The following is a 71,442-nucleotide window of genomic DNA, read 5'->3' as shown; positions in this document are numbered from 1 at the left end:
AAAAATACCTACAGAATTGTTGTTTTGCTGTAAAGATAAAAAGTAGGCAAACCTCAGCTATAGTTTTTAGGGAGACACCATTGGTGGTAAAATGATAAAGAAGAGCAATCTGCAGATGGTCATGGAATCAGGAGTGACGTTTCTGCCACGGGGAAAGGACCACGGGGAAAGGAGGTGATGGGGGTCATGCCCCAGGCCTCGGGGGCTTCGGGCAACATTTGTTCTTGACCTGGGTGGGCCCACATTGGGGTTCACTGTATGATTATTCTTTAAACCAAGTTTTGTGCCCTCTTCTGTATCTGTGATATGTCTGATTTTAAAAAATAAGAAAAAAGGGTTAGGAGATTGTGGTAAATAAAACTTCAAAAAAAAAATAATAAAGGACATAAAATTACAGGTAGAAAGCAAAAAGCTTCCCCCTCGCCTGCCTCTGCCTCCACTTTTTTCAATCTCTGGAGATAATCACTGTCCAGGTCCTCGCAGGGACCTACCCCAAACTGGTCTGCACTTTGCATGGGCATGTATACGTATAGCCTTTCAAATGTACTTGTTTGCTTGCTTAAATTGGATCATACCAAACATGCTGTTCTGTGAGCTTTGGCTTCACTGAAGAATAGTATGTCTTGGAGATTTTTCCTGGTAAACACGGAGCCACCTACTTTCTTCCCTTAAGTGACCACCAGGAATTCACTGGAAGGCTGAATGTCACTTTTGCAAGCCCCTCTGTGCAGGCACTCAGGCGGTTTCCCGGGTTTACCTATTCCTTACAAATATTTGACATTCATGCATCTTAACTAATTTAAAAGGATGTCCCACCCTTCAGTCCTTCCTCCCATTTGGCCAGTTTAGCGAAGGCTGGCGTTGTTGAGTTGGGTCCCTCCACGCCTCTGTTGTACAGAGGGATTCGTTTTCTGCTCTCCTTAGAGGAATGAGGGTTGCAAAATCTGGAACTTCAAAAATGAGACCCAGGAAATCACCCTGCCGAGAGCAGCTCAGACCACCTGTGTGAAAAGAGGGGCCCAGAACCTTCTCAGAAGGCTCACGAAAGAGAAAAGCAACCCCCTTCCTCATATATTCCCCTCCCCCGCCCCGCAGGATCCAAACAGCGGTTTTGCAGGACCGTGTCTCCAACGAGGCAACAGTCAATATAAATCCAATTTGAGCGTAATGACCGGCTCGCCCTCCCCGTCAGAGATGGTGACAGTGATTTCTCAGATGCCTTTTAGTTACAGACAAGTTTCTGAACAAAATAATTAGGTTTGGGTCTTTGCAGCTTGTCCTATTGGACTATTGATTAGCCACTAAAATCTCCTGCCCTGGGGGTGTCTGGGTGTGTAGCCTGGCGAAGCCGGCCGGAGAGCCCTGCGCGGGGAGGTCTGAGAGCCTCCCAGAGTCCTCTGCTCCGGGGGACCCGTCGGCATCTGCAGCGCCCGGCGACACGGGACCCACAGCCCACGGAAGGCCAGGGAACAGAAGTCCAGGGGCGCAAGGCGCCGTCTCCCTTTGCATCCACATTGGAGTGAAAAGCAGACATCAGACTTGTCTCCAGGGCGCCTCTAGCCCAGTAGAAATACAATGCAAGCCACAATCTCAAGGTAATTGAAAACAGAGGTCACTGACACCCTTCTAGCTGCCTGCATTAAAAAATGATAGAAAGAGGTGAAATTGGTTTTCGGAATATATTTTATTCTACCCAATGTGACAAAAATAATTTAAATATGTAAATGGTATGAAAGTTATGAATGGAATATTGTACACTTCCCCCCACACGGTCTTTGGAGTTGGGGATGTATTTTAAACTGCATTACAGCACATCTCACTTTGGCCTAGCCACGTTTCAAGAGCTCCATGGCCACGGGGGGTGAGAGGCCACCGCATTGGACTGTATTGGTCTGCATAGTCCATCCACTGTCTGTGTAGATGAGGAAACTGAGGCCCAGCTGGCCGAGGTGGAATCAGCCTTAGCCCCAGGGATCCTCCCTCCATGCCCAATGTTTGTCCTAGGAACCTACCGGGTGGGTGGCACCGTGCAAGCCGCCCAGGGCAGACAGGCTGAACCACCTCCTTTGCCTTCAAGGAGGCAACGGTGCACTTGGGGGGTGGGGGCAAAGAATGGGCCCAGGTGGAGCATCTACAACTGCAAGCGACACCGTTCCTTCCGTCTTCCCATAGGATCTAAGCTCCCTCTCAGCCTGCAGCAGAGTGGGCCTCACCTTCCCCAAATCCTCAAGGCTGAGGAAGGAACAAACATACGGGGGAATGCAACCATGGACAAAGGAGACTTCCTATTATTGTAGTAGCCGAAGATCTTGTAACACGGATATAAAAATAATGGTTACCAAAGCTCCTAAAGGGCAGGGGAGGGAAGACTAGGTGGAACAGAGGGCATTTTTTAGGACATTGGAATTGTTCTGCATGATTATCCAATGACAGGTACAGGCCTTTATACATCTTATCAAAACCTATAAAACTATATGGTGCAAAGTGTTAAACCATAATATAAACTATAGACCATGGTTAGTAGCAATGCTTCAATATTTGTTCATCAATTGTAACAAATCTACCACACTAATGTAAGATGTTATTAATAGGAGAAAATGTAAGAGGGGGAGGGGCTGGGGTAGATGGGAATCCACTATATTTTCGATGTAACATTTCTGTAACCTAAAAATTCTTTTAAAATAAAACTATAAAAATAAGTATTTCCACAAAACAAAAGACTACAGACACTAGGGAAATGTTTAATCAAGAAAAAAACATGGAGTTCAGTAAGAGTGCCTGTGGCATTCTGACTTACCTTGATCCCGTCCACTGCTCTCAGCTCAGCAGCAGCCCTGGGCAACAGTGCACATTCCCGCTGCAGACACCAGGAATTGTCATTTGTTTTGACCTGTCTGGTGAGTTTCAGAAACATCAGCTGAAAGGGAATGTCTTTATTTCATCTAACTCAGAACTCTCCCAGGACGGAGGAAGCTGGCCAAGGGGGCATTTGTCAAAAACAGGTAAAGGCAAACGTATGATCCATTGCTACCTGGAGGAGGGGAGAACTGTTGAGGCAAACAATAGATGAACTGAAATACTAGGGAGAAGAGGCTGGGGAATGAACTGCTTTAGAGAAGAAAGGTTTTGAAAAGGCCCCAAATATTTCTCGGTATCTAGAAGACCACATGGATGCCCAGGGCTGGGCACATGCTCAGAAAAAAAGTGAGAGGTACATTGTGGAAAGATGACCCGGTAGGAGGCTCCAGGAAACAGTCCCTCCACCAGAACAACTATCAAACAGGCAGGAACTGTCTGAATCAACTATTTTGAAACTCCAGAGTCCACTGTACACAGAAAACCACAAAACATTGCTAAAAGAAATCAAAGAAGACCTAAGAGATGGAAGGACATTCTGTGCTCATGGATTGGAAGACTAAATATTGTTAAAATGTCAATATTATCTGTACTGGTCAGTCAAAGGGGTGCTGATGCAAAATGCCAGAAATTAGTTGGTTTTTATAAAGGGTATTTGTTTGGGGTAGGAGCTTACAGATACTGGGCCATAAAGTGTAAGTTACTTCCCTCACCAAAGTCTATTTCCACCTGTTGGAGCAAGATGGCTGCCGACGTCTGCCAGAGTTCAGGCTTCCTGGGTTCCTCTCAGACCAGGGCTTGCCTCTCTCTAGACTCAGGCCTCCTCTCCTCCCAGGGCTTGTTTCTCTTTCCTCACAACCAACATCCTCTGTGTGCTTACTTCCCAGGTTTTCAGCTCAAAACCCCAGCATCAAAACTCAAACATCAAAAACTCCAACTCAGCGGCGGACTTGGCCCAGCGTGAAAGAAAGTACGGCCTGCCCAGGAATGGTGCCGCACACATGGAGAGCTGACACAGCAAGATGACGCAACAAAAAGAAACACAGATTCCCGTGCTGCTGACAACAGAAGCAGACAAAGAAGACACAGTAAATAGACACAGAGAAGAGACAACCAGGGTGGGGGCGGGAAGGGGAGAGAAATAAATAAATATTTTAAAAAACAAACAAACAAACAAAAACTCCAACTCTCTTCTTTGCCATGTCTTTTATCTGCGAGTTCAGGGATTCAACCCCCTATTGACATGGCCCAATGAAAACCCTAATCATTTTTTTTACATTTATTTATTTTATTTCTCTCCCACCCCACCCCAGTTATCTGTTCTCTGGGTCTATTTGCTGCATGTTCTTCTTTGTCTGCTTCTGTTGTTGTCAGCTGCACAGGAATCTGTGTTTCTTTTTGTTGCTTCATCTTGTTGTGTCAGCTCTCCGTGTGGGCGGCGCCATTCCTGGGCAGGCTGAACTTTCTTTCACGCTGGGTGGGTCTCCTTATGGGGCGCACTCCTTGCACGTGGGGCTCCCCTACACGAGGACACCCCTGCGTGGCACGGCACTCCTTGTGCGCATCAACACTGTGCATGGGCCAGCTCCACACAGGTCAGGAGGCCCGGGGTTTGAACTGCAGACTTCCCATGTGGTAGACGGACGTCCTAACCACTGGGCCAAGTCCGCTTCCCCCTAATCATTTTTGAATTAAGTAAATGTGAAACTTCAGACAGACCAGTTTACAAACATAATCCAATATCTATTTTTGGAATTCATAACTATATCAAACTGCTACATTATCCAAAACAAGTTATTGATTCAATGCAAACTGAATAAAAATTCCAACAGCTTCTACACAGAAATGGAAAAGTTGATCATCAAATTTAAATGGAAGGGCAATCCAAGATGGCAGAGTAAGGAAGGGCAGGCTGCACTCCTTCAGAAACTGTGGGAGGGTAGGTGGGTTCACCTGGCAGAACGGAAGCTGCAGGACTGTGGAGGCAGAGAGGGCAGCCAAAGAGGGGACACCCAGTTGGCTGGGGCAGAGGAAAGTGGTGGGAGAAAGGGCAGGCGAGCCAACACGTGGCCAGCTCAGACAGAGAGAGAGGGAAGCCAGGGAAGTGATTTGGCTGGAAGACCAGTGCTCAGCTGGCTCTGAGAGTCAGGAAATCCACTGGGTGACCAGAGGTGTGTCCCAATGCCCATCAGGCTCTTGAGGAGAGGGAGCTGCGGGGAAGACAGATGGGACCAGCACCCTGGGGGAGAGAGGAGTAAGGGGGGAGGGGAGACAGGGCAGGTGGACCAGATCTCAGTTGGTTCCTGGGAAAAGGAGAGACACCAGTCAGTGTTGAAGTAGCTCTGGGGGGAAGGGTCCCTGATCAGGTGGGCTGTCACACCCACCAACCCTGGGAGAGAGAGGAACTGGATCAGTGAGGAGGTGAGCTTACAGGCACCCAGTGGGGCTCCCCTACATGGGAGACACCCCTGTGTGGCACGGCACTCCTTGCATGCATCAGCACTGCACATGGGCCAGCTCCACATGGGTCAAGGAGGCCCAGGGTTTGAACCACAGACCTCCCATGTGGTAAACGGAAACCTTAACCACTGGGCCAAGTCTGCTTCCCAAGATCAACAATATTAAGAAGACACTGGGGGAACATACAGAAGAAATTATGAACATACATTAAAAAATAACAGATCAGATGGTGATGAAAGGCAAAATGCAAGAAATTAAAAATATGCTGGAAACATATAACAGATTTGAACACACACAGGAAAGAATTAGTGACATCGAAGATAGAATATCAGATATCACACAGTAGAACAAATAGATAAAACAATAGAAAAAATTCAAGAGACTCAGGGAATTGACTGATAACACAGAATGCACAAATATATGCATTATAGGCATCCTAGAGGGTTAAGAGAAGGGAAAGGGGGCAGAAGGAGTGTTAGAGGAAATAATGGCTGAAAATTTCTGAATTCTTATGAGGGATATGGATATACATATCCAGGAAGTGAAGCTCACTCCAAACAGGATAAGTCTTAACCAGACTATCCTGAGACACATACTTATCAGATTGTTAAACACTCAAGACATAGAGTGAATTATTAAAGCAGCAAGAGAAAAGAGATCCATAGCATATAAGGGAAGCTCAATAAGATCAAGTGCTGATTTCTCATCTGAAACCATGAAGGCAAGATGGCAGTGGTATGCCATAGTTAAGGTGATAAAAGAAAGAAAAGTCCAGCCAAGAAATCTGTATCCAGGAAAGCTGGCATTAAAAAATGTGGGAGAGTTCAAAATATTCACAGGTAAGGAGAAATTGAGAGTTAGTCAACAAGAGTTCTGCCCTTCAAGAAATACTAAAGGGAGTTCTGCAATTTGAAAGGGAAAAACATAAGAGAGAGGACTAGAGGAAGGTGTGGAAAGGAAAATTATTAGTCAAGTAACTAAAAGGAAAAAAGAGGTAAAAACAAAATATGACATATATAAAGAAAAAAATGGCTAATGTGAGCACTGCCTTGACAGTAATAACATTGAAAGTTAATGTATTAAAATCTCTAATTAAAAGTCACAGATTGGAAGAAAGGATACAGAAATACAACCCACCTATATGCTGCCTACAAGAAACTCACTTTAGACCCAGGGATGAAAAGAAGCTGCAAGTGAAAGGTTGGAAAATGATTTCACATGCAAACAATAACCAAAAGAGGATGGGAGTAGCTATACTGTTATAGGCAAAATAGACTTAAGTGCAAAACTATTGTAAGAGAAAAGAAGGACACTACATATTAATAAAAGAGATAATCTATCAAGAATAAAGAATAATCATACACAATTATGCACTTAACCAGGGTGCCTCAAAATGCACGAGGCAAACAATTAAAAACTCAAGGGAGAAACAAGCCTCTACAATTATAGTAGGACACATCATACACCATTATCACCATTAGACAGAACATCTTGACAGAGGGTTAATAAAGAAACAGAGACCTTGAATAATACATTAGAGGAAATAGACCTAATAGACATTTACAGGACATTACACCCAAATACAGCAGGATATACGTTCTTTTTTCCCCCAAAACAATACATATTCTAAGGGTGATAATGTTGCATGGTGCCCAGCCTTTAAAACTTATATTAAGGGGCTCATCTACAATGCAATTGACCAGAATTTTGGAGAAAGGAATAGTCATTAGCACCCCTCTTCAACCTCCTACCCTTTTTTTTCCATTAAAAATTTTTTTTAAGATACATAGATCACACGAAATGTTACATTAAAAAATATAAGAGGTTCCCATATACCCCACTCCTCACACCCCCCACTCCTCCCACATCAACAACTTCTTTCATTAGTGTGATACATTCATTGCATTTGATGAGCACATTTTGGAGCACTGCTACACTGCATGGATTACAGTTTATGTTGTAGTTCACACTCTCCCCCAGTCCATTCAGTGGGTTATGGCAGGATATATAATGTCCTGCATCTGTCCCTGCAATATCATTCAGGACAACTCCGAGTCCTGAAAATGCCCCCATATCACACCTCTTTTGCCTACTCCCTGCCTTCAGCAACTCCTGCGGCCACTGTCTCCACATCAATGATATAATCTCTTCCGTTGCTACAATAATTCTACAGTAGAATACCAGTAAGTCCACTCTAATCCATATTTTATTCCTCTACCCTGAGGACACTGGGATGGTGATACAAACCATGTTAAATATCACCAAAAATTTATAAAGGTGTATAGTCTAAAATGTAAACCATAATGTAAACCATAATGTAACCAAAAATTTATAAAAGTGTACAGTGTAAAAAAAAACCATAATGTAAACCATAATGGAGCCATGGTTAGTAGCTCTGTTTCAACATCTGTACATCAGTTGCAGCAAATGTAACATGCACATGTAAAAATATCATTGCTGGGGAAGAGGGAAAAGGGTTTGATGTTGTGTAAATGGGAGTTCCCTATATTTTAAATGTGATTTCATAGTGACCTAAAATTTTTTGAAGACAAAAAAAAAAATATGTAGACACTGAGGAAGAAATGGAAGAGATTACTTTGCCACTGTACATACAGGGCAACACCTATTACAGCGATGACAGGCAGAATGTCAAAAAAAATTTTAATGATATTTTTTATTTTTTAATACCCCAATTTATTTTTTACTTTATTTTAGTTCTTCTAAATTATTATGTATTCTATTTCTAATCTTTAAAACTATCATTACTATTTCATTTTCCTACTAATTGAACTTGGCAATATATTAGGCTTCATTTTTGAAGAAGTTTTGACTCGCAGAGGGGTTCAATTATGGCAGGGGAGGAGAACTGATGTGGGGTGTCATTGATGGGGGATGCATAGGTGGGAGAGAGTTCTCCGGGGCATGCATATAGGGTATATAGATAAGTTTGTATGTTCATTGGGTACTGACCCTCCTATCCTTTTGGCCCTAGGGAACAGACAGAAGCCAGACCAAAGTCTTAGCTATGGTAATGGGTGCTCTTTAGGTGCCAAAGACCAAGGCAAATCCTGGCCAGAGAACATAGTGGGACATACTTGTCGAAGTGGAAGCTGCCCTCCCGCTACCCCAGGCGGGATAATGGCTCCCACCTGCTGGCGAGTGGGCTCTGCTGGGCAGGCTCCAGCCACTCCTGCCACCGCTGCAAGGAAGAGCAGCGCTCACTGCCAGGTGGGCAGAGCCAGGTGCTGGCAGAGTGAAGTGCTCCAGGGAAGGCGGGAAAGCAGGGGAGGACTTTCAGCTGCTGGGCAGCTATGCCAACCCTGGGGTAAGTTTGGAAGACCAGAGGGGAATGCTGGAGATTGTTACTGCAGTGGGCTGTTTCCCATATTTGTTTCGTTTTCACCATGTGTGGGGCTGGAGAGATTGGACTCTTCTGTGTCTCTGCAAAGGACAGACAATTTCTACGGGGAGGAGAGAGTGAAGGGTGGAGAGAGAAGCCATAAACATTTGTTAGCATATTGCTATGGCCCATGGTGAGGGGTGAATATGTTGGCTTCTGGGGAGACCTAGAGATGGTGGAATGAGTCCCCCAAACAAGGACTATGGGGTTTTTTCCTTTTCCAGCCACATGTAATCACATGTAGAGGGAATATCACCCCCAATCATTGGTAGAAGAGAGCCAGAAAGAGAGGGCTCTGGGGATTTTGACCCAAACAGTTTGGGTGAGAACGTCAAGCTTTTGTCTCTTAGTAGCAAGTAAGGTGTGGAAAGACAGGCTAACGTCAGCTTTACCAGGTTAAACTATCAGCATCAGGAACTAGCACGAGCTTTAGAGTTAGAAAAACCTGTTCCAATTTTAGGTCTTCCAACCTTTATGGCTTTTTCATTTTTATTTTTTATTATCTTTTTTAAAAAAAAGATACATAGATCACACAAAAGATTACACTGAAAATATAAGAGGTTCCCATAATAGCCCCACTTCCCACCCCACTCTTCCCATATCAACAACCTCCTTCAACAGTGTGGCACATTCATTGCATTTGATGAATACATTTTGGAGCACTGCTACACAGCATGGATTATAGTTTACATTGTAGTTCACACTCTCTCCCAGTACATTCAGTGAGTTATGGCACAATATATAATGTCCTGTCCCTGCAGTATCATTCAGGACAACTCCAAGTTCCCAAAATGTCCCCATATAACACCTCTTCTTCCCTCTCCCGCCCCTCAACTCATGTAGCCACTGCCTCCACATCAATGATATAATTTCTTCCATAGCTAGAGTCACAATAGTTCTATAGTAGAACACCAGTAAATCCACTCTAATCCATATTTTATTCCTCCATCCTGAGGACCCAGGGATGGCAATGTCCACTCTACCTCTAAATTGAGAGGTGGCTATACATTGTTTTTGAGTGCACACATGGATCATTCTCTAGGGTAGACCACATGCTAGGTCACAGAACAAGTCTCGAATTCAGAAAGATTGAAATTCTACAAAATAATTTATCTGACCACAACAGAATGAAGCTAGAAATTAATAAAGGGCATAGAACCAGAATAGACACGAAGATGTGGAAGTTAAGCAACATACTCTTAGGCAAGCAATGGGTCAAGGACGAAGTTTCAAAAGAAATCAGTAACTACCTCAAAATAAATGAAAATGAGAACACAACATATCAAAATTTATGAGATGCAGCTAAAGCAGTGCTGAGAGTGGAAATTTATAGCCATAAATGTTTACAGTAAAAAATAAGAAAGAGCTAAAATCAAACACCTAACTGCATGCCTGAAGGAACTAGAAAAAGAACAACAAACTAATCCCAAAGCAAGCAGAAAGAAGGAAATAAAAAAGATTAGAGTAGAACTAAATGAAATTGAGAATTTAAAAAAAAAACACTAGAAAAAGTTAACAAAACCAAAAGCTGGTTCTTTGAGAAGATTAATAAAATTGACAAACCCTTAGAAAAAATAGAGAAGATGCAAATAAATAAAATAAAAAAAAGAGAGAAGGGATATCACCACTGATCCCGCAGAAATAAAGAGTATCAGAAAAGTGTACTTTGAAAAAGATGGATAGTTTAGATAAAGGATAAATTTCTAGAAACACACAAGCAACCTACATTGATAAAGAAGAAACAGAAGAACTCAACAGAACAATTACAAGTAGTGAGATTGAATTAGTCATCGAAAACTCCCAACCAAGAAAAATCCAGGGCCATGTGATTTCATGGGTGAATTCTGCCAATTATCTTGGAAAGAACTAACACCATGGACCAAAGCAGAATTATTATTATTCTAGTAATGGAAGAACTTGTAACACTGATATAATGATAGTGGTCACCAGAGGTTCTAAGGGGAGGGGGAGGGAAAGATAGGTGAAACATGGGGCATGTTGGGGACATTGGAATTGTTCTGCATGATTTTCCAATGGTAGGTACAGGCCATTATACATTTTGTCAAAACCTATAAAATTGTACAGTGCAAAGTGTAAACCATCATGTAAACTATAGACCATGGTTAGTAGCAATGCTTCAACATGTGTTCATCAATTGTAACCATTGTATCACATTAATGAAAGATGTTATTAATAGGGGAAAATGTGAGAGGGGAAGGGGTTGGGTATATGGGAATCCCCTATATTTTCAATGTGACTTTTCTGTAATCTAAAACTTCTTTAAAAATAAAGTTAAAAAAAAAAAGGCGGGGGGGAGAATTTATGTGGTAGGATAAGGGGCCCCAAATAGCTAAAGCCATCTTGAAAAAGAAGAATGAAGTTGGAGGACTCACACTTCCCAATCTTAAAACTTATTACAAAGCACAGTGATCAAAACAGCATGGTACTGGCACAAAAACAGACATATAGACCAGTGGAATAGAATTGAGAGCTCAGAAATGAACCCCTTCAAATATGGCCAATTGATTTTTGACAAAGTGGCAAAGACAATTGGGAAAGAATAGTCTCTTTAACAAATGGTTCTGGAAAAACTGGATCTCCATTTGCAAAAAAAAAAAAGAAGGAAGACCCCCTTCCTCAATAATCAACTCAAAGTGGATCAAAGACCTAAACATAGGAGCTAGAACTATCAAACTCCTAGAAGAAAACATAGGGGGAAGCGGATGTGGCTCAAGCAATTGGGCTTCCATTGGCCATATAGGAGGTGCAGGATTTGATGCCCAGGCTCTCTTGGTGAAGGCAAGCTGCCCCATGCAGGATTGCTGCCCCATGCAGGAGTGGTATTCTGTGCAGAAATGTTGGCCCACATGGAGAGCTGGCACAGCAAGATGATGCAACAAAAAGAGACACAGAGGAGAGACAATAAGAGACGCAGCAAACCAGGGAGCTGAAGTGGTGCAGGAGAATGATCACCTCTTTCCCACTCTGGCAGGTCCCAGAATCGGTTCCTGGAGCCACCTAATGAGAATACAAGCAGACACAGAAGAACACACAGTGAATGGACACAGAGAGCAGACAATGGAGGGAGGGGGGAAAATAAATTATAAAAAATAATAATAATAAAAAAGAAAACATAGGGAAGCATCTTCAGGACCTTGTGTTAGCAAATGGTTTCTTAGACTTTATACTTGTTACCCTAAGATTGATTATTTCCTATAGGCAGGCCCTCCTGATCCGGCACCGCAAAGAACAAATGCATCTCTCAGTGAGAAGGTGACTTATTGTGAGTGCACAAGCAAGGAACTGGGGGAATCTTCCCAAAAGCAGTTCAAAGTGAAAATGGGCAGTAGGGTTTTTATAGGGGAAAAAATAGAGAAAAGGGGTAGTTGAAAAGAAAAACAAGTGAAAAAACAAGTAATGTGTGAGGAGAGTATGTGCAGTGTCTCAAGAATGTCCAACTTGTGCTTGCTCTCAGCAGCTAATACACCACAGTTTAGGTACAGTTGTGCGGGTGAAAGGCCTTCCTGGCTCCTTTCTCAGCCAACCACTCAAGGATATCAAACATTTTGTCTCTGGGAAAAGTTACAGATTTACACCATTCTGTCTGGTTTTGCTTTCAGACGTTATCTTATTCCTGTAAGCAAAACTGAAAAGTTCTGGTTAATATCCTTCAGGGAACTAAGAGCAAAGAGTAAACTTCTAAAATTAGATTAAGAGAAAACCAATTCAATTCATTTTAGAATTTTCAAAGCTGCTTAAGTGGAAAAATTTCAATAAGCACATTTTCCCAGCTATCATACCCAAAGCACAAGCAACAAAAGAAAAAAGTAGAATAAAAAAAATTTAATGTAGGACTGTATAACATGAACAGTGAACTTTAATGTAAACTATGGACTATAGTTAATAGTATAAATATGATAATATTGTTTAATCACTTGTAACAAAACTGCCACACCACTAATGTAAAGTGTATGTGTGAAAACTGGGTGTATCGGGGCATATAAAGGAACTCTGTATTTTTGGTATGATTTTTCTCTAAACCTACAACTTCTCTAGTTTAGAAAAAAATTTTTTTTAACAAATCAATTTTATTGATATGTATTAATAAAGCACACAATTCATCCAAAGTGTACAATCAATGGTGTTTGGTATAATCACATAGTTGTGTTGTGCATTCATCACTTCAATCATTTTTAGAGCATTTTCATTATTTCAATAATAATTTACAAAGAACAAACAAAATTCTTCACCTTTCAATCTCTGTTTCCTCTGCTGTACAAAGCTGCTATTTCTGGCTATTCTTGCATAATTATTTATTTATTAAGCAGTTTTATTGAGATATATTCACATACCTTATGATCTATCTAAAGTGTATAATCAAAGGTTTTTTTATATAATCACAATGTTGTGTATTCATCATCACAAAAAAACTTTAGAATTATTTCATTACTCCAAAAAGAAAACTCTATACCACTGAGCATGCCTTCCCTAGTCCTACATAACCGCTAATCAAATTTCATCTTTATAAATTCATTTATATTTACATTTTATATAAATGGAATCATATAATATGTTACACAATATAGTTAGTTCATAGCAATGCAATCATACAGTCTTTGTCCTTTTGTGCCTGGCTTGCTTCACTCAACATAATGTCCTCCAGGTTCATCCATGTTGTCATAGGCTTTATGACTTCATTTCTTCTTACAGCTGCATAATATTCCATTGCGTGAATATACCACAGTTTGTTTATCCATTAATTAGTTAATGAACACCTGGGTCATTTCCAACTTTTGGCAATCATGAATAATGCTGTTATGAACATAGATGTGCAGATGTCTATTCGTGTCACTACTCTCAGTTCTTGTGGGCATATACCCAGTAGGGGTATTGCAGGGTCATGTGGCAAATTTCTATTTGACTTATTTAGGAACTGCCAAACAGCCCTACCCAGTGGCTGGACTATATCCCCACTAAGTGAATAAATGTTTCTATCTCTTCACATCCTATCTAACACTTTTAGTTCTCTGTCTTTTTAATAGTGCCCATTCTGATAGGTGTGAAATGATATCTCATTGTAGTTTTGATTTGCATTTCCCTGACTATCAGTGATATTGAACATTTTTTCACGTGTTTTTTTGCCATTCATATTTCTTCTTTGGACAAATGTTTATTCAAGTTTTTTTGCCCATTTTTTAAATTGGGTCATTTGCATTTTTTATTGTTGAATTGTAACATTTCTTTATATATCATGGATATTAAAATCTTATTGGAGGGAAACCGACTTTGGCCCAGTGGTTAGGGCATCCGTCTACCACATGGGAGGTCCCCGGTTCAAGCCCCGGGCCTCCTTGACCGGTGTGGAGCGGGCCCATGCGCAGCGCTGATGCACGCAAGGAGTGCCGTGCCACACAGGGGTGTCCCCCGCGTAGGGGAGCCCCACGCGCCAGGAGTGCACCCATAGGGAGAGCCGCCCAGCGCGAAGGAGGGAGCAGCCTGCCGAGGAATGGCGCCGCCCACACTTCCCGTGCCGCAGATGACAACAGAAGCGGACAAAGAAACAAGACGCAGCAAAAAGACACAGAAAACAGACAACCGGGGAAGGGGAGGGGAATTAAATAAAAATAAAAATAAATCTTTAAAAACAAAAAAAAAATGAGAAAAAAAAAATCTTATTGGACAGGTAGATTTCCAAATATTTTCTCCCATTGAGTCATCTGCTTTTTCACCCATTTGACGAAGTCCTGTGAATTGCAAAAGTGTTTAATTTTGAGGAAGTCCCATTTACCTATTTTTCCTTTTGTTGTGTGTGCTTTGGATGTAAAGTCCATCACCTACTATGTGGCCTTGAAGATGTTTCCCTACATTTTCATCTAGTAGTTTTATGGTCCTGGCTTTTATATTTAGGCCTTTGATCGATTTTGAGTTGATTCTTGTATAGGGAGTGAGATAGGGATTCTCTCTCATTCTTTTGTTTATAGATATCAAGTTCCCTCAGCACCATTTGTTGAAGAGACTGTTTTTTCCCATTAACATGGACTTGGTAGGTTTGTCAAAAACCAATACACTCTAGAGGTGAGGGTTTATTTCTGGACTCTGAGTTCTATTCCACTGATCAATGTGTCTATCTTCATGCCAGTACCATTGCTGTTTTGACCACTGTAGCTCTGTGATATATTTCAAGGTCAGGCAGTGAAATTCCTCCTATGTCACCCTTCTTTTTTAGAATGTTTTTGGCTATTCAGGTGCACTTCCCCTTTCAAATGAATTTGACAATTGCCTTTTCTATTTCTGTAAAGGAGGCTGTTGGAATATTTATTGGTATGGCATTGAATCTATAAATCAGTTTGGATAGGATTGACATCCTTGTAATATTTAGTCTTCCGGTCCCTGAATATGGAATGTCTTTCCATTTGTTTAGGTCTTCATTGATTTCTTTTAGCATTGTTTTGTGGTTTTCTGCATAGGGATCCTATACTTCTTTGGTTAAATTGATTCCTAGGTATTTGAGTCTATTTGTTGCTATTGTAAATGGGTTTTTTCCCCTGATTTCCTCCTCAGATTGTTCAATACTAGTGTACAAAAACATTGTTTTTTTTTTTGCATGTTGCTCTTGTATCCTGCCACTTTGCTGAACTCATGTATCTGCTAAAGTAGATTTGTTGTGGATATTTCAGAATTTTCTAAATATAGGGTCATGTTATCTGCAAATAGTGAGTTTTACTTTCTCTTTTCCTGTTTGGATGCCTTTAATTTTTGTTTCTTGTCTAATTCCCTAGCTAGAATTTCTAGTACAACGTTGAATAACAGTGGTGACAGTGGGCACCCTTGTCTTGTTCCCAGCCTTAGAGGGAAATCTTTCAACCTTTCCCCATTTAGTATGAGGTTGGTTGTGGGTTTTTCCTGGATATTATTGAATTTCAGCTTCATTCCATTATGATCTGAGAAGGTGCTCTGTATAATTCCATTCTTTTTTATATTTATTGAGAACTGCAGTGTGCCCTAACATGTGGTCTATCCTGGAGAAAGATCCATGGGCACTTGAGAAGCATGTATAACCAGCTGAGTTTGGATGCAATGTTCTGTATATATCTGCAAAGTCTAACTCGTTTATCACATTGTTCAAGTTCTCTGTTTCCTTGTTGATCTGTCTAGTGGTTCCATCTAATGATGTGAGTGGGGTGTTGAAGTCTCCAACAATTATTGTAGAGATGTCTATTTCTCTCTTCAGTTTTGTCAGAGTTAGTTGCATGTATTTTGGGGCACCCTGGTTAGATATATAGATATTTATGACTATTATATCTTCCTGGTGGATTGTCCCTTTAATTAATATATAATAGCCTTCTGTTTCCCTTATAACTTTTGTGCATTTAAAGTCTGTTTCATCTGATATAAATATAGCTATCCCTGCTCTTTTTGGTTACTACTGGCATCGAGTATCTTTTCCAACCTTTCACTTTTAGCCAGCTTGTACCCCTAGGTCTAAGGTGAATCTCTTGTAAATAGCATATGGGTGTTTCCTGTTTATTTTACCCATTCTGTCAACCTATATCTTTTGATTGGGAAGTTTAATCCCTTCATATTCAATGATATTACTGTAAATGCATTATTTACTTCCACCATTTTATTCTTTGGTTTTCATATGTAGTAACATATTTCATCTGTCTTTTTACTATTTTAGCTATCATTTCTGCTATTCTTTCTTCTATACTCTCCTCCAAGCCTCTCTTTCCTGTCTTTTTCTTTCAGATTCTAAGGCTTCTATTAATATTTCCTTCAAGGGTGGGTTCTTTCTAATGAACCCTCTTAGTTTCTGCTAATTTGTCACTATTTTATACTCACCTTCATATCTGAAGGACAATTTTAATGGATAAAGAATTCTCAGTTGGCAATTTTTCTCTTTCAGTATCCTAATTGTATCATACCACTGTCTTCTTGCCTCCATGGTTTCTGATGAGAAATTCATACTAAGTCTTACTGGGCATCCCTTGTATGTGATGGTTTGCTTCTCCCTTGCTGTTCTCAGAATTTTCTCTTGATCTTTGACATTTGACATTCTGAGTAGTACGTGTCTTAGAGTAGGTCTATTCAGATTTATTCTGACTGGGGTATGGTGCACTTCTTGGATATGTAAGTTCATTTCTTTTTTGAAAGTTGGGAAAATTTCAGCTATTATTTTCTCAAATATTCTTTCTGCCCCCTTTCCCTTCTTTTCTTCTTCTGGAACTCACACGACACATATGTTGTTGCATCTCATGTTGTCATTCAACTCCCTGAGCCCCTGCTCAATTTTTTTTCCATTCTTTTCTCTCTTCAATTTCAACTTTTGTCTTCTGCATCACTTATTCTTTCTTCTATCATTGTGCGTCTGCTATTGTATGCTTCTAATGTTGTTGTTATTGTTGTTTTTTATCTCACCTATTGTGTCTTTCATTCCCATGATCTCTGTTACTTTTCTATTCAGGATTTCAAATTCTTTTTTGTGCCCACTCAATGTCTTCTTGTTTTCATTTATCTTTTTAGCCATATTGTCTTTCAATTCATTCATCAGGTTTTGGAAATTTGTGTACATCATTTAATTAGTTCTCTCAAATCCTGTGTCTCTTCTGGGGTTTTGACGTATTCCTTTTCTTTGGCCATGTCTTCCATTTTCTTAGTATGACTTATAATTTTTCGCTGATTTCTAGGCATCTGATTAAGATGGTAGTTTCCTCAGATGCTCAATTTCTTTCTCTTTCATAGAGATTTAGCTATCTGTTACTACTGCTCTTTGATTCTTGGTTCGACAGTTTTGCTCTTGCAATTCCTCTCCTTTGTCCCTTTCTCTTCTGGATGGTGTCCAGCCTTCACCTACTGTCCTAAACTCTAGAAGATCTTTTTCCAGCCTGTTTCAGCCTGTCCTCTCATTACTTTTCTGGAAGAGAAGAGAGTCCTGTCTTTTCCTAGTCTGCGACCTTCCTGGAAGTCCCCTAAAAAATATGTTAACACATAAAAAAAAATGGGCCCAGATGAACCTATTGGAGAATGACACCAGCTGGCAAATGCTTTCATGGGAACAGACCATCAGTGCTTCACTTGTGTCCTGAGAGGTGGGGTCCTGAGGAAGGCTGCAAAATCATCTGAGGTTTCATTTTAGCCAGGGCAGAGAGGGGACTTGAGTTGGGCTCTGGAGCTAGGAAGAGTTTCTGGAAAGTTGGAGGGAAAAGGAAAAAACGTTCATGATGACTGTTTCTGGGGCAGTGAAGGGACCAATGAGCAGAGGGCAGGAGTTGGGGTAAGGCGTTATGGGCAAGCTTGAAAGTGAAGCAGAAGGGTTTAGACACAAGTTATTAGGCACTTGAGCTGGGGAGGGACCTGCTAAAAGCATGATTGACGGAAAGCTGCTGAGTCACAGGTGGATTGGAGGCAGTTCCTGGCCTTGGGGAGGCCAGTTAGGAGGCTGCTGGAGTAGCAGGAGGTGGTGACTAGGGATGGGGTTGGGAGTAGAGGTGGGAACTAGGGGTTGAAGATGAAAAGGGGGGGGCATTTGACAGAAGATCAGAGGGATCTGGTGCCATGGCCCTTCAGCATTGATAGTACAAATCCACCCATGGGATAACATCTGGGCATTTGCTCTCCTCATAAGGGACACAAGGAGAGCGGTCTGCAGGTGACTGCCGAGGGGGAGGTAGCATGCATGAGTCAATTATTTGGGGGCTTTAAGGAGCAGAGGCATCATTCACTTCTTGCATCATAAATTGGGTGGGATTTTGGTCAATAGGTGGAATGACAGGAAAGAGGTTTTCCAAGGCAAACCAGGCAGGAGGAGGCAAGGGCTTGCATAGGTAGAAGAGAAAAGATGGCATTCCAGGTGGAGTAAATCCATTACACAAAGCCATGGAAGCTGGGCTGGTCAGGGTATATCCTCGGGCCTGAGAGGAGACTACCTGTGAGGGAGAGGCTCCACGGAGGGGACCTGGCAGCTGGTTCAGGGAAGTTACTCTCGGATGGCACTTGCTGCTTAAGTGACCAGGAAATTGAGCCAACCATGCAAGAGCATTTACCAAACACTGAATCGGTGCCAGGCACAATGCGAGGCTCTGGGGATGCAGCAGTGAGCAAAGTTCCAAAGGCCCTGCCTGCCCTGAGCTTACATAGGGGAGGGACAGAGAAGCCAGGCATTACTTAAAGAGTCACATTTATAAATGTGCAATGATGGTGAGAAATGCCAGGAATGAAAGGGTTAGGGACCTACTGGTATAGAACAGGGATCTGTGCATAGGGCCAGGGAAGTCCTCCCTGGGAAGAAATATCTGACTTGAAATGTAAAGGCTAAGGGGGGGTTAACTAGATAAAAGGGAGGGGGGAGTAGGAATGGTGTGAGCAAAGGCCCTGGAGTTGGAGGGAGCAGGCATGTATGAAGAATAGATGGGAGACTAGGAATGAGAAAGCAGTAATAACAAAGAGGAAGAGAAAGAGCTTCCCAGGCAGAAGGAACAGCATGTACAAAGGCCCTGAAGCAGAAAGCCCTCACTGAGAGGCGCCCAGTGTGGCTGGAAGAGGAAGGCTGGCGCCGAGTGTGTAGGAGGTGTTCAGGGAGGCCTGCCTGACCAAGCAGGGCCCCCAGGCCAGGGCTCCTCCGGCTGGATGCTGGAGAGGTCTGAAAACATGTGAGCCCAGATAATTACAAGGAGGTCCGATCTGGATCCGAGAGCACGGGGGAATGTGATGCATGCAGCTGGAGGGAGTGGTTGGGGCGCGTCCCACCGGGTCATGTTGAAGACGTTTGACATTATCCTATGTGTGAGACTGTTTAGACAAGGAAGTGGTATGATGACATTGGGGTTTGGGAGCACGTTGTGGCTGGTGTGGAGGCTTGACCGTGGGAGGTCTGGCTGGGCATCGGGGCGGCCACTGGGGGTGACTGCGGGAGCCCAGGTAAGAGAGGCTGATGCAGGCCACATACAGTTCATCAAATGCTGCTCCTCACAGCCAGCTGGCTCCTCAGCAGCCTTCAATCACAGCAAACGTCCTCAGAAAGGTTAGTGATTCTATTAAAGTGGCCAAACATGGAGACCCGCGTTTGCAGATAATGCTGCATGAAGCCAGTTAACTCAGGGATTGAATTATTAAGTTAGAGCATCTATGTCTTAATTTCATTGGCAGCCAGCAAGGCATCCTTCAAGTGAATTGACATTTGCTTTGCCATTGCCCCTTCAAACTAGAACAGTGGGTGTGGAAGATTTTACACTGAAATGCTCTTTTTCTGTAGAGATGCAGAACAGCTCAGAAAAGCAAGAGCATGCAATACATTGTGTTTCAAATGGTAGCTCATCACTCATATGTATGTTGAACAACTGATAGAGGTGGCTACAAAAAACAAAACAAAACAAAACATCTACATGAAAGAGACAGACCCTAGCTGTGACCTTCCACGTGCCCTTGGCTAGAACGTGGGGTCTGCTATTGCTCAGTGTTGTAGATATGAATTAAGCAAGGTGGTTGATGCTGTTGCTCTGGTCCTTCAGGTCTGCTGATTTCTTGTCTAGATGTTCTATAACTGTTGAGAAAAGAGTGTTAACTTCTCCAACCACGACTGAGGAATTGTCTATTTCTCCCTGTAATTCTGTCAGTTTTTACATCACATAATTTGAAGCTCTATTATTAGTACACACATAATGGTTGTTACATCTTTCATTATGAAAGCTCTGTCCTTACATCTCTCTTTAAAATTTTTTTTTCAACTCCATTTTATCTGATATTAATATAGCCACTTCAGCCTTCTTATGCTAACAGAATGCATGATATATATTTTTCCATCTATTTACTTTCAACCCACCTGTGTCTTTAAAGAAAGGGTGTCTTTTGCAGACAGCGTAGAATTGGTGCTTGTATTACTTTTAATCCATTCTGACCTTTTCTGTTTTTTAATTGGAGTGCCTATTAGTTGTTAATGCAATTACTGATAAAGCTGAGTTTGGGTCTCGTTTTTTGTTTGTTTGTTTGCCATTTGTCTCCTCCGATTTTTGTTCATCTGTTCTTTCTTATCTTCCCTATCTTTTAAAAATTATTTGAATATTTTTAGAAATTCATTTTAATTTTCCTATTAACAGTTCAACTATTTTCTCCCCAGTGGTTGCCCTAGTGTTCTTTTTTTTCCCAAAGATTTATTTATTTTTATACCCCACCCCACCTGTCTGTTCTTTGTGTCTACTTGCTGCATGTTCTTCTTTGCCTGCTTCTGTTGTTGTCAGTGGCACGGGAATCCGTGTGTTTTTTTTTGTTGCATCATCTTGTTGTGTCATCTTGATGTGTCAGTTCTGTGTGTGTGCGGCGCCATTCCTGGGCAGGCTGCATTTTATGTCATGCTGGGCGGTTCTCCTTACGGGGCGCACTCCTTGCGTGTGGGGCTCCCCCATGCAGGGGACACCCCTGCATGGCAGGGCACTCCTTGTGAGCATCAGCACTGAGCGTGGGCCAGCTGCACCCAGGTCAAGGAGGCCCGGGGTTTGAACCGTGGACCTCCCATGTGGTAGACAGATGCCCTAACCACTGGGCCAAGTCCGCTTCCCTGCCCTAGTGTTGACAGTACACATCCTTCACTTTTCACAGCTCATTTACAGTTAATAACATACTACTTCACAGAAACTATAGAAATCTAGCCACTTTCTATAGGTCCATATCCACCCGTCTTTTGATTCATAGTTGTTATAAGTAATGCATCTACACATGTCAGAAACCTCTCAAGGCAAGGCTATAATTTTAATTTTCGATAGTTACAGGCAAGCAAGGAGTCTTGCATTTTGACAGGTACTGACCACTTCTACTTCATTTCCGGCTTTTGGAGGATCGGTTTCCCCCTGCTGTGGGGATTCCCTTCAGTCTGGTTTGAGACGGAGCACAGCCCCGCCTGCCCGGAGGGGTCGCTTCCCCCAGGGCCTGAGTGTGCAGCCACGCCTCCCTGACAGCCTTTCCTCGGTCTGGGCGCCCACGGCTGGAGCCCCTCCTGATGGCGCTTTCGGGGACCCTGTGCGCGGAGCTGAGCTCCTCACCTGCCTTCCGCTGCGCATCCCGCAGCCGCTGGTCCTGGCCAGGCCCCTCTCGTGGTCTCTGCTGGCTTCCCGCCTCGGCCCAGATCCCCTCACCTGGCCCCTCTCCCCCCAAGACAGCCACTGGAGTCCGAGTGGCAGCCAAGCCCTCGAAACGCGCGGTGGTGCTCGGGATGCGGTCAATGGACCAACGGGACCTGGGGCTCGGGCACTTGCTCTCCCCCTCCCCTCCCCCTCCCCTCCCCCTCCCCCTCTTCCCCTCCCCCTCCTCCTCTCGCGCTCAAGGCTGTGTGAGAGCTGCTGGGTCTGGGGGCTGCGTGGTCCTCCGCGTCTTACTTCCTACCCCCTAGGGGACCTCTGCCGCCACCGTGGAGGCTAGCCTGCCATGGCTTTCCTGGCCCAAGTCCCCGAGGACCCGAGCAGGGACTTCCCGGAGACGAGGCATGAGGTGCCCGATTGCGCTCCAGAAAGGCTGCGCCAGGCTCCAGCTCGCCCCCGAGGAATGGGTCCCCCCTTCCCCACGCCGTCACACAAACGGCGTCAGCCACCTGCCTAACTTCGACAGTGGGTGGAGAGCTCTATCGATCGTTGTAGCTGGAGTTTCTCTGACGCTGGAGCGGCGCCCGGGCTTGGCAGCCACGTGGGCTTCCGCGGCTGCGCACTGGCGGCTCCCACCGGGTGCCAGCTTGCGCGCGCGCCCTTCTCGCTCCACACCTGTGTTCACTGGCAGATCGGCTCTCACTAGCTTAGAAACCACGGTGACTCCTCACAATGACTTGTTCATTTCAGCTTCAGTATTTGTTTTTCTTAGCTTAATGCCCTGGGGTAAGTTTTTTCCCCTTACTTCCAAGTTCTTTTGGAGGTGGGAGCACCTGATGGTTCCCTCCGCGGACAGCTCGCACCTTCCAGGTATTCAATGCTTTCAATTTTCCTGGAACAGAAAGCACTTGGCCAGCACCTACTACAGCATGTGCCAGGCACTCTACAAGGATGCTCCCAGTCAACCCCAATAGCGACTCTGTGAGCCAGGGGCTGTGATTATGTGTAAGTGACAGAAGAGACGCTGAGGCACAGGAGCCTAAGTAAGGAACCCAAGGTCGCATCCATCATAAAAGTGGCCCAGCCAGGATGCTATCTGTAACTCAAACTCAGTTTCTCTCGAGTCAAGCCTATTTCAAATAACTGCTCTGTCCCTAGGGCCTCATGCCTTCTCCTTCTTAAGTGGAAAGTGAAAAAGCCAACCCCGGTGGTCCCTTTGTCCTTTCCAGTCCCTTGTGTTTGAAAACAGTGGGAGTGGGTGACAGCAAGGGGCCAGGTGGCTGAGCTCAGCAGGCTGGGTTCCAGGGAGAACAAATAAATGATGTGTTCACAGGGACACTCCCGAAGCCTGGTCTCGGAGGAATGTCCTCTTACAGGGGAGACAGGAAGGCGGCCCTCCCCTCCCAGCAATAGTGTGTCTCTCTGGTTCCCCTGACTTGGCATATGACGGGACACCTGACTGCCCACTGCACCTCCTCTTGGCAGGTGTTTGTAACCACCGACTGTGTTCTGAAAAAACAGAAATGAGCGACAAGAGCGTCCCCTGCCCTGATTCCAGTAGAGGCAGAGGTACGGAATTGCACCTGTGGGAGGAGTGTTCCTCGCAGACAGACAGGCTTGGGAGGAGGCGACAGTTCCTTCCATGAAGGGGTAGCTTCCTTCCAAGAGGTGACATTAGGGCTGGGAATGAAGAATGAGAAAGAGATGATCAGAAAAAGAAGAGGAAGACCTTCCTAGCCAGAGAGGGTGTGCAAAGGCCCTGAGGCAGAGAAACACTGAGCGGAACCAGCGGAGCTGGAGGGGGAGCAGGGGCAGAGAGGTGTAAGAGGAGGGGAGGAGGCAGGGGCCTGAGCGGCCAGGGCCTCCCTGCAGTATAGTCTGGATTATCCGGACTCCAGGTGAATGTGAAGGGACCCTAGGCATTCGGGCCCCTCTGTTTCCATGTCCTCCTACTTAAAACTGATCTGGTGGAGACACGAGGATGCTCTTTTACCCATCCCTTCAACAAAATCTCAATTCCTACAGGACAAAAGAAAGGCTCACTTCTGGCCATCTTCCTGTGTCACATTGTCCCCATGGGTAGAAACATCAAGTGCTAAACAAAGAGACAACTTCGGTGACTGAGAAGGCTTCTTTAATCAAGGTTCCCCAAATCCTCCACCCACCCATCTCCGTGGGAAATGTGTTTCCAAAGCAGTTTCCCTTTTTATGTTGAATCATTATTTATGAAGAGTCCTCCTACATGTAAAACCATGGCCTATTTTTATAATAACATAATCCTGAAGAAAATCTTAAAACTCAGAGCCTTCTGGTCAAAAGAAAAAATTTTAAAGTTAATGCATATTCATATACTCGTTGCAAGTCACATACTAGATAAGGTGATGAATAAAGAATTTAATTGATGAAAACATTACAGTCTGATAAAATTCTGTTGGAAGTGGAATGAGAACAGACTTTGAAGTAATAAAGGAAACTAGATTTTTTGCTTGCTAAAGAGACTTATTTTTAAGTTGAACATGGTGGTCCTGCAGTTTTTAATTTTTTTCTGCTGGGCTCACTTAAAAAGAGTGACATAATAGTTTTATATGTCAAGGTCAGTATGTAAAATGTAGTCCCAAACGATTCAAATTTATGATTAAAAAACAAAACATGTTAAATGCCAAATTAAAAATGTGTGAGGGAGTACACATTTAAAAAAAAATTCTGCGAGTGGGGATGTGAACCAAATGCTGGAAGGTGCTGCAAGGCCAGGGACCCCCGGGGGAGCGGAGGCCGGGAGGAGGGCGCCGGGGCTTGGCGTTTTCCCTGGTGCCGTCGCTCCAGCTGGCTGAGCAGGGGTTTGGTGTGGCTTCCTGGGTCTATCTTTCTTTCTTTTTTTTAAAGCTTTTAGGTGTTGTTTTTTTTTAAAGATTTATTTATTTCTCTCCCCTCCCCCGCCACCCCGGTTGTCTGTTTTCTGCGTTTTTCTTCTTTGTCCGCTTCTGTTGTCAGCGGCATAGGAATCTGTGTTTCTTTTGGTTGCGTCATCTTGTTGTGTCAGCTCTCCGTGTGTGCCATTCCTGGGCAGGCTGCACTTTCTTTCGCACTGGGCGGCTCTCCTTACGGGGCACACTCCTTGCGTGTGGGGCTCCCCTATGTGGGGGACACCCCTGCGTGGCACGGCACTCCTTGTGCGCATCAGCACTGCGCATGGGCCAGCTCCACACGGGTCAAGGAGGCCCGGGGTTTGAACCGGGGACCTCCCATGTGATAGACGGACGCCCTAACCACTGGGCCAAGTCCGACTCCCCCTGGGTCCATCTTTAGGAGGCTCTTACCAGAATGCAGGCACCCCCAGGGCAGGGGTTTTTCTGTTTGGGCCATTACTGTCTCTCCCCAGCATCAGCCTCAGTGCCTGGCACTTAGGAAGGCCCCACAAATATTCACTGACTGAGGGACTGAATGTACGGCCGATGCTCACTGAGCGCTCCCTCAGGGCCAGACCCCGTGCTCAGGGCCGCTCAGCCCTTCCCACTTAACCCTTCCAGCCACCTGCAGCTCTCATTAGTACCCCCATTTCAGCGATGAGGAAAGTAGGCACCGAGAGGACAAGTAACCCGCCCGAGGTCACAGCAGGGAAGGGTTAGCCTGGGACCCGGCCTGGAGACCAGTGCTCCTCCCTGACTCCTCTTTGCCCCCGTATTGGGGTTGGACCCTCCATAGGGCGAGGCCCTTCAGAGCCGTCTTCGCCAGCTTCCTGCCGACTGCTTTCTGCCTCCGCGTGGTTTCCTTCTCGCCGCCTTGTTTAATATTTGAGTTGCGCAGTGCTGAGACGCCCGGAGTCCCCGTGTTGCTGACCCACTTACTTACCCAACCATCCTGCTCACACACCAGGGGCAGCGGTGGGAAGTCTGGAGGCGGAGAGAGCGGGGAGGCCACGCCTGGCGCTGCGGCTCTGAGCCCTCTCCTGCTCGAAACAAGCCACCATGGACGCAGCCAGGCCAGGTGGCCAGCCTGGGAGAGCTGCCACAAGGCAGCGCCTATTCCACGTGGCTTTCCAGGAACACTGCTGCGGGGCCTCCACGACCCTGGAAGGGCCTCTAAAGCTCCAGCTGTGTGTGTGTGGGTGGGGGTTTCCTCTCTGTTCATACAGCAAGGGGACTTGGAAATCGAAGGTGCACCCTTACTCCTAAGCAGTGCGGAGGCAGCTGGAGATCAGCCACCAACAAGCGCTTTCAAGAAAGTTTATTGCCTCTGGCACTCAGCTGGTTGCGAGGGGACGCAGCCGCCCCTGAGCCCCCTTCCTAAGGTACTAGGCACACTCCTATCTCCAGGGTCCCTCCCTGGGGCCAGCTGCTCCTGGTGGCCCCAGAGGCCCAGGCCTTGCGGCTCTCGCTTTCTGAGCCTGGACTCAAGGGACCCTCACCTCCCCTTACTCCCATTGTGGAAAGACAGTCCCCCTTTCCCCTGTTTCCACATCACCAGCTTGACAGTGTCCCAGGCCTGGAGGCCCAAAGTCCCCCCATGGCAGTGCCCTAGGTGGGAGGGTCCAGCGGGGAGGGGGTGACCGAGTGTTGTTGGCAGAGGGTCTGGGTTCTGGGCCTCCAGGTTCTTGGTTTATGTCGCATCAAAGAATTTAGGGACACACCATTCAGTAGACAAGGGAGTAAAGAGTTTAAGAGCCAAGAAAATGAGAAAAGTACACAGTGGGGAACAGGGACCCAGGCGGGCTGCAGGGTGAGACAGGCAAGCAGGGGCCCCCGGGCAGGCCTTGGAAAACTTTTGCTTCTCCCTGTGCATAATGTTGGGCGGGGCGGGGGGGAGTCCCCAGCGCTCAGCTCTCAGGGGGCCAAGGGTGAGGCCTTTGGAGTGTCAGGGGCTTTCCTTGCCCCAAGGGGATCTCATCCCCAACCCCTTCCAGATGATCTCCAGCCCTGGGTCTCCTGGTCTTTCCCTGGCCGGGGTTCACTGCCAAGTGTCTCACAGTCATGTTTCCTGGCCGGGGTTCACTGCCAAGTGTCTCACAGTCATGTTTCCTACCAGGTCTCAGCCCCGACTCATTTTCCCTTTTCCTAAGCTAACCTGCCTCTGTGTCACCTGCGCCTCCCCAGTCAAGAGAGGTCTGTCCCTGGCTCCTGACCCTCACCCCAGCAGCTTCCATGTCCTCGGCAATTTCAGGGACACTAAGGCCCAAAGAGCCACGTGACTTCCCCAAAGCAGAAGAGAGAGAGGGTCCCTGACTTCTCATCGTCCCCTGACCCCTTCATCCCGGGGTCCTTGAGGCCTCGCCCTCGGGTCCCCGACTCCTTCCCTCCGGGCACCTGCCGCTTCAATCCCAGCCCAGGTCCCCAGGGCGCAGAGCCGGGCAGGGCTGCGCGGGGTCGAGGCGGGGGTGGAGGCGCGGCCGCGGCCGCGATGTGGACCGAAAGGAGGTGAGGCGGTCCCTTCCGCGCGGCGACGGCGCGGGGCGGCGGCGGGCGGAGCGCCTGGAGGCCAAGGCGCCCCAGCCCCCTGCTCCCACCCCCTGCCGTGACGTCAGAGCCGGACCCCGTAAACGGAGCGGCGGCAGCCCAGCGCTCGGGATCGAGACAGCGACCCGGAGCCACCCGGACGGACGCAGCCCACAGCGGAGCGGGCGGGGGCGCGGGCGCGAGGATCTCGGTAGCCGCGGCCGCAGGCGACCCCGAGGTAATGCCGAACGGGTTTCCTGCCCGCAGGGTAGGATGCGGGAGAAGAAGCGCCGCCGGGTCACGCCGGGGAGAGCGGGGCCCAGGGTCTGGCGGGGGGGAGCCCCCACGGGCGCCGCGCGCGGGGCTCCCGGGGCGGCTTGGGAAAGCAGCGTGCGCAGGGTGCGCGGTCCGCGGGGTGCCGCAGCGCTTTCCGAGCGCGCGGAAGTAGTGGGAGAAGTGGAACCAGATGAAGGCGGGGAGCAGGGCGGCGTCGCGCCGGCCCCAGCTTCGGTCCCCGACGGCACTCGCCGGCCCCATTTCCAGCGGGCGCAGGCGCTCGAGGGGACGCGCTCGGGACAGGTGAGCGGAGGGGAGGGCGCCCCCCGCGCCCCCCCTGCTGCGGCCGGCGAGGTCTGAGTCGCGGGGGTGGGGCCCGGCTCCCGCCCGCCGCAGCCCCTCACCGCGCGCCGCGCCCGCAGCGCCGAGCCATGGCCCTGAGCGAGCTGGCGCTGCTCCGCTGGCTGCAGGAGAGCCGCCACTCCCGGAAGCTCATCCTCTTCATCGTGTTCCTCGCGCTGCTGCTGGACAACATGCTGCTCACCGTCGTGGGTACGTACGGGCCGGGCGGCCCCCTTCCCCGGGCGTCTCCCGTCCCAGAGAGCCACCTTCCCCGGATGCCCCTTCCTGGAAAGTCCCCCAGCGCGGTCCCAGAGCTCCGAGGCGGCCCGGGAAGTTGGAGAATACACTTTGCAAGAACACCTCCCCCGGAGGCTGCCGCGCCCGGGGAAGTAGGAGCCGCGTTTGTGGCTTCGTTTTCCTGGTGGTCAGGTCAAAAAATGTGACATAAGACCGATACGACCCAGAACTTATGTTTCCTCCTGATAATTTCCTACTTCCCCTTGCACCGTGATGAAAAGATTTCTGTTAAGAAAGTAATTTCTAGAGTTCACAGTGATGTGTTACAGTAATTATTATGCTACCTGAGAAGGTAGATGAATAATTAAGCCTCACGCCTAAAGAAACGAATCAACATCCTTCCCCCCACAAAAGGAACATTTAAAAAATATTGAGATGGAAATATTTCAGGACCTATTAAAGAGCAATTTGAATGGAGTATTGGTTTCAGCTTTTCCTATAATGGAGTTTTGAAAAACTAAATAATTGAAATCCTGGTCTCTTAATTAGGTCCCATTAACAGAAAATTATTTGTTTGGCATCCTTTTCTCAAAAACAAAATCCCAATTTTAATGAATGAAAAAAACATTTCTCCTTTCTTCATTTGCCGGTGGGCTCATGACACAGTTTGCCAAGTAGCTAAAAGTCAGGTTTCTCTAGAATGAGTATCCAGAGCATGTATGGTTTATTCATTTTCAGAAACAAGGGCCTCAGTTCTGCTTTGTCCAGAATGCCCTGTTGTTACCCATATGCCCAGAGCTTCTATTACATTAAACAGTTTGCATTTTCCTTTATTGGAAGTCTTAGGAATTCTTAAATCTTCCAGGTTGTATGAAAGATTGCAAATTCTCACCCATGTAATAGAAAGAAAAAGTGGGCCTGTTGTAGAACTGCCAAAGTATTCCTTCCTGCAGGTTTATTTTTTTCGGAGATGGCTAATGAAATTTAGGTTTCTCTTTGCTTGATTTATTCGTCTAAATGCCTCTCTTTCTGAGAAGCACTGGTTAATCCCAGGTTAGAAACGACTTGGCTTCAGACCACACTTGCCTTTCTTAAAATATTCTTCTTGAAGGAATCCTGTACTGAGAAATCCCACAAATGAAAAAAAATCTCCAGGGCCGATCAGTAATGGTCCAGAGAGCAGAGGGAACTCTTACAGCCTCTTGGGGTTTTGTCTCTCTAGTGAGCTAAGCCTGGGGAACTGTCGCAGTGTCAGCGTGGTGCAGGGGTCTGATTTCTGCACCAGGAGGGTGCAGAAACCTGGGAGGGTTTTGGGCAGTGGCCTCCTTCCTCGTGTGCTCTTGTTCCCAGTCCCCATCATCCCAAGTTACCTGTACAGCATTGAACATGAGAAGAATACTACAGAAATCCAGACTGCCAAGCCGGGGCTCCCCACTTCCACCTCGGGCAGCTTCCAGAACATCTTTTCCTATTATGACAACTCCACCATGGTCACCAGCAATGCTACCGGAGATGCTCAGGGCAAGCAGCCACATAAGGCCACCACCCAGCACATGGTGACCAACGCGACCGCTGCCCCTCCTGACTGCCCCAGTGAAGATCGGGACCTCCTGAATGAAAACGTGCAGGTCGGCCTGTTGTTTGCTTCCAAAGCCACAGTCCAGCTCCTCACCAACCCTTTCATAGGACTGTTGACCAACAGGTAGGTGGTATTTTTATAGTCGAAGAGCTTTATATTTATATCGCTCCAAGCCCCTTTCCCCATGGGACTCTGTTTCTCCTTCACTTCTCAGAGTCTAGAGAATCAGTGGTGGGTGAACTGGGGGAGAACGCTGTCTCCTTCCCCTTACATCTCTGTCCTCAGATAAGAATGATCTCTCAGTTCGCTCCACCTTTTCATTGCTCCCACTGTCGTTCAATAAGTAAGAAAATATCAAAGAAGTTAGAATAAAGAGGACCTCCCCAAGTGGGAGAACTTTGGTTCTGTCTAAATACCAGGTTTCGTAAGGACACTTGGCAAAATAACCCTTGGGCAGCAAGAGCTCTGCAGTGACCATGGCCGTCACTGGATTCCATGTGCTGTCAGCTTTCTCTTCTCTTCCACCTCTGGCTGGGTGCTCATTGAGAAAGCCCACATGTTTCCTTTAGATCTGCAATGGCAAAGGCTCCGTTAGATAGCCAGGTGGGAAATGTCAGAAGAATTGGTAATATTGGTGAAACTCTGCATTGATGCTGAAGTCTTAGGTAGTGGGAGAATTCTTTTCCTTCTTCCGGTTACTTCAGGCATGAAGAGAAGCAGAAAATTGAGGCCATTGTCTAGACTGTGCACACTGCCCTAACTAGCTTTAGATTTATCTGAGTAGTCTGGATTTTGGGAACCCATATATTGTTTGAATAATTAATCACTTCTCCATAGCTCCTGGTCATTCAGCAAGTATTTGCTGACCTGCAGCGGAGATGGCTCAGTTCTGCCTGCTATGTGGGGGTTCCAAGTGCAGGAAAGGATGGAAGCTTCAGTTCTAAGGGGCTTGCTGTTGAGGGGAGGAGGCAGTCCCCAAAGGTAGTTGGTATAGTGCAGCCCCAAGGCAGAAGGCCAAGTGGTAGAAAAGGGAGTGCTGAGGTCCCTCTTGTAAGCTAAGGAGGGCAGGACTTGGAGAAGGGGCTGGGCTAGACTGTAAGAGGCCCCAAGTGCTAGGCCCAGAAGGGAAGGGGGTTTTGTTGTGGGGGCACTTGGGAGCCACTGGGGGTTCCAGAGCCACGTGGGAGAGGCAGGTGAGCTAAGCACGATTGTAAGCCTGTCAGCCCAGCATCCCTGGTAGACTGGGAGATGGGAGATGTTCACACCAACCCAGGCCTTGGCTTGGAGAAGGAGGAGCAGGAACAGCTACAGAAACCAGCTTAACTGGTCCAGGTCCAGCCCTCTGCTCTGTGTAGAGCAGTATTAGAAAGCTGCAGCCTAAAATATGCTAAACAAATGAACCCAGCACGGGCTGCCTCGGGAGCCCACCGTGGAGCACCATTATCTAGGGACCCCACGCAGCCCCTCTTTTCTCCAGGAGGGAAACCAAACCCACCCCAGGAGTGGCAAGGTTGTTTTCTTCCCTTTTCAAGATGAAGGGCCCTTCTTAAAAGGCATCTGGTATAATTACAGAAAACAGCTCAGGATTTTGTATTCGGAGAAAGCAATAGCTCAAATACTATCCACGAAGATTGAGGACATTATCGTAATAACACCTTGCCAATCACATGGGCGCAAAGGCTGCTGGCGGTACAGTGTAATACTTAGAAACTCGCTGAAATGATGTCAGTATGCCAGGCTTCCAAATGGCAAATGGAAAGCTTTTCAAAAATCCCTTTTTTGTTTTGAATGTGTTGCTTATGACAAGGGGAGCAGCTTGCTTGAAACCGGCAAGCAGTTTCCTCTGGCAGATGCTCCAAATGCTTGGACAGGGCCGTCACCCAGGGCTCATGTTTGGGGCTCCAAAAATATTGTGTGCTAAGAGAAACTCAGTTTTGCTTTGTGTCCTGTGCAGTTTAGTCTGTTCTTGTGGGGAGTCATCCCCTTTGGGAATTACATTTTAATCCCCAACTGGTTCCCCCAGCTACCCAGCAAATTTCAAAACACCCTTCTTTTTCTAGGGCCATATTGCAAGGTGGAAGTGCACACAAATTTTAATATTGATGTAGGCAAAACGATGGAGAGAACTCTGTTATCCTTCTAAAGTTCTTTGTAACGGTTCGAATACTTTCCAAGCCAGGTGGAAATGAATTTGGGGACTCTCAACCCTGCTGGGCACTCTCCAGCCTCCCTCCATGGTTCAGCAGGAGAGGCAGGAGAGAAGGGACAAACGCGTTCCTTGTGAGCCATTGTGAATAGTCTTTTGACGTAATTTGTGTCGTCACAGCCTCCGTTACCAGCAAGAGAAACTTGGAGACGCCATCTTGGATGGCTCAGTGTTGTAAACAAGGGTGTTGAAATAGCATTTTAAAGTTGGTTAATATCTGTTTCTGATTAAAGAGTAGCTGAAAGCGTGGAGCATTTGAGTTGTAAGGGACTTTAACAGAGGCTTTGGGGCCAGTCCTGGTGCCTAGAGCTTGCAGCTCAGGGAGGAAACATTCTCTCAGCAGCAGCTGAGCTGAAGCCAGCTGTCCACGTGCTCTGCCCGGGTTTTCCAGCTCTGTTCTTCTCTTCCCCTTCTTTCTGCCCACTTATTATTATATATATGGCTTGTCCTTTTAGCTGCCCAAAATAGATAATGCTGGTCAGAATCTGTTTTGCCTGCATCTTCTTGGGCTCTCCCTGGTTGAATGCCCCAACAGGGACTTGTTGATTTCCATTTTTAATCAGTGGGCAGGTAGCTGAGAAATAGCAGAGATCAGCCTTGCTTTGGGACAGGGGCTCTCCTCCTGCCCTGGAAAAACAGTGTCTTTACCTACCCCTGCTGTGACCTGGTCCAGGTCCCCAGCATCCGCAGGGCTCCGGACAGTGCCGAGGAGGAATGCTTGTCGGAGACCTTACACAGCCCCAGAGATGCCAGGGAAGGCTGCCTCGCCAGGCTGGTGGCAGGAGCTGTTCTTCCCTGGTCTAAAACGAGACACCCCCATCACAGCCTGGACCCCCAGGCTGCTGCCACCTGACTGGCTCTTGTGGGTGGGTGATAGAAAAGCAGGCTGCCTGTCCATTTTTACAATATAGGATAAGATCTCAAGTATCATTCTGAAACTACAAAACAGCAATTCTTGGGAAGAGGTAAGTGCTCATTTGGCTGGTAATTTGCTGCCAGTAATTCCTGTTTCCTTGGCTCTTCACGTACTATTTCTTTATTGAAAATATGAGATCCGATGGGGAGCAGAGCATGGTAAATCACGTATCCAGAAACACACTTTCCAAAACCTCGTGGTGCCTCGGCCAACTCGATTTCCAGTTTTGAGGCTCGTGCGGTTTATTCACTTCCTCATTGCAGTTGTACGTAAAAGGCGGAGGGAATTACAGCAGCAGCACCTGTTATCTGGCCCAGTAAGTGAATTTTAGACATATGGACAGAGAAGAAACATTTCCAGCAGATAGATATGGTGAAACCACCTCACCATTTCTTTTCTCTTTCCCACAAATGTTAAGAATGTGACTTTCACTTGCCTAGCACAAGGTTTAAATAGCAGTTACATCTTTAGAACCAAAAGTTATTCCAGACCACCGGCTGGCTCGGGAAAGAGTTAATAACTGCGCACAGCCGCTGGGGGCCAACTCCCTCCGCTTCCTCTTTAGCTTGTCATTGTCTCAATGGTCTGCTTTTTATCAAGCCAGCATCAGTGGCTTAATTTATTTCCATAGTTACCTAATATATTTGAAAGCCAGTTATTTTTCCACACAAATCTTAGCTAACATCTGAACAGCAAGGAGGATGCCACGGGGCATAAAAGTCTCTATGAAATCTTCTGGTTTTTTTTTTTTCTAGTTTCAGCTGGTTGCTCTGTAGTGGGCTTTGTAGGAATAAGCAGTGACCTTTTCAGTTTCTCTATGGACAGGGAAAGCAGCTGTTGTGGAAAGAGCTCTCCTGTCCTAGATGTTGTGAGGGTGGTGGGCAGGGCACGGCGGAGTCTTCGCCTCTGAAATCAGAAGAAACTGGCAGTGGAATTAGGGCACTTCTCATGTTGAAAAAGCTGCACTTGACTTGCATGTCAGGGAGCAGGCGCTCCCCCCAATGCACGGCCCCCACAGACTCCCTGCACACACCCAGTGGCCGGAAAGGACAGGCCGACTCACAGGCTAAACCTAAGAATTGTTGTTTCATTTTTTACGTGATTGACAACAAAAGTCCTGTGCTATGCTAGGAAATTCAAAATATCAAGCGGATTACTGATATGAAGCTACCGTGCCGCCTCTAAGAGCGTGCGGAGATAAAAGGGTTTGTTCTTTCTGGTCCCGTTGCACCTTCCCAGGCCCCCTGCTCTGCCCCCTTGCTTTTGTTTTCACCTCGACAGAGGGAACGGAGGCCTTAGCAAGCCAGACAGTGGAGTGTGCCTGAGTGTATGGCCGTGATAAACGTGTTATTAACATGAGAGAAAAAGTACCACTGGTCGGTGGTGATCTGGGCACACAGGAGGTTTCTCTGCTGACTATCTCGGTACAGGCGAGTCACATGACTTTTATGATTTTACACATTGTGCTAGGGATTCAATAGACGGTTTTCAGTCTTATTCCAATTGGATTAACTGCTCCGTGATGCTCTGCAGAGAGAGACTGGGGGTCAGGATGACTCACAAGGCCGTGACAGTGGGACATTTGGTTACAGGCATGCCCACCAGCCGCAGCTCTGCTTAGCAGTGCTTTAATTGAGGTGGCATTGAATTGAGATAGGAGCGCGTACTCAGATGTTTATGACTAATGTCAACTGAGTTTTCTTCCATTTGGGAGACACTGGGCGGGGGAGAGAAAGGGCGTTGGCATCTGCCCACCACTCACTGACCTAGGGCATGGGATGACCGTCCTTCCCAGGTGGGGGTGCGAGGGACTGGGAGAGCTTGAAAGCGGAGATCCAGAGGCTTCCCACCTATTTCTTTGCCATGGGGCTGAGCCCTGTGGTGTTTGAAAAAACCAGTTGGGGTGAAAGCTGCTGCCGCCCAGCCTTCACCGGTGGCTGCAAAGCTGCCTGACGCCTGGTCCGGCTCAGGGTTGCTCTGGGTGGGAGCAGACCTCTTCCCGGGCAGCCTCTCACCTGGAGCTGTCTGCCTCCGGGGGACTAGGTGAGGAACTCCGCTGAAGCACCCGGATAGCAGGAACCGTGCTGTTGGCTTAATCCAGCAGAAAAGCAGAGGCATGAAAGAAGAGAATGAGGGAGGAAACAATTTCAGCATCTCCTGTGTTCCAGGCACCCTGGGAGAGAGTTTAACACTCAAATCTCCTTTTATACTCATGCCAGTCCCGGGAGGTGGGCGATGTTGCTCCAAGCGGCTGAGAGGAGACGTGTGGTGGAAGGCAGGCTCTTTCCATGCCCCAGGAGGCCTGTGGCGGAGCTGGGTACAGGCAGTGGTCTTGCAAAGCAATTTGGGTCTTGAATTTTTGCACCCAAGATGAGGCCTATCTTTCTGGGCAGGCCTGTGTGGGGTCCACAGGAAGGCGGATTTTAGAATCTCACTTCCTAATGCCTCTTAGTGCAGTGCAAAAGGCTCTGCTGCCAGTTGAATCTCCTGGTGCCTTTTTACTGGGCTCATTTGCTTGCAATTGTCCCTTTGGGGATCGACTAGCTAAGACCATAATTAAAGGAATAATAATAAAAAATGACTGGAACAGAGACTGTGTGTTTTCGATGTTTTCTGGGTTACTTGCCAATATCGCGTTAACATTTATTCTAGAGAAATTTCTGTTCGGAGCGGCAATCCATAAATGTATTCATGTTCCAACACAGTCAAACAGAAAAAGGTCACACAGGAAGCACCAAGTATATGAATTTTTAGAACAGTTGACCAAGCACTCATCCACCTGCTCCCACAGGGTTAGCAGGAGAGAATCAATACAAATTACCCAGACCTCACCAGATTTTCCTCCTGGTTCTGTTTTGCAGAATCGGCTATCCAATTCCAATGTTTGCGGGATTCTGCATCATGTTTATCTCAACAATTAGTAAGTGTCAGACGCTTGCCTTCTGAGCGTGGGCGCAGCAGGGGCCCTGACAACCACTCGACCTGGGTTGTTTGCATCTTGGTAAAAATTAGAGCGAGGAATCAGGGAGAAGTCTTAATAGAGCAAGAGCATGATGTGGCTAATATTGATAAAACACCGTGGGGGGACGGGAGGGCTTCGAAGTGACCCGTTTGAGAGGTTTGGTCGCAGCCCCCGAGGGGTGGCCCTGATGTCCTGCCGGGCCCTCTCTCGCCAGTGTTCGCCTTCTCCAGCAGCTACGGGCTGCTGCTCATCGCCAGGTCGCTGCAAGGCATCGGCTCCTCCTGCTCGTCCGTGGCTGGTAGGTGTGGGCCCCTGGCTGGGCTCTTATAACATGAGCTGGGGAGGGCTCTGGAGAAGGAACTGCCCCACACCTATCCTCTTGGGTTCTGCTGGGTCTTCTCTTTCAGTTAATCGGAGAGGTTTGGGCAGGTCCAGTTGGGCCTGGAGTGGGAAGGAGGCATGGATTCTTTTTTGCTCCCCAGAGCTTGCTTAGAGACGACCTCTCTTTTCTGTCTAGGGATGGGCATGCTCGCCAGCGTGTACACGGATGACCAAGAGCGGGGCAACGCGATGGGGATTGCCCTGGGAGGCCTGGCCATGGGCGTCTTAGGTGGGTAAGATCCACCGTGCAGGTGAACTTGAGACGGGGCTGCCTGGCATTGGACGGCAACCTCCCTTTATACTTTCTACTTTCGTGGAGGCTTTGAAAAGTGGCAGGGAGAGACCTGAGCTGGGAGAAAGGGACCCTGGGCTAGCCCAGCCTCTGCTCCTCACTGGGTGGCCTTAGGCAAGCCCCATTCCTCCCTGGGCCCAGATGTAAAACGAAAGTGTTGAACAGGACAGTCTGCCAAGAGCCTTTGTCTCCAACATTCCCCGCGTACCTTTGGTGTCTGCCTTCATCTGCCACCTGCCCGGGCTGACCTCCCAGGCCAGGGGACAGATACCTGCCCTGAGAGAAGACTCAGCCCTTTTCCTTTGTCTTTTACATTCCGGCCTTCATTTGGGGCTGCATCTTCTGTCTCTCTGATCTTTACTTTTGGGGTGCCCTTTATAGACTCCTCCCCATTGCTCAGGTGTAAAAGCCACGTGCAGGAATTTGCCAGGGCAGCTTAGTACCAGCCATGTGCACTGCAAGGTGACTGCCCCAGATCCTCTTTGGAATGAAGTACGGGGAGAGAGTCAAGAAGCCAGTGGGTGCTTCTAGCTCCAAGGAGAGGCATCAATCCTGGACGCTGGCACTGGCCCGCATTTCTCTTCCTTGCAGTGGGCCCCCCCTTTGGGAGCGTGCTCTATGAATTTGTGGGGAAGACGGCTCCGTTCCTGGTGCTGGCCACCTTGGTGCTCTTGGATGGAGGTGAGCGGGTCCCCAGGGGCCCCGGGGCCGTGGACAGCCCGCGTTCAGGGCCACGCCCACTTTCTGCAAGGGCGTTTTCTTTTTTTCCTTGTAGTTATTCAGCTCTTTGTGCTCCAGCCTTCCCGGGTACAGCCGGAGGTAAGCAGCTGGGAGCTGAGGGCGTGGTGGTGGCGGCAGCTGTGCTCGCTCTTCTAACCCCCCGTTTTCTGCTCGGCAGAGTCAAAAGGGGACCGCGCTCACCACTCTGCTGAAGGACCCGTACATCCTCATCGCGGCAGGTGCGGCTCTGGGCTGCTGCTCTCCGTCACAGGCGTGTGTGTTGGTGGCAGCGTGTTGGGGGCACGCTGGTGGCAGTCGTCTTGCTGCTGGAAACCTTGGGCTGTATAATAACATAAAATGTTAATGCTATGGCGTAACATAAAAGGCAAAGATGGTACTATGATAACATAACATAAAAGGCAAGGAAAAAGGGTTTCCTTCCATCACCGATTTCAGACACTCACTGTGTTCTTTTTTGTTTTCAGTATGGGGCAAATCAAAATGGTGTATGTTTAGCTTTGCAGCAGAGATGTCTGAGGTCTTGGGGATGCCGTGCCAAAGAGGCTCATTTTGTGCCCAGTTTACTGGCCGTGTCTGTGCCCAAGGCCATGCCTTGTGCCCTTGACCTCTAGTCCGCTGTGCCTCACCGCAGGCATCTTGGGTGGCTGGTCCAATTTACTTGGCACAGATGGATGTCGACCAACAGCACAGCCCCAGGGGGCAAGAGGGCGCCTCTCTACCTGCAGAAAGAGCCTCCCTGTGGCAAGGCAGAGAGGCCAGGGAGCTAAAGAAGACCCTGCCTTTGTGTTCTTGGCTAAAAGAAGGCCCTGGGCTCTGGGGCTCTCAGGAAGGACCTTGAGTTGCGTTCCCCCAAGGGTCTGTCCCCCTCCCTGCCAGGCCTGGGACTGCCAATGGGGGCCCAGCCCTGTGCTTGGGTACTGCTGCCAGCAGCCCCTGGCATCAGACCTGGCCCTGTTTCTCTCCAGTTAGGATGAGATTGTCTAAGCAGGGGTCACCAACACTCGTCAGGCTGGTGGGTCCTGGGGGAACTGGGCACATGCCTTACCCAAGGACACTAAAATTCAGCCTTTTCCAAAACCCAGCCAGACTTTGTATAACTCTTCTGCTGCTGGATTTGGTCAGGGAGGCACATGGTCTAAACTTGGTCCATTTTGCCTTTTGGCCAAAGGGTTGTTAACCCAGTGTGGTGACTGCTTCATGCAATGGGTTCTCTCTGTGTCCCCGACAAGAGGCAGGGAGCATCCCAGGGCTGAGATGCCCTTGCAGCTCTTGGGCCTGGCTGTGCAAGGAGGAGATACGGGGGGCCCCAGGGATGTGGCTCCCAGCACCCTGGGGCAGGCGCCTGGTCAGGGCTGCGCAGCCTGACTCCCCTTCCTCCCTTGCCTCGGTCTAGCTCCTGCTCATGGAAGGAAACACAGAGATCTCCCCAGCACTAAATGTCAGGCGATGGAGAGTTCCAGGCAGCCTCACCTGGGGGAGGGAGTTGGGGGAAAGGTGGAGGCGGGTAGTCCAGTCATTTCAGCATCATTTCTGTGTTCTGCCTTTAAATGTCACAAAGAATGAGAAAGTCTTTCCTCATTATGTGAGCAACTTAATCATGCTGACACAATGTTCCTTGAATCAAGATTCTAGCAAATTAGAGGTTCCATGGGGGCACAGCACAGGAAGCTCCCAGAACGATGAGGGTAGTTCTGTGTGTCTTTTTCTAGATGGTTCTATATTTACAAAGGGTTCTGGTGAACAGAATGATAATGAAAGCATAGAAACCCTAGATGTATAGTTACTTTATTTTTAAAAATCCCTTCATACCATGCCTATACCGAATGGGTTTTCAGACATCCCATGGGATCCTTAGAAATTTGTGTCCATTATTCAATAAAACAGATGTAAGAGCCTCAGGTTGTCCTGAGTCTTTGTGGGGTCTGAAAGTTGTCTGTTCTCAGTTAAAGAACTTCATTGATAAATTGGAACTCCCTTTCTTCATTAATAGGCTGGGAAGGTTTGCCTCTAAGGCTCCCTCTAATTCTAAACTTTACAATTCTAGGATTCTATTTGTTTAAAATAATAGTTACAATGAGAATAATAATAATAATAAACCCTCCTCACTCTTCCCCCCTTGAACTCGTCATTTAAATCTTTTCCTTACAAAAGTAGAAGTTCTGGGTATCTGAGCTGGCGTCTCTGGCTGTGGGCGCCTGAGGTTTGACTGTGTTTGGAAATGGTAGGTGTGCTTGGGATCCAAAGTCGAAGCATACTCACCCTTTTCCTCCCTGAAGGGTCCATCTGCTTCGCAAACATGGGGATTGCCATGCTGGAGCCTGCACTGCCCATCTGGATGATGGAGACCATGTGTTCCCGCAAGTGGCAGCTGGGTAAGGACAGCGGCGGGCTTTTCCGCGTCTGGAACTTATGTCCCCAGGGAAGGTGCTGTCAGCATAGCCCTGTTGAGCTGCCTGTACCAGGATGGTGAAGTGATTGCATTTTGCTTGTTTGACATTTAATGGGGTCCATGCATAGGGCAGCAGTGAGCTTTGGGATCTGTTGAGTCTCTGGTTTTTGTATCATCCCTGATGGGTCCAGAATTAAGACAGAAGCAGTAGGCTTGGGAAGAAATGTGAGAGGAAAAATACACTCAAGATCTTCCCATGTTTCTGAACTATATTAGTTAATATTAAATATACTCTGACAGCAATGCAATTGATGCGAAAAAGGCCAACAAGAGACTTAGCTTATAAGAGCATGCATTTTTTTAAGTGTTTTTTTTAATGTAAAAAAGGAATGCATGCTTGTTATTAAAAAATTAAAGTACACAAATTGAGGAGGTAACATTTTAAAACCCCATGGTCATCTTTTCCTCTCCTCCAGTCCACTTCCCTGTCATAGTCATTGTCAACTGTTTTGAGTGTCTTTTTCCGGATGGTTCTGCATATACCAACACGTATATGAAGTGCATAAAAAACCAGTCTAAGTGGAATCTTGCCATTCACATCACTGTGCTCTTGTTTTTCCTTCGTGCAGTATTGGGGCCATGTTTCCACTTCAGAATATGTAGATTTACCTTTCAAAGTAGATTCAATTTTATCACAGTTACATACATACATTATTTAAAAAGTCAGAAATCATTATAAGGATTATAGTGCAAAAAGAGCAGTCTCTGCCCCATGCCTCCCCATCCCCAAATCTCCTTCTCAGGTTTGGCCACCTTTAACTCCTTTAACTTCTTATTCTGCTAATCTCCTCTATGTCTTTAATATGTGTGCAACCCTATTTTTTGGTTTTCCAGTATTTGACATTGTCCACCGACTTCTTAGTATAGTCAATGAGGATTTAACACCATTATTGTTCCACCTGAAAAGAATAAAAACATTCAACCATGCAACCCACACATTTTATCACCTTCTGTCTTCCTAAAATAATTACACTACAGTTTTTGGTTAGATTGACTTTCAGTGTTGATATTATTGTGACTATGTAAATAATGTTCAAAACTGAGCTATGTGGGGTATGGCGATCAATTTCTTTTCTTTTTACAAATTTTTATTTTTCCTGGAGTTAGTAATTGCTCTGTCTTTTTGTTTTCTTAGTTTTTGATGTGGCGTTTATGAATATATCCCCTAACCTCTCTGGGAGAGATCAGAAGTCCTCTAACCGTGGTCAAGTATATCAGCACACCTAACCTTTCTGGTTTGTTGTTTGTTCATGGGCATTGGCCTTAGATTGCTCTGTCTTCCTGCTCTAGTCTAGACTCGTTGCTCTCTAGGTTGTTCTGGGACTTTCTTCCTCCATCATCGAGGTATCTTCTTTTCCTCTCTTCTGTTTCCTCTATCACTCTCTCCCATATTTCTCTTTCTTGGTTTCTCCCACATCATGATGGAGCACATCTGAATGATGGTACACAGCAGATAAAATTTTCTGAGCTCCTGCTTAATTACAGACATCTTTAGTCTTACCTCATACTTGGTCTATTTGGTCTGTTTGGGCATATAATTATTGGCTGGAAGTGATTTTCTTCCAGAATTTTGAGGCCACTGCTCTGTTGTCTTTTGGCATCCAGGGTAGCTGTTGAGAAGGCCATTCCTGATCCTTTGTAGGCACTTGCAGGACCTTCTCTTCCTCTTTAGGGTGATGAGTTTTCACCATGGTGATTTGTGGTGGATTTGTTTTTCTCCACTGTGCTGGGTACTTGCTTGGTTGGCTCTTTCACTTCAGAAATCTCTTTCTTTAGTCCTGGGAAAACTTTGTCCTCTTTAATTAATTCTACCCCTCCCTCTTCTCTTTTATATGGTACTCCTGTTAGTTGGATGTTGGATCTCTATGTTTTACTCTTTTAATTTCTTATTTGTCTTTCCTTTATTCCACTGATTTCTTCATTTTAGTCATCTAAACTGCCTATTGAAGTTTTTAAATTGAGGCTATCATATCTTAAATTTGAAGTGCCCTTTCATGTATACTGAGTGTTTTGTTTTGAAATTACAGCCTTCTGCAATTTAGTAGGAAGACATTTATTTGATCCTTTATTTGGCCTGTTGTGTTGCCCAGATCTCTGTGCCTGTCTGGTTCTGTTTCTCCTGCCAGGTGGGTTAAGGGGGGCTGGAGCCTCTCACTGCACTGAGACCAGCCTTTCAACCGTCTTTCATATTACAGCTTCAGCCCTTGCGGCTACTTTCACAGTCTGGGGCTTTCAGTTCCTGAACTTTCTGGGTTATGGGGGACAAAGAGTCTTGCTTCTTGTTGATCTCTGTGTCTGCAGGCAGGCAGCTTCCAGCATTCTCTGCTGGGTCCATACTGCTCTCCCTCTGTTTCTCATCTTGTTGTTTATCTCCTCTGCCATTCTCTCTGTCCTTGGCCAGGTACTAACATAGGTATTAGTCGTTCAGGCTTTTTCTATAGAGTGTAAGAAAGGAAGCTTATTTTCACAAATACTTTATGAGTGAAATTGAACGTCTTTTCATATGTTTAATAGCCTTATGAATTTCCTTCACTATGAATTATTAATATAATTTGTCCATTTTCTGTGGACATTTCAAGTATTCTTTGCATGTTAAGATATTAATCCCTTGTCAGATGTTTATAAATATTGCCCCCTTTGTTGCATGCCATTAGACTTTATCAGTTTATTTTCAAGATTTATTTCATTTATTTCTCCACCCCACCATTTACCGCCGTTGTCTGCTCTCTGTGTCCATTCACTGTGTGTTCTTCTGTGTCTGCTTGTTTTCTCATTACGTGGCTCTGGGAACTGGTCCTGGGACCTTATGGAGTGGGAAAGAGGCAATTACTCTCTTGCACCACCTCAGCTCCCCTATTCTGCTAGGCCTCCTTATTTTCTGTCCTCTTTGTCTCTTGTGTCATCTTGCCGCACCAGCTTTCCACGTCAGCTGGCACTCCTGTGCAGGGCGGCTTTTCCTGTGTGAGGCGGCATTCCCACTCAGGGTGACTCTCCAGCGCGAGGCCACATTCCTGCAAGGGCCGGCACTCTGCCTGGGCTAGCTTGCTGTGTGCGCCAGCTTGCCCTCACCAGGAGGCCCTGGGCATCGAATCTTGACCTCCTATATTGTAGACAGGAGCCTAATTGGTTGAGCCACATCTGTCTCCCAAACAGCGGGAGTGGGGGGGTGGTGGAGCAGGAAAGGGATTCTTGTTGCTGTGGTGAAATGTTCTAGAATTAGATAGGTGAATATGCCACAAACCACTGGACTGTAACCTTTTAAGGGGTGAATTTTATGGTATATGAATTACATTATAAAACGAAAACCAGCCCCAAACAGTGAGAATCATTCGGTGAAGGAAAAGGAATTCTTGAAGCTCAGCTAAGGAAGATTTAGTTCTGAACATCCTGGCAGTCAGGGCAAAAGAGGCAACCTAACGACTTTCCAAACTCTCAAAGGAAGGATATCACTTTCTAGGGAGGACAAGCCTTTTCTAACGCTGGATGAGCGAACAGTTTTGCAAAAGATGAGGGAACTTCTTCTGTCTTGCTGCTGCTACCCGCCTTAGCCTTCCAGAGGCCGTTCTTCCAGCTTTCCTTTCACTCTGGGCTGGTTTCTGGGTCTCCAGGTGGAGCGTGGGCACTGCCGAGCTAGAATCCGCATTTCCTGCTTGAATTTCTCTTTCCTGCGCTCTTGAGCTGGGGTGCTTCTTTGATGTTTCTGCTGTCTCCACTTAAACGACTTATCCTAATTGAATGTGCCCTGGCCTGTCCAGGGTACTTAGGCTGTGAACTCACTTCCTCTCCAGACGAAGCCATGGGGCTTTCTTGATAAAGGCTTTAGAGTCAGTCAGAACACTCTGGGTCCTCCGGGTTAGATAGCAGACCCGACCGCAGGCTGCCTAGATTTCATCAGGACGTGATATCCTGGGGCTTATCCCCCCAGCCAGATGTTGGCCTGAACTGAGAACAGCTTGCTTGCCTTCTCCTACCGGAGAGGTTAGGCTTCCTATCTGCCCAGAGAATCTAATTTCTCGGCCTATTTCCTGTGTCATTTAGTGTGAGAGGAAACACCCACAATTCGCGGCAGCCTGAGACCCATGGCTCCCCGGGGCCCTCTGAGCCTGAGAAGGACCCAGACTGGGAGAGAGCACGGTCCCGCCCTTCTCCCCTGGAGGTCCCACCTTTCTCCTGGAGGCCCCGCCCTTCTGGGAAGCCCCGCCCTTCTCCTGGGAGGCCCTGCCCTTCTCCTGGGAGGCCCCACCTTTTCCCCCTGGAGGCCCCACCCTTCTGGGAGGCCCCGCCCTTCTCCCCTGGAGGTCCCACTTTTCTCCTGGAGGCCCCGCCCTTCTGGGAAGCCCCGCCCTTCTCCTGGGAGGCCCTGCCCTTCTCCCCTGGAGGTCTCATCTTTCTCCTGGGAGACCCCACCCTTCTCCCTGGGAGGCACCAGCTGCTTTGTAGCTCAGCCTTTCCCTGGTCAGGTGTGAGCTCCCTCTAGTTCAAGGTGAACAGGGAAGTTATTCTGCCTGTGTGTCTCCCTGTTGCTTCTGGAGAAAGACCCTTATATATGAAGTCAGAGCAAAACAATCTTATTAACTGCCTGGGGGATATGAGGCTGTTTCTTGTTGACACTGAATTTTTGACCATAATTTTAGAGGCAGCAAAGACAGCAACCCATTCATATTCCAGAGGGTCTTGCGAGCCCTCGTCAAGCGCCTGGTGCTGCCGCTTTGGGCGGAGGCCCTGGGAGTGGGTTGGTGGAGAGAGACTCGTTTCATGGTGCTCTCTCTCTACCTAGAAGGCTTAGGGTGAGGCCTAGCAACCCCAAAGGGAAGCTCAGGCCCTGGGGAGCAGGTCCCAGTCTAGGAGAGAGCCAGACTTTTTTCTTCGTCCTGCCCATTTGATTTTAGTGAGAAGTGGTGATGCAGCGCGGGATGATGAAAGGACACTGGCTTGCTCTCAATCAGCTGTGACCTTGGGCATAGCCTGTGCCAGCCTGTTTGGGTACCAGATGGCAAGACGGGTCGCCGTGCTGTGAGGCCTTTGGCTCCTAAGCCTTCCTTAGGGTAGGGCAGCCTGGGGCCACTGCCCCATTCTGGCTCCGGCCAAGCCCTTGGGGGTGCTCAGGGTTGGGCTATCTAGAGCTCTGAAGAAGCCCAAGAACGCAGGAATGTCCCGCATCGGCTCTGCTCAGACTCCAGGTGGCTGGAGCCTCTCCCAGGCCAGGCTGGAGTTGGCGCCAGGCTTTGCATAAAAGCTCGGGGCGTAGGTGGCTCTCCCTGTGGGTGGGCTTTCTAGTGCGAGCAGAGGGAGGGGGAGGCCCCGGGCTCTCAAAGGGAGCCTCGGCCAGCAGAAGGCAGGGCTCGCAGGCATGGCTATCACCATCCCAGCCAACACTTTTCTCACTGAGTTGGAAAAAGGCATGGAAGGAATTCTTGTTGAGTTTGTAGGTGATACAAGCTTGGGAGGGGATGAAGTTGGCCAACAGGTCACAGACGCAGAACTGTCTTCACAGGGGAAATGAAGGCCCCAAAGGAACACGGTGAATTCCTTTAGTGAGAATGTAAGGCCCCGCCGTAGGGTTAAAAAACTCCCCCACGACTGATAGGTGGTCTCCCCCCACCGCACATGGTTCAAGTGCAGCTTGGGCTGGGGGGCTGGGGCTCCTGAAATGCGGGCACAGGCGTGGTGTCCCAGTGCAGGTGCGCAACTGAGGGCCCAGAACGTGGAGCGAGCCCTGCAGGGTCGTTCTGTCCTTTTCTTCTTCGGATGCTGGTGACTGTTTCCAGTGCACCCAGTGTGGGTTTGGGGACAGGATCAGTTCTGGGCTCCAGTTTCAAGGCAGACACGTAACTTGACCTTATGCAGAGGGGAGATGGGGCAGAAGCCAAAGCCCTGGCAGGGCTGCACCGGGGGAGCAAAGCCGTGGGCAGGGTGGCGTCCTGCTCTTCTCCTGCTGGTGGCTGGGCTTGGGGAGGAGGTCGGAGTCATCTTCTGTCTGGTGCCAGAAGGCGAAGCGGGGCCAGTGGGCCGAGGTGCAGGCAAGGTTTAGGGTTTAGTCGGAAAGCCTGCCCTGTATTTGGTGCTGTCAGCAAAAGGGCTGCCTGGCCTGTGCGCAAAGCTAGGTGGTGGCCTCTTGGGTGCTGGAGGAGATGCCTGCTGAAGCGTCTTTGAGTTCCACCTTCCAAGTCATTGGAGGCCCGGGCAACGTTGGGGATGTTGAAACAGTGCCAGGCGGGTGTCGGGGGTCTAGAGCAGCTGCTGGAGCCTGAGGTCCAAGGAGTGTGTGACCCTGTCCCTGGTTTGGAAGTCAAGACAGGAGGACTGTGGGACTCCAGACTGCCTGCTGGTGCCTCCAGGGTGCAGGGGCTTCCCTCAAGGGATGGGGACCGCCTTCAACATTCTCAGTAAGGTGCAGGGACTGTTCTCAGCCAGACTCTTGTTTTTTTTAATTTATTTCTCTCCTCTTCTCCCCCTCTTCCCCCCTGGTTGTCTGCTCTCTGTGTCTGTTCGCTGTGTGTTCTTCTGTGTCCCCTTGCATTGTTGGCAGAGCCGGGAATCTGTGTCTCTTTTTGTTGTGTCAGCTCTGTGTGTGCAGTGCCACTCCTGGGTGGTCTGTGCTTTTTTTGCACAGAGTGGCTCTCCTTGAGGGGCGCACGCCTGGCGCCTGGGGCTCCCCTACGCGGGGGACACCCCTGTGTGGCACGGCACTCCTTGCGCGTGGCAGCACTGCACGTGGGCCAGCTCACCACTGGTCAGGAGGCCCTGGGTTTGAACCCTGGACCTCCTATTTGGTAGGCCGATGCTCTAGCAGTTGAACCACGTCTGAGTCCCATCAGCCAGACTCTTTCCTCTTGACCGACAAGGAGAGTGGTCAGACTGGGTGCTTCCTTTGTGCCAGCCCTGGAGCTAGGCTATGGGGAGAGCCCTGCCCATTAAGTGCTCACCACAACTGGGGGAGGCCAGCAGCCTGTGAACAGCGGGTGAGGTGCGGGTTTGCAGAGTGACAGGCCCCAGAGATCAGACAGTGAGTGCCATCGGCCAAAGGCCTTGTTTCCAGTTTGAACAGCCTGCGAGGTGTGTTTGGCGCAGGCGAGCACTGTTTCTAGGAGGTTAAAATGACCCACTCAGATCCACACAGCTAGTAAGTTTCAGGTGAAAGGAATACCTTGTTCCATGCCTCTCCACCAAAACTTTCTGGTGGAGACGGAGCAGGTGCCTTCGGTATTTCCTGCGCATGGAGGATGAGGTGATGTACCCGCTCCTGGGGCGCAGGCGCCAGCTCGGCACCTACTTGTAGGTCGGCGTGGTGCAGCCAATAGGTGTCTTCTGGAGCTTATCCATGCTCCCGCTTTGGAGCTTTGCCTTCAGAGACACATGTCATGCTTTGCTCCCTGAGTCGGGACTCAGCAGAGCACGCAGTTCTGGTGAGTTCTCTGTGAGCCATTTCCTTAGGCCCTAGATACGACGGCTTCTGTGGGCCAAGTTAAGCCCATAAGTGGGTTTGGGGGGGTGGTACAGCACTGGCCTGCATGGGTTTTTTTGTATGTACATATATGTGTGTTTAAATCACTTGCCAACATTTAAAAATCAAATTTCACATAAGAATCCATAGTTGCAGCTTTTTAGAAAAATCAGGTCTTCTGCAGTCCTTCACGGCAGCAGTCAACTGGACAGAATGGCAGCTGCCCTCTTAGGTGGCCTGGGTCTTTTGGTTCACCCTGGATGCCTTCTCTTCCCCCATTTCCTCTTGTCTTTCTGAGACGGAAGCCAAATGCCAGTGGCACCTTAACGTGGTACTTGGTCTCTTATTTTTCCTGTACTTTGCTTCTTGCTTTGTGGAAGCCTGCCCGGCCCCTGTAGACAGTGTGTGGTTTAGACATTCACCCTGAGACAAAGGTGATGGTGATTTCTTTGGCTCTCCAGGTTATGAACGCAGCTCTCCAGGGTGCTGGAAAGCCCTCCCACACTTTCCAAGGCTGGCTTTAAATACCTTCTGCTTAGGGGAGCTTTGCCGGCTGCAGACTCTGGGTTCCCAGAGCACCATGTGGACACCTTTGTTGGGTTCCTAACACTGGCTGTGTCATAGGTGACCGTCATCTCATTCCTTCCTTTGAAGATGCTCACACTGTGAAAAGAGCCACCTGTGGTCACTGTCCCTGTTGCAGCCCCAGCCCCGCACTGGGCACTGGACTGTCAGTAAAAGTTTGCTGGATCAAATGACATTGAGCAATTATTCGGCCACCATGTATTGCTACATGTGATGGAAGAGGTTTCCTGGAATATGAAATTAGATTGCTCCTTCTATTATTATTTCCCAGAATCACCAAGACTAGAGTGATTTGCTTTTGGATTTAGCTCATGGGACCAAACATCTTGAGGTCCCTCCTGTATTGGAAGTCTCACCCTTGCTGGAGCTTTGATGATTGCCATTAGCTGCAATGAAAGACTAGTAGAACCTTAAAGAGACAAGCTCACACTGTCCATTTGTGTGCTAGGGAAGCTACGTGGATGGGAAAGGCCCTGGGCCCTGGGCATTTTGTGTGTGGTGGGCACTCACGGCCCATTTGCTGTTTTCATGGAAGGAAGTCATTTATCTGACTTCGTTGCAATGCAGTCAGCCGATATCTGATTTCAAGAAAAAATACCAAAAGTGTAAAGAGCTTGAAAGCACTAAGGAGATTGTCCTATGGAAATGCACAGGGAGAGCTGATGTGGACAAGTCCCCTGGGGCCAAGCTTGGTCTGACTTGACTCTGCCTTTCTGTTTGATGCCAGGGGCACGTTCGAGGCTCCTGCAGCCACACCCAGTGGGAAATCAGCTCAGCGCAGGCCCGTCAGGACCTAGGCATTTGCCACCTCTTTCTCGGGAGAGCATTAGAGCTTTGCCTTGAAAATGTCAGTCAAATATGACCTAGCCAAAAAAACAACCATGTAGATATTTATTTTTTTGATATGGAATGATGTTCATGAAGCTAACGCTGTTCAAAAGGCAGGATGTCAAACGGTAGGACTAGCGTGGTCCCTTTCACCAAACCTCTCTGCACACATGCTTACTGATACATATGTACAAACACGCAGGGGAGCATGGGAATTGGTGAGGGGATTGGGGGTAATTTTAACTTTTTTGCTTATGTGAATGTTTTCTAATTTTTCCAATGCCTGTGTATTATTTCTGTAACACACAATGAGGGAAATACAGCACATAGCCAGATGCTCCAATGCCCACACCCCATGTAAGGTCGAAGTTGCTGAGTTCAGACAGTCCGGAGCTGTCTGTTTCAGCCCATATGTAAAGCGGGAGACCAGACAGAGATGGAAGTGAGATGAGGCAGGTGATAGAGAAGTGACTTTCATTTCTGGAGGGTTTCAGCTGCTTTGTGCTGTGGCAGCAGCCACGTGGGGGCCAGACTGGATCCTCAGCTGCCGGATATTAGATGCTTGGGTGCAGGCTCCAGGGTTTCATTTCATCTGCTCTAATCAACACTGTGATGTTGACAATTATTAGTTTTTCTAACATTTGACTGATATTGGTACTGATAAGGTGTCCTTTTCATAAATTTACAGGCATTGCCTTTTTGCCAGCCAGTATCTCTTATCTCATTGGAACCAATATTTTTGGGATACTTGCACACAAAATGGGGAGGTAAGATTAAATGGAAACAATACTCACTGCTATATTTATAATAATGTAGTTTTAAAAAAATCCTGAGTGTTTCTGCTTTAGCTATTACAAGTAATTGGTTTGATCGCCATTAAAAATTTGGACTGGGAAAAAAATTGAACAATCATTTACTGATGGTGCTTTTTCTTTTGATAGGTGGCTTTGTGCTCTTCTAGGAATGATAATTGTTGGAATCAGCATTTTATGTGTGAGTAATATATGAAATTTGACGAGTGGAAACAATTTGTGAATAAAACAGTTGCCTTGGGCAAGAATCACCAAGTAATATTTTATAGTGGTTAAAATTTTGTTGGTATTTAGTTGTTTATATATATATACATATATTTACATCTTTCATTTTTCTTCTAATTTTTAAAATCATCTTAAAACTCTAACCAAAACTCTTCAGAGGATATGTTTACATTTTATTTCTGTTGAAAGTTATTTAGAATGTATTATTACATCTTTTATTTTAACTTCTTTTTCATCTGAAATGTTACAGTGTCTGCACTTTAGAGTAACTAGTCTGAAATAATAGCAAGATGTTTTTCTAGAATAAAGCAATGGCCAATATCTACCCCAAATGAAGTCTTCTTGTCCTTGTTAAACATTGGGTGTAGCCTGGGCTGATCTTTCATGTATGGCGATTGACTAGTTTTTCCTGGTCATCATAAGCTCCCTTTCAGCTTTGACTTTCAAAGATTTGGAGGGTTCAGTTCTCTCCCAACCCCATTTTTTCCTTCCTTCTCCTATTTCCCACAGAAGGGAATAGGCATACCAGGCCGAGAGAAAATGTCTTTTTAAGGCTCTCCAAGATGTTTTAGAGTTGAATATTATCAACTTATTTTTGTGTAACATTTATTTCCTCTGACAGATTCCTTTTGCAAAAAACATCTATGGACTGATAGCTCCCAACTTTGGAGTTGGTTTTGCGATTGGTAAGTCATGTGAGCCTTTGTTTTACTAGGAAAGGTTTCTTTTCTTGGGCAAACTATAGTTACTCAATCGAAAATTTCCAGAAGTTTGAGAGGAGGCTCTGGGCAGCTTAACTCCAATACATGCTGTAGGTCATCCACATCAAGACACCTGCGTCCGTGCATTAGTTATTTATTTCCTGAAAATCAGTTTTTTGAAAATCCTGATATTTACAGAAGCAAACTGACACTTGGCTGCCAAGCTTGGGCAAACAAGAGAGCCCCTGACTCAGAGTACATTTGTGTGTGCTCATACCTGGAGCGGACTTTCTCATAAGCGGCTAGGACACAAAGACTTCCTATGTCTATTTTATAGGGTTTGGCACAGACAATGCGGTCTGGTGTGTGAACGACCAGCTGTGCTGCAGGAGCTTTCACAGGCAAAGGAGCTGAGTCTCTGTAACGTGAGAAACAATAATATGTTAGGGAAAATCTTGTTAATGTTTTGGATAAATAGCATACTTTTGTTTCTCATTTGTAATATACAGATTTATTATGATAAAAGTAAATGTTAAATCTATCACAGGTAAAGGCAGAATGTTATCCTTTGAGGAGTGTGGGAGGAAGAAGGAACAGAAGCCTTCTCTGAACCCCGACACCAGGCTGGGTTCCCTGTGTATGTGTGTGTACCCTCTCTCTTTACCTTCATAGCATTGATCTCAATCATAAATAATTTTTCAACATTCTGCATAATGTTGGACTCTTAGGTTATTTCTGGTTATTCCTGTGTCCCCAGTACCTAGCACATATTAGGTGACTAGCAAATACTAGTTGAATAAAAGAAATTTCTCTCCTCTACCTGCATCTGATAACATACGGGAGTGAGGGAGCTGAGTACTCCACTGGGTGTGCTCGCAGACACTATCTCATGTTAGCCGATCATTATCACCCCCATTTTATAGATGAGGAAACTGAAGTTCAGAGTGGTCACTCAGCCAGGGTTTGAACCCAGAACTCTTTCTTTATGCTGTTCTTTTTTTTAAAGATTTATTTATTTCTCTCCCCTTCCCCCCGTTATCTGCTCTCTGTCCATTTGCTGTGTGTTCTTCTGCATCCGCTTGAATTATCAGGCAGCACTGGGAAACTGCGTCTCTTTTTGTTGAGTCATCTTGCTGCGTTGGCGCTGTGTGTGTGGTGCCACTCCTGGGCATGCTACGCTTTTTTCACATGGGGTGGCTCTCCTTGTGCGTTGGGCTCCCCTACGGGGGGTGCCCCTGCATGGTGTGGCACTCCTTGTGTGTGGCAGCACTGCACATGCGCCAGCTCACCACACGGGTCAGGAAGCCCTGGTTATAGAACTCTGGACCCTCCATATTGTAGGCAGATGCTCTATCAGTTGAGCCACATCTGCTGCCTACTATTCTTTTTGACTGTTCAAGAGATCAGTGATTCTAATACTGGTTTTTGTTGCTGTTGTTTTTTTTAAACCAACTAAATGAGCAAACATCTTTTTTCCCATAGTAAGTGTATAGTAAAAGTTGTGAACTTACAAGACAAACATGCATAACATCATACAAGGCTCCCATTACATCACCCCACCACCAATACCTTGCATTGTTGTGAAACATTTGTAGCAAATTGTGAAAGAGCATGGTTAAGGTATTACTAACTATATAGTCCATATGTCACATTTGATGTATTTTTCCCCCAACCTACCCTATAATTTTTTTTTGTTTAAAAACCATACAATATCTCTAAAGTGCACAATCAATAGCAGTTGGTATAAACACAGAGTTGTGCATTCATCACTTCAATCAATATTAGAGTATTTTCATTACTCTGAAAAAAAGGGAAGAAATAACAAAAAAACAACTATTATCATACTAATATGTTAGCACTACTAATTACAAATCCTATGATGTGCTTTTACCATTTCTATTCATTTCCAAACATTTACAAACAACTTTTTACCAATTCCGCACAGATTAAAGCTCAGCTTTCCATTCTCTAAAGACATTCTTTTCTCTGGTGGCTTATATTCTAGCTATTAACTCCATGAGTTTACTTATTATATTTAGTTCATAATAGCTAAGTCATACAGTCTTTGTCCTTTTGTGTCTGGTTGGCTTCACTCAACATAATGTCCTCCAGGTTCATCCATGTTGTCATATGCTTCACGACTTCATTTCTTTTTACAGCTGCGTAATAACCCATCATGGAAGCACACTTTTTTGAGCTTAGCTTCTTGGGTAGGGCCAGGTGATTGCTCAGCTCCCTTTGGGCTCTGATACCCTCTGATCCTACCTATATTTAACAACTCAGTGTAACACTCATGGTTTGTTTGTGAGGCCAAGGTGTGAATGGGGAGGGGACTGGGTGAGGCATGTAAGGATGCCCACTCTTTTCAAGCAAGGAATAGGTAAATCAGAAAATAGGTGCACAGTCAGGAATCAGGAAGACACGAACAGGAAGGAGACTGGGGGTCCAGTAACCAGTAGCTCCACTGGATCTGAAGAGCAGCAAGGTGAGTTGCCAGAGAACAGGCCAACGGTGGCCTTACTAGGGCTCAGAATACAGTACTGGGTTCCAGTTCCAGACTCAGCTCCCTTCTACCATCTGTCCTCAGGGAAAGCCACGCTGTAAAGAGTGTTCAGGACTTGCAGGTGGTGATGACAAAAGGGGAGGAGCTGGCTGGATGGTGATCATAGGACACAGTCCTCTGGCATTCAACCCATTTTTGGTTTATATCAGTTTTCTATAGACTGTCTTCCCTGACTGTCCACAGGAATGGTGGATTCTTCAATGATGCCCATCATGGGCTACCTGGTAGACCTGCGGCACGTGTCTGTCTATGGAAGTGTGTATGCCATTGCAGATGTTGCATTTTGTATGGGATATGCTATAGGTAAGGAAACTGACTTTTCATCAGAATCTTTTATCTCAATGTCAGAATATGCTTATTAAAAATTATTTAAACATTTGCATCTTTCAGTTGACAAGACATTTGGAGAGAGCTTTATCTAATTCTCTGTTTCCTGAAAGGTCCTTCTGCTGGTGGGGCCATCGCAAAGGCAATTGGATTTCCATGGCTCATGACAATTATTGGAATAATTGATATTCTTTTTGCTCCTCTCTGCTTTTTTCTTCGAAGCCCACCTGCCAAGGAAGAAAAAATGGTAAGACAAATTTAGGAAGCAATGAAGCATTTCTTCTTGATCATCTTAGTATAGTCTTCTGGATAGCTTCCACATGATTTAACTGTAAAGTGTTTTTGTTCTTTTTGGACAAAAGCCTCCAAACCTAAATAATAAGAGTTCCTTTTTAGTTTGTACCACATTGAGCAGTTACTTCTTCTACCACACTGGGCTTTATGTTTATGCATTTGAAGAGTGAAATTATTTTTGTACTTACATTAGCAGTCATTATAGCTTTTTGTCAACCAAATATAAACATGAACTAATTTAATTTAAATTTTTTGTTTTCTTAAAAAGATTGGGCATAATTTTTCTGCCTACTATACTCATGGCCAGGATTAGCCATATGTGATGCTGTTTGTTTTTCTCCTGACCCTTACAACATTGCCATAGTTGCTGTTCTGCTCCTTACTATATTTGTAAGATTCTAGAAACGGTTTTAGTGTAGGTAATAACATTCTCTTATGGAGAACCTTCATATGTATACACCCCTTTGGGCACACATGTGAGCACGTAGAAGCTTTTAATTCATACCATTGTGACCAGAATAGTAGATATAGGCAAAATATAGTATGTAGTATGAAATGTCCCACTTTGGAACAAGTTCAAATTTATTGACTCTAAATTTGATTTTTTGAAAGGCATCAGTTAGTTTAACCTTTGTAAGGTGATTAACTTACCCAGCAAAGAGAAGCCCAGTGTGTTTTGATAATCATTCATACCTGATAGTGATGTTGCTTGTCTTTGAAATATTAAATGGTGACAGATACTTGTCCCGCTGAAAGAAGAGTGCCTGGGACTGGGCAAGAGGAGGTGCTGTTTTTGGAGCGCATCTGAAGTTCTTTCTGATGGCTGATCTGAGTGGGGATTAATGCTTTGGGATTTCCTGAACTGCCCTTTTATGATACTCCCCAAACTGGATTTAAAGACAGAGGCAAACCCTAAAGTTAGGTTATGTGCAGCCTAGATTTGTCTAGGCTAGATTTTTTTTTTTTTTGCATTCATTAATTCTTTCAATATATTTTAAAAATAGAACCAGCATGGGCACTGGCCTTATGCTCTTTATTGTATAGGATTTAACTAGATAATTTTGGAATACTCACGATCCATTCGTCTCAAAAAAAAAAGGAGTAGAAGGTAATGTTCTGAAATACTCTGAAGCCGTTCCCTTTCCCCACTTTCCCCTCTTGCCTGCTCTTGCCCCTCTCACATCCAGGTCCATCCTCGTCCTTTAGAGTAAGTGTGCCGCTCTCAACAACTGCAGCGCTTTGTCATACTCCTACATTATGGTGGTTTAAGGTCCTGACCTATCTTCCGTTGACTTACCCCAGCAGAGTGTCTTGCTCAAACAGGGCTTAGACAGTTCTCAATGCAACAACTGAAAAACCCTCATTCTCTTGCCCCTAGATCAATTTAAGGCTGAATAAAAGTTACTCCCAACCATTTTTTTCCTTAATTTTTTGTTTTGAAAGACTTTCAAACTTTCAGGACAGTTACTAAAGTTACAAAAATAATACAAATCCCATACAGAGAGCTCCAGCACACCCCTACCCTGCACCCTCAGTTACCCAGATCCACCAATTTTAACATTTTGTCACATTTCCTTCCTTCCCCCTCCCTCCCTCCCATCTATATGTCTGTCCATATGTCTACCAATCTATCATTCCATTTTGTGAACGCTTGTGTGTAGGTTGTATACATCATCTTCCTTGAATAATTAATACTGCCATGTACATTTCTGAAGAACATGGATGTTCACTAATATAACCACCTTAGATGTGGTTTTCAAGTTTAAGAAAGTTAGCATTGATATAAAGCTTGTAGTCTATATTCCAATTTTTTCATATGTCTCAGTAATGTCCCTTTGAACCTCTTCTCCTTGCTAGATCCCATCCAGGATCATGTATTGCATTTACTTGTCATTGTATCTTTAGTTGTCCTCCCTTCTTCCCTCCCTCCCTCCCTTTCTTCCTTCGAAATATGGGAACATGTGGGCAACATAAACTTCCCCATCCCAGTCCCTCCCAAGCACACCATTCAGTGGGCTAATCACATTCACAATATTGCAGCATCCTCACCACTTTCCGTTACTCAGACGTTCCCATTTTCTCAAACAGAACCCCCACTCTGTTATGCATTAACTCCCCATTCCCCTGGTTCCCCACCCCTGGCAAACTACTCTCTAATCTTTGTCTCTATGAGCATGCATATTCTTTGGCATTTTTTTGGTAGTGATCATGGGGCTTAAATTTAACATCTTACATCTATTACAATCTTGTTTGCTTTGATAACAACTTAATTTATGTTATATAAATACACAAACTATGTTCCTGAACCCCTCTGTCCCCACACCTTTATGTAGTTCTTGTCACAAATTACATTTTGAGTCTAGAGTCCCTGAATTCTCAATACATTTTATGCAGTTACCTTTTAGATCTTGTAGGAAGTGAAAAGTAGACTTACAAACCAAAAATACAATACCACTGGCATTTATATTTTCCTATCACCAGTCTCACCAGAGATCTTTATTTTTCCATGTGGCATAAATCAATGATCAATTGTCCTTTCCTTTTACCCTGCAGAACTCTCCTGTAAGGGCTGGTCTAGTGGTGAATGCCCTCAGTTTTTGTTTATTTGGGAATGTCTTAATCTCGTCTTCATTTCTGAAAGACATTGTTGCCAGATACAGAATTCTTTGTTGGCAATTTTTACTTTCAGCACTTTAAATCTGTCATCCCACTGCCTTCTTGCCTCCGTGGTTTCTGGTGAGAAATCGGTATTGCATCATAATTGAGGGTCCCTTGTATGTGACACTTTGCTTCTTTCTTGGGGCTCTAAGAATTCTCTATCTTTTGCATTTAACAGTTTGATGATAACATGGCATGGTATGGGTCTATTTGGGTTTATCCTGTTTGAAGTATGTTGAATATCTTGGATGTGAATATTCATGTATTTTATTAAATTTGGGAAAGTTTCAGCCATTATTTCTTTGACTATTTTCTGCACCTTTCTTTTCCTTCTGGGACTCCCACAATGTATATATTGCACACTTGATGATTTTCCACAGGCTCCTCAGACTCTGTTCACTTTTCTTCACTCTTTGTACTTTCTCTTGCTTCTCAGACTGAATGATTTCAATTGTCTTATTTTCAGGTTCACTGGTTCTTTCTTCTGGAGGCTAATCTGCTGTTGCACCCTTCCATGGAAATTTTAATTTTTGTTATGCTGGTCTTCAGCTCTGTTTGGTCCTTTTCATAATTTCCATTGATATTCTCTTTGTGTTAATGTATCTTTTTCCTGATTTCCTTTATTCTTTGTCCATGTTTTCCTTTACCTCTTTGAGCATACTCAGGACCATTTTTTAAAAAGTCTTTTTTATATCCCAGGTCTGGTCTTCCTCATGGATGGTTTCTAATGCTTTACTCTTCCCCTCTGTCTGGGTTATCACTTCCCATTTCTTTGTAAGTTTTGTGACCTTTTGTTGAAATCTGAACATTTTCATATTTTAATGTTATTGCTGGAAGTTAGAATCTGAGGCCTCTCTTCCTTAAGCTTGTATCCAGGTAGTGTTATGACACGGCTTTTTTGATTGCCAGGAGCTGACAAAAATATAAAAGCAGGGAAAAAAGGACCACACCTTTCCCTGACCTGTGCCAGTGCTCTCTTTCTGAACTTATCCGCACAGTCAGTCCAGAGAAGAGCTCCAGGCCAAAGCGTACGGGCCCCCTGGTCCTTTCTGCACATGCCATTTGTCTCAGGCATGTGACAGTGGCCCTAGGAATTCCCTTCTTGCCCAGTTCTGATCATCTTCTCTTCCTTAGGAAGCAGTTTCCTCATGTCCTGGGCACGGTGCATGGCACTGTGTGTCCTACAGCCAGCAATCCCTCGCCCAGGGAGCACAACTCAACTGCTTTCCTCTGGCGTTTGGTAGGAGAGCTCAGTGAGCCACCTTCTACATGCAGGGCAAGTTCTGGGACAGCTAGTCCCTCGGGTCACCGCCAGACAGATTGGGCCAGACGTACAAGCTCCTAGTGTGTGTATGAGGGTTACTCTGATCCTTCCAAAACTGGGTCCAGGGATCTGCTTTAGGAGTGGGGGCTGCTCTGCACTGAAAAGTGAAGGTTGGGGAAGGGGCCAGCCAGGGTGCCAGGAGATCCTACTGCTTTTTTCTTGATTGCTTGCCCTGCAATCCTTTAACTGTTTTCTGGAGCTTTGAGAAAGAGGTTTCTGCCAGTTCTTACTGGTGGTTCCAAACTTCTGTAGTAGGATGGAACCTTGAAGCTTCTCACTGTACCACTAGAATAGGGTGGGGCTACTCCCAATCCTTTTTGACCAAAAAATAATAACCTACAAATGCTTCTGTCACCCAGTAGACTGTTTAAGACTCTTGGGAGATAGTGGAGGGTTAGCATGGGCCCTGGAGCCAAACTGGCTTCATCATTTAGGAGCTGTTTGATTCTTGGTTTCCTCCTCTGTCAGATGGGGGAAATGATAGCATCCATCTCATAGGGTTGTTGTGAGGATTAAATGAAAGAATCCTAATAGAGGGCTTAGCCCCTTGTCGGGCACACAGTCCATGTCCAATCAATGTGTTACTCTTTCCAGTATCAAGAGTTTCTTTCACCTGGCTCTCTGACTTACCCTCTCCGCCCAGTGGTACCATAGTTTCCTTCCTCCCTTTCCTCTAAGAGGTGAGAGTTTAATTTCACTAGACAGGGCCTAGAGTTGTTGAATGGGCTTCCCTCACGCATGCACTGACTTTAGCTGCTGTTGTACTATCCGTTTGTCCACAGCAGCGTGATGGCTTATCTGAGGTACTGGAGGAAAGGAAGTCGGGTCAGAGGACAATCAGGGGGTATTTGCCCAGCCAGCTGCTGCTCTGCGTTCCACAAAAGGACTGGCGGAAGGCAGGCTGCAGTATTCCTTCTCTTCCCACGTTTAAACCAATGTCTTCATTCATTAAAAACAAACAAACAAACAAGAGCTGGTGAAGGAAGTGGAAGAGACAATCCTGAAAGGCAAAGCAGTGAGAATTACAGATTTCCAGAAAGCCACTTTCACAATAAAATGTCAGAATCCTTAATAAGTGCTTAGCAAGATGAATCACTAAAAACTTGAGAAACTGTACATCTCGCTGCTCATAATCGATGCTCATAATTGAAGGCATCAAGGCAGATGCCCTTTTACTGGTGTAATGGTAACATTTGAATGTGGGGCCAGCAGCAGCTGCCTACTCATTGTGCAAGCAAAGCAGGAAGAAACAGGGCAGAGACTGATAGCACCTAATCATAAGGGGACAGCAGTGCCAAGGAGGAGAAAGAATTGATTACTCTATACTTGAGAAAATCCAATACAGACAAGTGCTGATGTTCAGGATGAGCGGTGACTAAATGCAGGGGTACGTGAGAGCCAGAAGAAGGCCGGCAACCCTCAGCACACAATCCTTTCATTAGGCAGCATTCTGATAATGAGGTGTTTGGACTTAGACTACTTTATATCAAAAGGTGTAATGCTATTTCCTGGGCTTGAAAGTCAGAGAATCATGAACTCTGTGAGCAATTCAGTTTTTCTTCTGTTTGCTCTGTGGGATATGTGTGTGTGTGTGTGTGTGTGTGTGTGTGTGTTTAATAATGTTGACTCATCAATACAGGTGGAGGAAAAACTGTTACCCAAGACCCTCTGCAAGTATAAAAAATAACCACACTGTGATGTGAGGATTAACTGTTCCAGTTATAAGGCAATTACATGGCAGACTTTGACCCTCAAACTATTAGTTGAGAATAGCTGTGTCCTGGTATGGATTATTTTTTCAGGTTGAAGGATTATTTTTAAAGTTAGGGTACATTTCTTATATATTACTCTTGAAGTTGCTAATTATTGCACAGATGGAAAAGTAGATCGTTTAAGAACTGCAGCTTTTTTCTGCTGGGTGGCTCTCATAGTTGTCCCATGAAGTCCTTCCAGCTCCTCTGTCTCCTCGTACTTGGGGTGGGGGGCAAGCATCAGGCAGGCAGAGGTCGACTGCATCCCATTATCCCATTGTCCAGAGGAAACGAGACCAGATATGCTTCTTCCTTTACAATGCAGTTTTTATTTTTTTAATTTTTAAAATTTATTTAAAGATTTATTTATTTATTTCTCTCCCCTTCCCCCCTCCCACCCCGGTTGTCTGTTCTCTGTGTCTATTTGCATCTTCTTCTTTGTCCACTTCTGTTGTTGTCAGTGGCAGGGAATCTGTGTTTCTTTTTGTTGCATCATCTTATTGTGTCAGCTCTCTTGTGTGTGCGACACCATTCCTGGGCAGGCTGCACTTTCTTTCGTGCTGGGCGGCTCTCCTTACGGGTGCACTCCTTGCGTGTGGGGCTCCCCTACACAGGGGACACCCCTGCGTGGCAGGGCACTCCTTGCGCATTTGGGCCAGCTCCACACGGGTCAAGGAGGCCCGGGGTTTGAACCACAGACCTCCCATGTGGTAGACAGATGCCCTAACCACTGGGCCAAGTCTGCCGTCTACAATGCAGTTTTTATTGAGTCCATATATTATGTGCCTAGTACTAGGTTTTAGGGGTTCTTAAGAAGTCTCCATCTATGTGGACTCAAGTCTAATGGATGACACAAGAGATGGAAAGCAATTATGAATAAAGGTAGAGTGATAGCCATCCTTTCCAAGGCTACCTCACAGCCTGTGGGCCAAGGAAGAGTCCAGCCTTTGCCTGGGATTCAAGGCCCTGCAGCCTGAATCTGGCTGGGCTTCCCACCTCATATGCCACTGTGCCTCATCATCAGACCTCTGTGGTAGCCAGGCTAGCTTGTTTAGTGGCCCATTTCACTTATTATATTGTCTGGAAGGTAATCCATGCTTTGCTCATTCCCACCTCTCCTGTTGTCCAGATCTTTCCATCTTTCAAAATACAGCTCAACTCCCACCTCTTCCATGTAGCTTTCCCTGAGCACTTAACCCACAGTGAGCCTTCCACCTGTGACCTGTCGTTAGTCACGCAGAGCCTGTGCTAGAAGGTAAGTACGCTGCGGGTGTGGCGCCTCAGCTGAATGGGACGCTCAGTAAGGGCACTGACCTTCAATACTTAGCAGGCACCCGATAAACTGCCGTCAGCTGTCTGATCTTAGATAACCACACGTAACCAGGGCAGTGTTCCTGCAACCGTTGACACCACCATGGGAGGGTAGGGACCTGGGATTTCTTTTAACTTGCCCCACGCCGCCACCTCTCCCAACAGTGATTGCAGGGCACATTTCTTTGAGAATTGCTATTTAGAGAGATGAGGCATTGAATTATTTGTGCGTTAAACCTTGTGTGGTACTTGACAAGGGCATGTCCCCACAGAGAGAAATGGCCTGGTGTATGTCTCCTGCTTCAGTTATTTTATTTAGAAATTGGGCTCTTCATTAAATACAAGTGTTAATTCATTTGGCAAGAAGCATAATAAAAAATAGAGTTAAATTTGCAGCTGATAATTTGAGTTGGAAACCTAACTTGGAGGGTCGAGGAAATCCTTATCTTTACATGTCACACAGGCAGATCATTTTAGAATTTCTTGGGAAATGATAAATGGGGTAAGCACTGAGTGGATTCATAGAAGCTTATCAAATCTGTGGGACAAGAACTGGGAGTAATAGCTAACATATACCAAGACAGGTTGCAACAAGTCAAAATAAAATAAATTTTAATACTGCTAAACAGTTCCATTTAATTTTAAATGCACAAAAAGATATTGGGGGAAAACTTGTCTTCTTAGTTCACGTGAAAGAGGATAACCCCATGAGACATCCCATGAGACATCCCATGAGCCCCACCGCTGTGCTCTACCTTCCTCTGACTGCCATGGAGGGGTGCCAGAGTAGAATTTGGCATCAGGCTGCCTGGGGGTTCACATCTGGCTCATTCTAGCAGTGCACCTCTCAGTCAAATCTTTAACCTCTCTGTGCCTGTTAACTCAACCTAACACACAGGGCTGTTGTGAGGTTGAGGTATTATACCTAAAGTGCTTAGCAGGATCCTGGCACAACGAATGTCAGCTGTATCATACTGGCTTGGTCTGTGGGCTCTCAGGAGTGTTTCAGCAGTGCTACTGCGAGTACTCCTCACTTGAGGATGCAATGTGAAAAGCATCACATGTTTTCAGTCACATTATTTTTTCACTTTATTTTCAAAGAAGTTTTAGGTTACAGAAAATACACATAGAAAATACAGGGGATTCCCATATACCCCATCCCCTCCCCCTCACATTTTCCCCTATTAATAACATCGTACATGAGAATGGCACATTTGTTACAATTGATGAACAAATATTGAAGCATTGCTACTAACTATGGTCAATAGTTTACATTATGGTTTATACTTTGCTTCATACAATTTTATAGGTTTTGACAAAATGTTTAATGCCTGTATCCACTATTGCAAAAACATGCAGAACAATTCCAATGCCCTAAAAATGACCTATGTTCCACCTATTCTTTCCTTTCCCTCCCCTCAGAACCTATGGTAACCACTAAGTTTCAGTTTTTCAAGAATAAGGTTTATAGTTATATGCATTAATATTGAGGGCTTGATGTACTGGTCTGTTTTATTAGGCACTGCCTATGAATTCGAGAGATTCTTGCCCCTTTATTTGAGAACACAGGAGGACTCCCCAGGATGGGAGTTTAATATTTTATAGTTTATTGTGTGGATCTCCACCCACTGAGATAATACCCCATGACAAGATGAACACATTCATCTTCCATAGAGGCATACCTCAAGTGTGCACATTCCCACACATGCCCCAACTACTAACACTCTGCACCAGTAATCCTCCCCTGCCATATTTGCCAAAAGAAGATTCCCAAAATTGTAGTTTCAGTCACAGACCTACAAATCACCAGAGTTCACCTATTCCTTTCTCCAGCCCTCCCCCCAGTTCCATGATAGTCCATCCCAACCACCCTCATTCTGCTCACCCTCATATTCTAGTACCGTTGATCCCATTCACATCCCTGCCCCACCGTCATCCCCATCCCTTGCCAAAGCACTTCCTTCCACCTCATCATAGGTTCTGCCCAGATTGAGCATCAGCTTACCACTCTCTACACCCTTTCTGTCTCCTGGTAACCTATCTTCCAGACTCTAGTGCTGTGAGCCTGCTCAATATGCTTAGGTCATATAAGTAAGGTCATGCAATATTTGTCCTTTAAGTGACTGGCTTGCTTCACTCAACTGAAGGTCTTCAGGATTCTTCCATGTTGTTGCGTGTGCCAATACTTCATTCGTTCTTGCAGCTGAGTAATATTCCATTGTATGTATATACCATATTTTGCTGATGGACAGGTGGGTTCCATCCAACTTTTGGCAATAGTGAATAATCCCGCTATGAATATTGGTATGCATATATCTGTGTCCCTGCTTTCAACACTTCTGGGTATATACCTAGTAGTAGGATTGCTGGATCATATGGCAATTCTACAGTTAGCTTCCTGAGGAGCTGCCAAACTGTCCTCCACAATGGCTGCACCATTCTTCAGTGAATGAGAGTTCCCTTTCTTCCATATCCTGTCCAACACGTGTAGTTTTCTGTTTTTTTTTTTAATGGTCTCCAGTCTGATAGGCTTAAGATAATATCTCATTGTAGTTTTGATTTGCATTTCCCTAATAGCTCGTGATGTTGAGCATCTTTTCATGTACTTTTAAGCCTTTAGTATTTCTTCTTTGAAAAAGTGTCTTTTCAAATCTCTTTCCCATTTTAAAAATGAGTTGTCTTTTTATTTTTGAGATGTAGAATTTCTTTATATATGCTAGATATTAGTTTCTTATCAGATAAGTGATTCCCAAATACTTTCTCCCATTGAGTAGGCTGTCTTTTCACTTCCTTGACAAACTCCTTTGAAGCAGAAATGTTTTTAATATTGAGCTTTCATTGCTTGCTCTTTGGGTGTAAAGTTTACAAAACCATTTCCTATTACAAGATCTCATAGATACTTCCTTACATTATCTTCAAGGAGTTTTATGGTCTTGGCTCTTATATTTAGGTCTTTGATCCATCTTGAGTTAATTTTTGTACAGGGCATGAGATGGTAATCCCCTCTCATTCTTTTGGATATGAATTTCCAGTTCTCCCAGCAAAATTTGTTGAAGAGGCTAGTCTGTCCAAGTTAAGTGGCCTTGGTGGCCTTGTCAAAATATCAGTTGACCAAATATGCATGGATCTATATCAGAACTCTCAGTTTGGTTCCATTGGTCGGTATGTCTATCCTTATATCATGCAGTATTGACCACTGCAGCTTTGTAGTATGCTTTAAAGTCTGGTGGCATGATTCCTCCAATTTTGTTTTTCTTTCTTTCTCAATATGTTCATGGCTTTTCAGGGCCCTTTGCCTTTCCAAATAAATTTCACAAATGGATTTTCCAGTTCAGTAAAAAATGCTGTTGTAATTTTTATTGGGATTGTGTTAAATTGTAAATCAATTTGAATAGGACAGACATCTTAATGATATTTGGTCTTCTAATCCATGAACATGGAATATCCTTCCATTTATTTAGGCCATCTTTGATTTCCTTTAACAGTGTTGTGTAGTTTTCTGTGTACAAGTCCTTTACACCTTTAGCTAAGTTTATTTCTAGATATTTGATTCTTCTAGTTGCTATTGTAAAAAGAATTTTTTTCCTTGATTTCCTCCTCAGATTGCTCATTACTGTACAGAAATGCTACTGATTTTTGCAAGTTGAGCTTATATTCTGCCACTTTACTGAACTCGTTTATCCGCTCTAGAAGCTTTGTTGTAGATTTTTCAGGGCTTTCTACATATAGGATCATGTCATCTGCAAATAGTGAAAATTTTACTTCTTCCTTTCCAATTTGGATGCCTTTTATTTCTTTTTCTTGCCTATGTGCTTGAGCAAGTACTTCTAATACAATGTTAGTGGTGACAGTGGGCATCCTTGTCTTGTTCCAGATGTTAGATGGAAAGCCTTTAGCTTTTTACCATTGAGTATGATGTTTACTGTGGGCTTTTCATATATATCCTTTACCATGTTGAGGAAGTTTCTTTCTATTCCTTTCTTTCAAAGTGTTTTTTATCAAGAAAGGATGCTGTATCTTGACAAATGCTTTTTTTGCATCAATAGAGGTATCATATGATTTTTTCTTTAGACCTGTTAATGTGGTGTATTACATTGATTTTCTTATGTTGAACCATCCTTGCGTACCAGGGATAAAACCCACTTGGTCATGGTGTATAATTCATTTGATGTGTTGTTAAATATGATTACCAAGTATTTTGTTAGGTTTTAGCAAGTTCATTAGATTGGTCTGTAGTTTTCTTGTGTCTTTATGTGGCTTTGGTATTAGGGTGATGTAGGCATTATAGAATGAATTAGGTAATGTTCTCTCCACTTGTATTTTTTGGAAGAGTTTAAGTAAGATTGGTGTTAGTTCTTCCTGGAATGATTGGTAGAATTCACCCATGAAGCTTTTCTTGGCTGGGAGGTTTTTGATGACTAATTCAATCTCACTACTTGGAATTGGTCTGTTGAGTTCTTCTATTTCTTCTTTTTTCAATGTAGGTTGCTTGTGTATTTTTAGAGATTTGTTTGTTTCATCTAAGTTGTTGACATACAATTTTTCAAAGTTTCTTCTTATGATACTCTATTTCTGTGGGATCATTAGTGATATCCCCTCGTTTTTTATTTGCATCTTCTTTATCTGCTGAGGTTTTTCAATTTCATTAATCTTTTCAAAGAACCAGTTTTTGGTTTCATTAAATTTTTAAAAATTCTGTTTCATTTAGTTCTACTCTAATCTTAGTCATTTCCTTCTTTCTGCTTGTTTTGGGATTAGTTTGTTCTTTTTCTAGTTCCTTCAGGTGTGCAGTTAGGTCTTTGATTTGAGCTTTCTTCTTTTTTAATATAGACATTTATGGCTATAAATTTCCCCTCAGCACTGCCTTAGCTGCATCCCTTAAGTTTTGATATTTTGTGTTCTCATTTTCATTTGTTTTGAGATATTTAACTGATTTCTCTTACAGTTTCCTCCTTGACCCACTGAGCTTCTAAGAGTGTATTGCTTAACTTCCATATCTTTGTGCCTATTCTGGCTCTCTGCCCTTTATTAATTTCCAGATTCATTCCATTGTGGTCAGATAAATTACTTTATATAATCTCAACCTTTCTGAATTCGTTAAGACTTGTTCTGTGACCTATCATGTGGTCTCTCCTGGAGCATGAACCATGTGCCCTTAAGATGTATATCCTACTGTATTTGAGTGTAATGTCCTGTAAATGTCTATTAGGTCTATTTCCCCTCACATATTATTCAAGGTCTCTGTTTATTAACCCTCTGTTAAGATGTTCTAATGGTGATGATGGTGTATTAAATTCCCCCACTATGATTGTAGAGGCATCTATTTCTCCCTTAGTTTTTCATTGTTTGCCTCATGCATTTTGGGGCACACTGGTTAAGTGCATAAATATGTATGGTTATTCTTTCTTGATAGGCTACCCCTTTTATTAATATATAGCGTCCTTCTTTGTCTCTTAAATGGTTTTGCACATAAAGTCTATCTTGCCCAATAATAGTATAGCTATTCCCAACCCTGTTTTGATTATTGCTTGCATGCAAAATCATTTTCCAACCTTTCACTTGCAACCTCTTTTGATCCTGGATCTAAGGTGAGTTTCTTCTATGCAGCATATAGATGGGTTGTATTTACTTACCCATTCTGCCAATCTGTGTCTTTTGATTGGAGGGTTTAATCCATTAACATTCAATGTTATTACTGTCAAGGCAGTACTTAAATTAGCTATTTTTTCTTTAGGTTTATTTATGTCATATTTTGTTTTTATTTCTTTTTTTTATTCTTTTACTTACTAATAATCTTCCTTTCTATACTTTCCTACAACCATCTCTGTCCTGTTTTTCCCTTTCAACCTGCAGAACTCCTTGCAGTATTTCTTGAGGGCAGGAGTCTTGCTGACAGTCTCAGTTTCTCTTTATCTGTGAATATTTTGAACTCTCCCTCTTTTTAGAAGATTTATTTCTCCCCCACCCTCTTTGTTTGCACTCACTATCTGCTTTCCATGTCTATTAGTTGTGTGCTCTGTGTCTGCTTGTCTTTTTTAGGAGGCAATGGGAACCCAACCCAGGACCTTCCACGTGGAAGGGAGGTGCCCAATCGCTTAAGCCATGTCTGCTCCCTGCTTGTTTTGTCTCTCATTGTGTCTCCTTGTTGCATCATCTTGTGGTGTCATCTTGATGCTTCAGCTTGCCATGACAGCCCATCATGTCGGCTCGCTGTCTTGCTCATCTTTTTTAGGACGCACTGGGAACCAAACCTGGGACCTACCCTATGGTAGGTGGGCACCCAACTGTTTGAGCCACATCTGCTTCCCTCTCCCTCATTTTTGAATGCCAGTTTTGCTAGATACAGAATTCTTGGCTGGCAGTTTTTTCTTTAGCACCTTAATTATGTCATACCACTGCCTTCTCACCTTCATCGTTTCTCTTATTGAACTTCCCTTATATGTCATCTCTTTTCTCTTGCTACTTTAAGAATTCTCTTTGTGTTAAGCATTTGACAACCTGATATGTGTGTGTCTCAGGGTAGTCCGGTTAAGATTTATCCTGTTTGGAGTGTGTTGTGCTTCCTGAATATATACATCCGCATCCCTCACAAGTGCTTGGAAACTTTCAGCCATTAGTTCCTTCAACATTCCTTCTGCCCCCTTTCCCTTCTCTTCTTCTGGGACACCTGTAATGAGTATGTTTGTGCATTTCATGTTGTCATTCATTTTCCTGAGTCCCTGCTGAATTTTTGCTTTTTATCTCTTCTACTACCTGTGCAATTTCAGATACTTTATCTTCGATGTCACTCTTTCTTCTGCCTATTCAAGTTTGCTGTTATGTGCTTCAAGCATATTTTTATTTTCTTGCATTGTCCCTTTCATCACCACTGAATCTGTTATCTTTTTATGTTTACAATTTCTTCTGTATATTTCCCCAGTGTCTTAATATACTTTATCTCTTCCTTCACTTCATTAAGTTGATTCATGATATTTGTTTGGACATCCTTGATTAGACTAATCATGTTCTGTGTCTCCTCCTGCTTTTTAGTTTGTTCATTAGACTGGGTAATGTCTTTGTTTCTTAATATGATTTGTAGTTTCTTGCCGGTGTCTAGGCATCTGTTTATCTTGATGAGTTTATTCAGTTAGTTAGCTTCTCTTTCCACTCTAGGGTTTTATTTTTTTGTGTGTCTTAAGGGTCCTCTTTGACACTCGGTTCCACTTATTCTTCCCGCAGTTTCTGGAGGAGGAGTACAGCCTGCCGTTCACTACTCCACCATCTTCGATCTCAGGTTGCATTATTAAGCATTGGGAACAATTTGGGTATGGACAATTAAATATAGTGGTAATTCCTCATTACTTTGGATGTGGCAATTGATGCTTAGATATGACATTAAAATCATATAGTATTCCACATGTCTCCACTACAGGGTTTTTTTTTTTTAACCATGTACAAGTTACCTTAACAACACATGTCTACTTTCAGGTTTAAGGCACTGGAACTGATATTTTTCTCTTTCTTCAAATCAGTATTTGTGGAGTCTTTCTCCAGTCCCAGCTATTTTAAATTTTCAATAACAATGAAGGAGGGCATGGCATTTTTATGTTCATTACAAGAATTTTTTTAAGTAAAAAAAAAAAAGGTATACATTTGAGCTACAGGACAGCCAGGATTTGGGGAGGGGCAACCTGGAAATCACACTTATGAAAGGTTAAGTGCCTCAGGATGTTTAGCCTAAGGAAATCTAAGGGTCAGTGGTGATGGTTCTCAAATATTGAAAATGAGCCTGTGAAGATGGCTGGTATCACAATCAGATCCATGAACAGAAACAGTGGAGACAGGCTGTATAGCTCAGCCTCATGTGTGTTTCTAATATTGAGAGTGTTTCTTATTAGGGAGAAAGCATGGCCTCGTACGCATGTTGGCACAATGAAGTCTGTAAACAGAGGTTGCACTGGGCGACCTCCAGCATTCCCTTAACCCATTTCCAAGAATCTTATTATAGTTCTTTATAAACCTAACTTGAATGCTCCTTGCTTCATAGCATAGAGGTTTCCCAGATGTGACATACCACCCTTGGCAGGTATAATGAAAATATCACCAAACGACCTCTTCTATTTCCTTTTGCCTGCAATTTCCACTGAGTGTAGAACCTAGGTGTTCTAGGCCAGGCAGCTGGCAATTGCTCCAAATGACTGATCAAATAGTGGTGGTACTGTACTTCATTTTCAAACCAGTAATCCTCAAAAAAAAAAAAAAAACCACATTAAAATCATCTTATCTTTATGAAACTTAATATACCTGCACTTTATTCTCTTTTAGGCTATTCTCATGGATCACAACTGCCCCATTAAAACAAAAATGTACACTCAGAATAATATGCAGTCATATCCAATAGGTGATGATGAAGAATCTGAAAGTGACTGAGAACTTAAAAATCATCCAAGTATTTAATTGTATAAAAGTGTTTCCAGTGAAATTCCTCATCCACAACTGTCTTAGTCATACCACCCATCTCTGGTGAAAACGTAAGGCAATCAAAGGTTATTTCTTCTGTTCCATGGTTATGACTGATTGCCAACAGCCTTATGAAGTTTTTCTAGGGGTGTGTATAAAGTGTTGAAAATTTTATTTTCTGCATTTGATTTCATTAAATATTATACAATGTATTTTGACAAAATAGGTACAGTGTAAATCTATAAATATTTGAATCCAAATCAAATATAAATTTTTAACGTCCATTCACAAACACCTGGCAGAGAAATTCTATTTTTTTCTAAATACTGGTAATGAGTGTTTAAAACTAAAGCACACATTATCTCCAAGACTTTTCCAACAATGAGAAACTAAAAGGAAATCCAAAAAACAGAATCAAGTAAGACAATATGTTATATAGTGACACTGAACTAGTGCTGTTATTTCCTTATAATTACTAGCAATGTATTTGAGTTAAAAGCTTGTCTTTTAAAAAATTTTTAGGAGGTACCAGAGATTGAACCTGGCACCTTGTACATGGGAAGCAGGTGCTCAAACTATTGAGCTACATCCACTCCCCTAAAAGCTAATTACTTTGAATACAGACAAGAGCTTGAGTCGGTCATCTTTTGAATTTACCCATAAATATTAGCTGGCTTTAGTTTTCTACGTAATCACTTACCTGGAAACAGATGGTTGTAAATTATATGTTTACATGTCATGTTTTCAGTGGCAAATATTAAAGCTGAAGAGGGAAAAGCAGTAAATGTTCTGAAAGCAGAGAATAGCACCCAAACATATCGTTATGAACACCTAGAAAATATGTATCAGATTGTTCTAGAGAAAATTGAGGGTATATGTACCTTACACTGTAGAGGTTGTTTAAGCATGGTAAAATAAATCAATATCTAGTTTAATTTTAAGAAAAGACATCTAAAAGGCTAATAGCTGCTACAACATGAAAAACGAGACTACAGTATCTTTGACCTCTTTAGAAGTCATTCAAAAGTGTTTTCTAGGGATCTATTAATTTTGGATTGTGTCAAACTCTGTTACTTTCTAGATATCTGCAAATTGTTCACATTATGTGAAAAATTTTAAATTAAGATGGAGGAAGGAAATTATCTTGAATCATGTTATGAAAATAGGTAAAAATAATAAGGTGGTCAGGATATAATGCCTTTTACAAGCAGAATAGGGAGACCAAACATCTAAAACCATGTTTACATAGTATTGTGTAATGTAGTTTTCTAAAGCATGACAACATTGATGTGCCTTTTCAATGTAACAGTAAATACTGTGTTTGTGAAAACAGTCAGTTTATATCAAGTTTTGTATGGGGTATGTTTGGCATGATGATAGTGTGGAGTATGTCTCAAATAATATTTGTAATTAATTATGCAGTTCTGTAATCAGAAAAAATTACCTAACGTCCATTTGTTATTAAGCTAAAACTGTGTTAGTTTACTTGGACATCAAGCAGCAAAAACATGAGAACAGAAACTTGTCAATTTTATGACTATTTCTTATTCTCTAGGAATGTGGCTAATACTTCCATTTCCATTTGCTTTATGAAATTCTTACATGGAGCTTACAATGATGCAAAGTGTTTTCAAAGCAAACAGGATTCTTCTACTCACTTATTAACAGTGGGTAAATTACACAAGTCTGCTATGTTAGAAGATGGCTTTGGAGGCACTCTTATATGGCTAAATAAACAGGAATGATTAATCTCTACTCCTATGGGGAGAGAGCTTTAATAAAAAAGAATGTGTTACAAAATGACTTAGAGGGTGTGTGCTTCTTTCCACCCCCAATACCGAATGACTGGCCAAATGCTTTCTGCTGATGTGAGTTTTTTCAGAACTGTTTTGGAAGAAGGTATAAGCAGTATCTGAAGGAGGAAAAAAAAACAAATTGTAAAGGCCTTGTATATGACTAATATTCTGGATTTACAAGTCTGTGAAAAGAGATTTTTAAAATTATGTATGTACCAGAACAATGAATGTATACCTCTGTGAACATTTATCTTTTGATTTTTATGTTGTACCTGGTAATACAGATTAAATAACAAAACCTTTACAATATAGCAGTGAATATACAGTTCTTTCTTTTGACTGCTAAGTGTATCTGTCCAAGTCATGTTTTAGCTAGTTTACTTAATAAATATTCTCAACACTGTATTGTGCCTATTTGTATTCCTTAATAATTCAGACATTTTACTAAAATACATAACATGGTATTGTTCGTTGGACATTTAATTAAAAACTATACTAACATTTAGGCATTATGTAGAATCTACTCCAGGTTAGTTCAAACTAAACTTTTTGGCTTTGCACAATTTAAAATTAGAATATGTACTAGCCACGTTATGCTAATGTGGAAAATTCTAGCATCTCTGAAGTTCTAGTAAATCATTCTAGCATCTCTGAAGTTCTAATGTTGCTGTGAATAAGTAATTGGGTCTGATGAAAATAAGTACAACATTCAGCTATTTGACAAACTGGTGCTTAACCTGGGGCCCACGGGCCTCTGGAAGGTCCATACAACCCTTGAAATTAGGGCCCTT

At 44.9% G+C, this 71,442-nt stretch overlaps 1 protein-coding gene across 2 annotated transcripts; it reads left to right on the top strand.

Annotated features, from left to right (window-relative positions):
* The first annotated feature begins 27,174 nt into the window (after positions 1–27,174).
* SLC18A2 (solute carrier family 18 member A2) lies at positions 27,175–71,054 on the top strand. 2 transcript variants are annotated; one of them, XM_058298302.2, is made up of 16 exons: positions 27,175–27,450; positions 27,911–28,040; positions 29,418–29,769; positions 35,630–35,688; positions 35,945–36,028; positions 36,248–36,340; positions 36,995–37,084; positions 37,179–37,222; positions 37,302–37,362; positions 39,421–39,516; positions 49,139–49,217; positions 49,392–49,443; positions 50,110–50,173; positions 52,935–53,054; positions 53,192–53,325; positions 68,721–71,054. In XM_058298302.2, the coding sequence occupies exons 2-16, from the start codon at positions 27,920–27,922 to the stop codon at positions 68,823–68,825; spliced, it is 1,554 nt and encodes a 517-aa protein (XP_058154285.1). In that variant the 5' UTR covers positions 27,175–27,450; positions 27,911–27,919; the 3' UTR covers positions 68,826–71,054. The 2 variants fall into 2 exon arrangements, with proteins under 2 accessions (XP_058154285.1, XP_058154287.1); XM_058298304.2 differs by lacking the exon at positions 27,175–27,450 and adding an exon at positions 27,596–27,791.
* Positions 71,055–71,442: the final 388 nt, after the last annotated feature.

The sequence above is a fragment of the Dasypus novemcinctus genome, chromosome 6 (genome assembly GCF_030445035.2).
Source record: "Dasypus novemcinctus isolate mDasNov1 chromosome 6, mDasNov1.1.hap2, whole genome shotgun sequence".
Lineage (NCBI taxonomy): Eukaryota > Metazoa > Chordata > Mammalia > Cingulata > Dasypodidae > Dasypus > Dasypus novemcinctus.
This window is presented reverse-complemented; position numbering and strand designations above follow the sequence as displayed.

Excerpts from the sequence above, each read along its gene's own strand:
- SLC18A2 (XM_058298302.2), top strand. The coding sequence starts at position 27,920 with ATGGCCCTGAGCGAGCTGGCGCTGCTCCGCTGGCTGCAGGAGAGCCGC. Across the intron at positions 37,085-37,178 it reads CTTGGTGCTCTTGGATGGAG|TTATTCAGCTCTTTGTGCTC; the intron begins GTGAGCGGGTCC and ends TTTTCCTTGTAG. Across the intron at positions 50,174-52,934 it reads TGGAGTTGGTTTTGCGATTG|GAATGGTGGATTCTTCAATG; the intron begins GTAAGTCATGTG and ends GACTGTCCACAG.